At 39.1% G+C, this 72,089-nt stretch overlaps 1 protein-coding gene across 1 annotated transcript; it reads left to right on the plus strand.

Annotated features, from left to right (window-relative positions):
- Positions 1-1,882: 1,882 nt before the first annotated feature.
- PPP1CB (protein phosphatase 1 catalytic subunit beta) lies at positions 1,883-31,352 on the plus strand. The gene is made up of 8 exons (XM_005532708.3): positions 1,883-2,151; positions 14,939-15,070; positions 18,355-18,585; positions 18,936-19,040; positions 23,760-23,831; positions 26,913-27,064; positions 28,643-28,777; positions 29,408-31,352. Exons 1-8 carry the CDS (start codon positions 2,100-2,102, stop codon positions 29,510-29,512), a joined length of 984 nt encoding a protein of 327 aa, XP_005532765.1. The 5' UTR covers positions 1,883-2,099; the 3' UTR covers positions 29,513-31,352.
- The last annotated feature ends 40,737 nt before the right edge of the window (positions 31,353-72,089 follow it).

The following is a 72,089-nucleotide window of genomic DNA, read 5'->3' on the forward strand; positions in this document are numbered from 1 at the left end:
GGGGGGGGGGGGGGGTAGTGAAAGTATTAACCAATGGGAATACATCAGAGGAGTGGTCATAGGAGGGGATTACAATGTTCAGAACCAATGGTAAAGACACGGGGGAGGGACGGCAGCAAGACAATCAATGGGGCTTCGAGGAAGGGATAAAGGGCAGGGAAAGAGCTAGAATAAAGGGTTGGGTTTACATAGACAGACAGGGATTGAGGGCAGGATAAGGGTGATGGATGGGGAATTCTCTGGAAATAAGGGATGGGTTTACAATGATGGATAACTGGGAACAGACCACTCTGAATAACGGGGGAGCAACTGGGGCAAACTAATTCGAATTTAACAAAGGTAGACAAACCGGCGGCAACACAGTTGGGCAGTAGCTTTCACCCAGCCATGTTCCCAATAAAACAAGACACTGGCACAGAATCTACAAGGAAAAAAATTAGCTATTTTTTACAGCTTGTTCTTTTTCATAGCATCTCTGCTTATATTAAATTATTTTTTTGTTATGATATGCTGCTGAATTGTTTCTGAAACATGCTGACATGCCTAGTAAAAGTTGTTAGGGGGTTGTTTTACTCAGTGTACCTGGAAGTTTATCATCCTATGGAGTTTGGGAAGATTAATTATATTTTTATGCCACAGTGAAAGATAATTTCATATCCCCATTTAATTATCAACACAGAATGTTCTGCATTGACAACATATTATTATGTCTGAACCTGATATTGTGATGGCTTAAAATAGCCTCCAGGGTAGTTCAGTCGTGTGAGACGAAAGTGGAACAATTCCTGAAAGCTCAAGAGGGACTGCAGATCTATTAGTTTTGGCAGCAATAAAGTAGTTGGGATAAGGATAAACTTTTTAAAAGGGGAATAATTATTTTTTGTAGCTTAACAAAAAATGAAAGAAAAACATTTTAGGATTTTTTTAAATTTAGATTTCCAATACTAGCAGAATTTGAAAAACAACAAAGGATAGCTGTATGTGCTATCATGAGCAGATAAGCTGAAATTTTATTTCCATATATCCTGCCCACCTGTGCAGGCATTTCAAGAGTGTTTTTTCACCTGATTGTCTGGACACCTAGTATCATCTGATACCTAATCATGGCCCCACCTTTCCTAATTGCTTTTGTTTTGCTCATACTCATTTTCTTCTAACTAAGAGATAAAAAAATGGGTTTTGACATTATATAAGGATTTTGCTGGCTCATAGGGACTGATGGAAAAATTCAAGTTCAAGCTCACAGAGCTAAGTTTCTACATCAGTATCTATATTTAGGCATATAAAGGAGAGATCTGTTTTTTCTAGAACATCTGCACTTTGTTACTTTGTCAACACACATGTATATTTATCTGCTCTCCCAGTTCACAGTGGGTTTTCACCGCCTACATTTTAAAGCACTTCTCTGTCCATCCAAGGCAAGCATCTGCTGACAGAAGTATGTAAACATATCCTTAGAGAGCTCATCTCAAAAAGAAGAGTTCCAGAAATCACCAAAAAAGTACTCTTAGCAGGTCCAGCCTTAGTGAAACACGAACCATAGTTTTCTCTGACAACTGCGTTAGAGGAGCACTGTAACGAGCACAACTCGTTATTCCAGTTATGAGAGGGTTTTTTTCTTTGAATTATTTTTAACTAACTGCGAGATCGCACAGGTACGGCGCCAGCAGGCGGAGGGGTGACCTTCGGGTGACACGCAGGCTACTGGCGCTCGTTTTCCTTCCATTTGTCCATGCCCGCCGCCGCCGCCCGAGGCCGCCGGGACCCGGCGGGGCACAGCTGCGCCCGCTCCGCGCCTGCGCCACCGAAGCCGCCGCGCCTGCGCGCTGCCGAGACTCGGAGAGGCTGCGGCGGGCGAGGCGGCACATGCGCCCTGGCGGGTCCTGAGGAGGGGAGGAGGCGCGGGGAGGAGCGGTGGCCACGTTCTCCCATTTAGCTGCGAGGGAGCGGGAGAAGCCGGGCGGTCGCCGGGGACCGCCGGAGGGGGGTGGGGGGAGCTACTGTTGCTGCAGCCGCCGCTCCCTGCCCCTCCTCCTCCTCCGTGGAGTGCCCTCCACCCCGCCCTTTCCCCGCCCGGGACCGAGTCTGGTGGCTACAAAATGGCGGACGGGGAGCTGAACGTGGACAGCCTCATCACCCGGCTGCTGGAAGGTGAGCGGGGCGCCGCGGAGAGCCGCAGGGCACCGCCGCCGCTCCCCGCGACAAGAGCTGGGGCTGCCGGCGCGGTACGGGGAAGGCAGGGGCATCGCCTTCCCTGCGCCGCCGGGCCCGGGGTGGCGACCGGGCGCGGGCTCGGCGCGTCCCGCCGGTGCCCCGAGCCCTGGCCCTGCAGCCCCGCGGAGGGAGGAGGGGCTGGTGTGCGCGCGGGATGCCCGCCCTGTCTGGCTGCCTTCCTATTTAATATGGTTTAAAAAAACCCAAAAGCCTCCTTTTCCGTATTCCCTTCTTCACCTCGCTACAGCTGACTGGCTGAGGGGCGAGCTGGGGTCTCGCTAGCTGAGGTCTTGAGCGGCCTTCTCTCCCCCCGCCTCTCCGGTGGGGTTGTGGCCGCAGTTCTCCGTGTGGGAAATTATGTCTGCGAGCTGCGTTAGGTATGGGGTTGTGTGTACGTGAGTATTGGAAGCAGAGGGATTTAGTGCGCTGACATTCTTCAGCCTGCCTACGGGGCAGTCTCCAGAAGTGGCTCTCATGAGTGGCTGGTAAAGGTTGTGAAGGGTTTCTTGTGTATTACATAGTGATTCTGCCCTTTAAAGTAACGAAGAAGAGCACTTATTGCCTGCTTTTGGAGAAGCTGAGGAATTACTGCTAGCATTTTCATTTATGTCGTGAATGTTTAGTCTTCTTGGGCCTCTTCTTCCATTAATATTTTATTCCACATCCACCTGGTATGCTGGAGATGAGATGAGTGTATTTGCATGGGTATGTGCTGTTCATTTATTTGGTTGCTGTACTCCTTAGGTAGCTGAATCACATTGCAGAAGGCTTATGGGAAAGAATTTATGGGGCATGTGTAGTTTGGGAAGTGAAATAAGTTTTGTAAGGCTAAGTTTTGTACAGCCGAGTTACTGCAAAGCAGGGAGTTTAGGGCTTTAAGGACTTCTTAGTAGCTGCTATCTCATCTTGTTCTATGTGAAAATTAAAAGCGGCAAAATCAATATTTAAAAATACATCAAATCTTTGAACAGTTGTGCTTATGTTTGTGATTTAAGGTATGCAGTGTAGTATGTTATGAAGAAACAAGTATCAGTTGAAGTTTCTCTTAGATCAGTAATGCAGATAAAACTCCCTTTTCTGGATGTTGAAAAACAGATTAATAGGTAGGTTTTTTAAGACAAACTAGATAATAACCTAGTAAATGTTGACGTTTTAGGGCAGATTTTTTTTTGAGTGGGACATTAAGATACATACATATTTATAGTTCTGGGGGTTTTGAGACACTTTAAGTGTTAAGTTTGAAAGATAATTATTCCACAGTAGCGTAGTAATTTAAATACAGATTACTTTAAGAGGAGGGGATTCTGCAGTGTTTTGGCATGCAACCTGTTGGATTGTTCTGTTCCCTCTTAAGTATTACTCTGCTTATTTTTTTTTTTCCTGAAGGCTTTTAAAATATGTATTCCATACAGTTTACATAAATACTTGTGTTACAACTTTGTAGCTTTTTGGATTATGGTTCTTATCTTGTGTTTCAGCAGCCTAATCTGTGCTTTTTTGTCTTCCATAGTACTTTCACCTTTAGGGATATATGTATGTACAACTTCTGAACCAAGCCTTTCTTGTCATTTTTCTTTTCTGTTTCTAAGTCAGTTTTTAACTCTGAGCAGAGATTACAAAGGTTTTTAAGGGGAGTGGGGTGCTTTCTTTCTGCTTGTCATCTGCTAACGTTAAAGGAATATCTTGTACAACATCTTGTTTCTGAAACATAATAGGTAATTCTTACTGATTTTGTTTGAAAAAAATGGCAGCAATTAAAGGAATGCATTGCTTTCTTTTTAATGTCTTTTATTTGTTGCACTGCTAGCATACAGCATTCTAAGCTGTGGTTCAAACAGCAGTGTTCCACAATGAAGCTTTTTTTTTTTTTTAGTTTTTTTTTTATTTTATTTTTTTGGTACAATTGTCAGCTCACATTCTGAAGCTCATGCTATTGCTTAGCTGACCTGTTCTGGTAAAGTGAGTATGAATCCCTTCCCATGCTGGTTGCGCAGAAAAATTTCTATTAACTGGTATCTCCAGTTATCTTGTTCAAAGTTGTTTGGCTCCATTACTTACACTTTGACTTAGAAAGATAAGGAGACTTAGTTTTTGTGGTGTAAGTGTAAGCACAGTGAAATAATAAAAAGACATAGTGTTGTCATGCATTATATATTTAGTCTTTTTGGTTGCTTTAAGTGAAATGTATGGCTTTAAGTTTGTGTAACAGTCTACAGTTGTCTCTCAGTGGCTGGTACATGTAATTTTTCAAGGGTAGGAAATAAATATCAAAAACCACAGCAATGGGAAACTTCAGTGCTGCCACAGGGTAGCTGGGTGGTGACACCTGTTTCTAGTCTGTGATATTAACTGTCAGGAGTTCTTACTCCAACTTTAATTAGGTTGCTCTGTTTTTATCCTTGTTGCTTCTGGGTTATATGACACATTAACTTGCCTTTTGATTGGAATTACCTACTTAAATTGACTACTTTCTGTGTGTTTAATTGTGATTTTGATTTCTTTTTGAGGTATCAGTATGAAGTGGTCTATAGCAGGGCTGCTTGGGAGAATTCAAGAACATCTTCCCAGTCCTCAAGGAGTGTGCCCACATGCTTAGCTTGAATGTATACTTTCTTTCTTTGGAGGTCTTTTGAGTGCTGAACGCTAGATCTATTAACTCTTGAGTTAAATTTAGAGGTAGTTTTCATAGACTCACCTCAACCAAGCTGTAATGGATGTTAATAGTCTTCTAGGACATTAGCTTTTAATTTCTGTGTTCTTCTGCATATAGCAAGTTCTTATCCTCTGCTCATTGCTTAAGTGGTGAATTTAGGAGTGGTAAGATCCCATTTTGAATTGATTTTCTCTTGCAACATCTCTAGTACTTAGCCACTAGTTAGTGATACCTTAAAAATAACTACTGTTTAGAAATGGTAGGAAGGTAAAAACCCAAGTGTACACATAAAGTCTGAACAGCAATGCTTTCTTCTAGTTCATCTCTGTCTACCAGGTACTGGCTGCCAGATTTAAATTTTCATTCCGTTTGCTTTACTAGAAGAATGAGGGAGATGCTGGTGCTCTGACATGTGTGCCTCAGTATCTTGGAGACACATTGAGTTTTACTGTCTGTCATAAGTGAATCTTCAAAGATTTGCAGGTCATTTAAATACAGAATTCCATAGCTTTGCTGAAAGACTTTGAGTGATACGTGACCATTGAAAGAGTGTTTCTTTCTTGTGCTGGTATGAAGAATTGCAGGTCAGGCCTAGCTGTGTTACAGTACATGACGATGATGGTCTTATTTTTGCTTCAGTGTGTGTACTTATTTCATGTTTTTATTTTTTCATTCCTACCATCCCAGCTATGCCATCTGGTGGATAGATTTTTTTTCCCAGTCTGTTCTAGCTGTGGACAGCACAGGAATACGGCCACATGAGCACATCAGATGTGGAATACAGAATCATAACATGGTTTGGCTTGGAAGGAGCTTGTAACAGTCACCTGGTATGACCCCTCTCCAGTGAGAGGGACAGCTTCAGCTAGATCAGATTGTTCAGAGCTCTGTCCAGTGTGATCTTGAATGTTTCCAGGAATGGAGCATCTACCACCTCTCTGGGCAACCTGTTAAGTGTTCCATTACTGTCACTGTAAAAGAATTTCATCCATATCTTTACTCTTAACCCTTTTCTTATTTTTTTAGTACAGGGCTGTTCCTTTTGTCCGATTGAAGCAAGCCCTATCAAACAGTCTGTTTCCATCTTTCTTATAAGCTCTCTTTAAGTATTGGAAGGCTGTGATTCAAGTGTTTCCTTGAATCCTACACTCCAATCTGAATGAAGCTTTTTCTCAATGTAGTTTCTTTTTTCTCTTGGGCTTTGCAGCTGAAATTGCTATTTGTGTTTTCCTTCTCTAGGACTACCACGTATGCCTATCTGAGAAATGCCCTGAAATTTGCAACAATGCTGAGCTAAGTGGGTGCACCAGGTCTACATTTAAGCCAGATTCTAAGCTAATTTAAATTTAGTGATATATGGAAAAGGTTGCCTCTATATCAAAGCAGAGATACTGGAAGAGGTGTAACCTTGACTTGTAAAGAGTGCTGTGAATGGTGTTGAGTAAGATTTCTATATTTCTGTCAGGGTGTTGGGCTTTCTGTTTCTGTGCTGTCTCTTAAAATTTCTGGATATAAGGCAGCCCAGCTGGAATTGATCTCTGCACTTTTAAATTTATAGGTGTCTGTCTTAGTAAACAGTAGGGAGTTTACCGTATGGGAGAGAGGATGTGCTTAGGGAAACCCAGGCATAGTAACCTTAGGTACATGGTGGCTTTCTGTAAAGGGGCTTCATTTATATTGCTGTACAAGTAAATACAGGGATTTGTAGGCAAGACACCTTGCTTGTTTAAATCTAATTGCCCTAGTTAAAATTAACAATTTGAATTAATCTGACTGAACTTAATGTGGATCTTTTCTAAACAAATTTATTTTTGGTGAGACTGAGGGCTACTAGTTCTGGTAGTACCAATGCACCAAGGAAGCTGAAAAATACTTATCCAAGATTGGATTGTTGAACTACCAGTAGATGTAGGAAATGGCTATTGCTTCAATGTTCAGCTAAAAGGGATATTTTTATGATTGCCTTAATAAAGCTGATTGCATGGTGTTCCTACTGTGTCATGTGATGTCTTCTAAGAAAGCTGCAGTCTTTCATGATTTCAGAGGTCTTACAGGTTGTGATAAACATAGAAATTTGAATATTACTCAACTTTTTAAATGAAAGTAGGATTGGAAATTCTTGTGAAATAATTGAGATTTTTCCTAATTAGTTTTAAATGGTATAGAGCGTACTGGTCAAATGTGCTATGATCAGTAACATTTCTTATTTTGTTACTGTTTTAACTAATTAATATATCTGCCTGATGGTGTGGTATCATGATATGATAGTAGTTCATGCAGTTCCAAACTGCAGGCATCTGTAACTGATGCTGAAAAAGAGAGGCAGTTGTAGAGAAATAAAGTAGACCTCAATGATCTGTTGCAAAACAATATAAACAAACCATGGAGATAGATCCTGAATAAACAAAAGTTATTACCAGTTTGGTGTAAAATTACAAGATAATTTCCTACTAGAAAAATAAACAAAAGTAACTTTAAAATTAGTTGCTTGCAAATCTTTGGTTTTTTTTTTTTAAATAGTCTTTAAAAAGAGGAAGAAAATAGGCCATTTTGGTATGTTTCTATGAGGGTTGGTATTGTATTAACCAGACAGAAGGGACAGACAAATGAAGTTAGTTTCTGGGTTTGTACAGCAGTGCAGATGTCAGCCACTTCATCTTTAGCTTTTTAAGTTCATGACGAATGGAATGGTTGGCTTGAAAAACTGTGCTGAAGGCCAAGAGCCCAGCATCAGTCAGTGTGCTGGGGTTCTTCCTTCTGTCTGGTTGTTTGGCTGCTTGAAGGCTCCATGATTCAGTAACTGTTTCCTTTAGATACTCTGCAGCGCAGGTTTTACTTGAGTCATTCAATGTCTTGCTCACTGTACAGCCAAATCATAGTATAAAAGAAGAGAAACACTTTTTATTTAAGATAACTGCAACTATAAAGTACTAAAATTTCTCTTAAATGCTCATTACTTACTACCAAAGGTAGGTATGCAGCTTTTTTAAAAAAGAAAGAAACCTCACTGCTAAGCCGTAGACTGGTGAAGGCAGCATGCTGTATTTGGCTGTAACTCACTGAGGTCAGATGTGCTACTAAGTGAAGGTGGGGTGTATAGGGGAATCCACTCTTAACTGGGCCTCTAAAGGTAGTGGGTGTCTGGTTTATAATCTGAACACAGAACTGAACCTTTTCTTGTGTCATTTGTCTTAGTATACTGACTAGGAGATCTTAGTTTCACAGTACCATCTTTTCTGGGTTTTGGGCAGGTATTTTGTGTATATATACATATATATATATTTTTTTTTTTTAATACCAAGCTTGATACAAAGCTTTTTCTGTATATATCCCACATAACTGTATTGGTTAAGTGCCACAGACAATGGTGTGCAGAAGTTACACCCAGCTTTTTTGTATCATAACTTCAGTAACTTTTCTCCTTAGTACTTCTCAGAAGTTACTTCATAACTTAACAATTCACCTTTGCCTTCCTTGAATTTTGGGAATTTTATTAGCACAGCTTTATGGGAAAAGAAAGTCATCCTTTGAGAAAGAAACTGAAATTCTTTGTTTCATGAAATTTTTATACTAGGTTCACTTTCCAACTAGACTAGTGTCGCTCTATTAGGAACGGTGAGGAGAATGACACAGACTCTCTAGGAGTCAATCAGGAGAATTTCTCTCGGTTTATTGCTTCAGATCTTTTTTATAGACCAATACGTGAAAAGTACAAAAAAGAAACTCTTACTGGCTAGTAAACTAACACATCACCATCATTGGTCAGTGGGGTACACCACCCCTCAACCTTCTCTTGCCAGAAAACAAGGAACATATAAACAGCACCTGCAAGGCTGTTTTCTGTCTCTGAGGATTGTTTTAAATCCTCCTCATAATTTCCCAGGCCACTTTCTCAGGCAAGACTGAGAAAGCTATGTGGCCTGCTATTCCACAGGCACTATGCTGCCTGCTTCAGAGTTAGCATCCATAGACTAGGACTATTGCTGTATAATACAGCACTGTGAGAGGCTTCTACCTTTGGTTTTGCTGGTTGGTTCAGTTTTTGATTCAAGCATACTTAAGCAAACAGTAAATACATAACATGTGATCTTGTCCTTCAGCATTGACTTCAACCATTCACGGAACCATGTATAATACTGAGTTACTGAGACATCAATTAGTTTATGGAACTTCTGTGTAAGAAAGCAGGTGGTCCATGAAAAGCTGAAGGAATGGGTAAAGGTTGCCTGTTTTCATGGGCTTACTGGAGTGTCCTCTGAAGCAATTTTACATAGTTGTTTCTAATAAAGCCTCTTCTCCACGAGTATTAATTTTGCTGGATAGTATGTATTTAAAGAATGTAAAATTCAAGTTTTGGTAGAACAACACCACTTCATTGTCAGGGGTTTTTTTCCACTTAAAGGCTTGGGCAGTCTTTTACACTGCAGTGACTTTGTCCTTGATAAACCTGCTAAAATGAGTTCACAAGCAATCACTGTTCTTCATCAAAATACTTTATATCAAGGCCATCTAGTGAAGGCAGTTTTAGAAAGACTTTAAGGGTACTTTGATATAAAAGCACAGTTTTTCAGAGAAAAAGCTCCCTGGAAGACCAGTTATTCTATTTTTAGTGAAAAATTTGCGTGATGTACCCTAGGAAAGGTACAGGGGTTTGCTGGGTACACTGCAGAAGAGTATGTTCAGCGATATATTCTTGCTGAATTGAGCAAAGCTCTAACGGGTTCATTTATATTATTGTTGTCCACCAGTGTAACTTGTGAAAGAGACCTATTTTAAGCTTAGCTCTGTCACAGCAGTTCTGAAAATTTAAAACTTGTGTTGCTGGCTTAACTCTCTGTTTTGCTGCAAGGTAGGGAGTGGCTGCTTCTGGGTGGTGGCTGAACAAGTTAAATAAAAGAAAATATTTTGAGGGAGTAGAAATTCTGCTTTTAAAATAGAGAGTGACTTTTATAATCCAGTATAGGATTCTTGACTTAAACTCATGAAAGCATGTAATTTGGATTTAAAAAATACTGAGAGCAGATCACTTCAGAACGTATTTCCAAAAATGTGAGGACTGCTTGTTTTTTTTCCCAAGTCATAGGTAATGCCACCGTTAGCTTTCAAATCTGTTCTGCTCCTACTATTGACAGGCTGTTCAACATTTGCTAAGTACTCCAAAGTACTTTTAAGCACAAAAAAACTGAGTTAAATGTTGGAGTTGTTCATCCCCAATGATTAAACATCCCATAGAATGTTGAGGGGAATGTAAGCTCAAGGGAATTGCTTGTTTGCAATTTGTAAAATTGCACGTTTTGTAATCTTGTGTTGTAGTTTGGGAGTGTTTTTTAGATCTACTCTGGCAAAATTGATTTCTAAAGCCTTAATTTCAGACATAAGCTTGTTCGGAACTACTGTGGAAAGAAGCAGAACCAGCTCCTTATTCTTTACTAGCCTTGTATCAAGTTCACAAAGGATGTATTCTTCAGCTTGGGGAACTATTTAGATTACATTTTTGATTTGTTGTATCTTTGTTCTAGGAAGAAAATACCAGTTCACTAATGCAGTTTACTGTGTGTCTATATAAATGCCTGTCTGCAAAAAAAAGCAGAGGGAATGGAAAGGAGCATGCTTATTAGCAATAGTGCTGACCCAATTTTTCATGGTACTAGGGAGAAGTCTCTGGGTTTTGATTTTATGATAAAACTGTGAGTGTTATGTCCAGTAAATGGGACAATGTGATCTCGGAAACCAGCACCGGGTAAATGCTTAGGGTCACTGTGCATACCACAGCTTACTTAGTAATTGAAGAAACTATTAGTGATGGTACAAAATGAGCAGCTTAGTTGCTTAGAGAGAGGCACACCAGAAGCAGTGTGACAGAACAGGTTAAATACATTTTTTCAATTTCATGAAAGGCTATGGAAAAAAGCGATGCAATGGAACTTGGAACAGCCAATTATTGATCCACTTTCCTTTTCCTTCCCAGTACTGTCTTACATAATCTACTACTCTCTGGCTTGACTTTGGAAAGATTTAAAAAAAAAAATACTATTTTTTGCTGCAGTTTTTCTTGCCTGCCACTGGGCAGCTCATGTCTTGGATTGCTAATTACTGTTACTGAACTTCTTAAGGTTGCTTAATTATTGTGTAGATGCAAAGATTATTCTAATATGAATTAGAGTAGCTTTTGGATGACTGTAGGATCTGTTGTGCTAAAATAAGTCTTCGTGTTCAATGTATGTATTTACTTTTATTTCTTTTTATCCTGTGCTATGTCACTCTGCTTGAAGCTCAACTGGAGGCAGTTCTTGTTCTGTCAAAGCACTATGCATGTGAGTTTGTGTATTACAACAGGAAGTGCTGTCCCTATTGAAAGGCTAATTTATGTAAATCAAAGCTTGTTTACAGCATCTGCATTTTAAATTAAAGGGAATTAATTTACCTTTAATGTTGATATGGTATTTCTGTCCTAAGTAACTGAGAGCTGTTAAAAATGATGGTTTTCCCAATGTTGTTAAAGGCTGTCAGCTACAGATTTTGCTATGTTTGAAATTATGGCTTGAGTGGTTAGCTATAATAATTTGTAAATTAGTCTGAAAAACATCTCTTACACTCTCAATCTGATTCTTAGAACCTCCCCTTCAATCTGTTCTTGGGGATTTGACTTTTGAAAAACTTAATGCAGTATTGTTTACAATCCATACAAAGCTCAGCTGATTGAGGGAACTTGAACAAAATTCTAGTAATGTAAGCTGCTGAAATAGGTGCTTAGTCTTACTTTTGTACTTGTACCACAGCTGTGGGACATCTGTTCTGGATGACTACTTGGCAGTGTCTTTGTGAATCCAGTGAATTGCTAAGCCTGTCAGGGTCACAGGAGCCTCTCATTTCTCAATACGTCGTACCCTTGTTACTGATCAGGGAACTCTGTGAGAAAACTGTTTTTATCTTAACTAGAATTGATGATTATCCCTTATGGAAACCAGGTTTTGTATTTTTTCAAATGTAACTGAACCTACGTGTTTACTCTGGAGCTGCAGTCTGTTTGGGTGGAGGGTGCTTTGCAAAGGTGTGATGGCTCAGATCTGCACCCCTCCCAAAGGATGGAAGTGACTGATCATTAGGTGCACGCTGTCTCCTCTTCTGAGAGTGATAGACCTGTCAGAGTTGTAGAAGTGTCTATCAGCCTGGAAAATCTGAAGTGAGGCAATGAGTTGCTTAGTTGATTTGTCTGTTGAGGGCTTGCGGCATTTAGGGGTCTACTACTGTTAGAAGTAAAGAACTACCTTCAAGGCACTGACTGGCAGTTAATTATGAAGTCGGGAGCTGCGTGTTCTCTGTGTCTTCCTTCTCATGAAAAAATCCAGAGCCACTCAATGCATCAATCTTATAAAGCAAATGTTCCAGGTTTAAACCTCCGTCTGTGTTTCAAAGGGAGCTAAAGGTTGGTGTTCTTAGAAAAACTGATTGGATCCAAGTTGTTTTAAGTATTATGGGTGCCCTACTTGAACCATTATCTTGGTTTTGGTCTCAGTGCTTGGTCTGGTGCTGCTTCTGGTAACATGAATGTTGTATATAGTGGGCTTTCCTGGGTTTGAGTTCCAAAACTAGGTTGGATATAATAAGTGTGCAGTTCCACTTCTTTGTTTTGGTCTATATGAAATGGCATCATTCTGGTATTGCAAAACATCATGAAAGTTAAATACAGAAGAGAAGTATCATTGCTTATGGTTAAAATAATGCACTATCTGTAGTGGGAAGACATGACTGGAAAGCTTATTGTGCTGCATGGTGCTTTGGTGTGACTTTGTTGCAAGCTATGGGTCTAAAATAGAGCAGTCGTTTAATTAAAATTACAGACATTTTACTATGAAGACTCTGCTTGTGTATAATGGCAGTTTATTGTGCCTCTCAAGAAGGCGTTCCAGGTCTCTGAAGGGGGATCTTTATAAGCTATTGGAACACAAGGATTTGAAATTAAGATTATTGGAACATGTTGGTACCTTGCAAATTGGATAGTCAAATCCTGTGCAAAGCTGTCAAGCCTGAGTTTTTGTTTGGTTGGGGTTTTTGTTGGTTTTTTGTTGTTGTTATTTGGTTGGGTTTTTTGCTAATAATGGGGCTGAAAATGTATCTGTAAGAACATCGCTCATTTGTTTGAGGTGTGATGAAATGGAAGCCTGTAGGCATATATTGTTTGAAAGTCACAATGATTGTTTCTGATGTTTGCCTTTCTATTCTTCTGATATGTAAGTGAACATCTTAAGTCATGAAGAATAATAACATGAGTGTTGCCAAAATACTGTTTGCTTTTTCAAACAAATTAGCTTAAGTAGCAAGAGGAGTGTGACTTTGTAAATATCACCTGGTAGTGATTCAGAGCATCACTGAAAGAAGTCCTGTATGACACAGCCTTCTTCTTGTGAGGTTCTAATGAGCTAAGTATTTCCAGTGTATCCTCAGCTTCAGATAGTCTATTCCTCTTGCTCTTTTGGCACTCAAACTAGCTGTTGCAGGATCTAATTTCATATCTCTTCCCTGCTTTTGAAAACTGCTCGTCAGTTCTGCCTTTTCACATGTTCCTGTGACTGCTTCGTAACCTCCACTTACCAAGTCTCTGGTGTTTATTAAAAAGAAGTACTTATAGGACAGTGTTGGCATGGTCATATGTACAATTACACTGGGACAAGTATGCAGTGATAATCAGAGCAGTGCGTTTTGACTTTAACACTTTAGATTGTAGTACTAGGCTTTCCTAGTACTATAGTCCAAAGACCTACTGATTTCCTTCACATCCTTTCTTCCCCGTTGCACAGTGGAGATAATTCTAGATGTAATTATATTGACCTCCTCTATATAGTCAGTTTTCTAGGAACTAAGCAGAAATAAAAGGAAAAGGGAGGTTATCTTAATTAAAAAAAAAAAAATATTTTTACAAGCTTACTCTTTTTTTTTTGAGATGGAAAGCACGTGACATAGGAATTTGCTACATATGAAGAACTAGTTTTTGCTCTTCTGGTCACAAATTTATTAGACTAGCTGAAGTTGCAGCTAAAATTTTTATGGAGTAATGTCTTACTATGCATGAAAGCACTTGGATTTGAGCTGCAGAAGTTTCATGTTACCTTCCCTTGTAGGTACAACCATGGTTTAATGTTGAATGTTGCTTTCATCTAAAGCAGATGGCAGGACAGGATGTTTGTGTGCTGTAGACACTGATAGATTCTGACTTATTAATTTGAACTCTAAAGTTTGGTCTATGCTGAGATGCAAGACTAAACTGGATCGACCAAAGTGCATTTGTTCTATTTTGCTGCCTCATTAAAGACACACTAAAGCCTCTGACAGAGGAATCATACAGATACTTGTAGAAAGAAGCAGCTGCAGGTAAACTTGGCAGAGGATATTGGTTGGAGTGCAGTGGCATGCAAATGCTTTTGATTTTATGCTAAATATAGGTCTGAGTACCTGACTTCCAGGTTTTGTGAATTCAGTTTCATTCTAATTAGAATGTTCTTGGCTGCAAAGGTTTCAGTAACTTAAGAGCCATTATATATCAAAGTTTTGTCAAACTTTAGTAGTTTTAGTGTGATGTTCCTAATGTGGCAGTTTCAGTTTATCTAAACATAATCATGTCTATGATTTTTTTTCATTGCATTTAACTAGTGCTGTTGAACTCAATTGTCCTAAAGAAGTTTACCTTGTGGTAATGTGGAAATGTTTTCAGGTTTTGTGTCCTCGAGATTTTTCTTGGCTCTTATGAATACTGTAGCATAAAGGAATTGTTAAATTAAACGTTTATTAAAATTGCCATTTATTCAGATATGGACGAAAACACAGGTTGAATTGTTCTCTTCTGAGAGTTGATTCAACACGAATGCATACAGATCTTTAAGCATAGATTACCACAGTATCAGAGATTAATTTTACAGTTCATTGGACAGCAGAATTCTAAGGTATTTGGTACATATGTAGAATGTGATGCTGTCTTTTTGTCAAATAAAGATTTTTTAATATAGATCATCTGCATTTAGCTATTGCTGTATATCTCTGAGGTTGTAACCTTACCTGTTAAATATCCCATTTCAGTACGAGGATGTCGTCCTGGGAAGATTGTTCAGATGACCGAAGCAGAAGTTCGGGGCTTGTGCATAAAATCACGGGAAATATTTCTTAGCCAGCCTATTCTTCTGGAACTAGAGGCACCTCTGAAAATTTGTGGTATGTAAATTTGATATATGGGTGTTTTAATCTAGTTCTATGCTGGGGGATTAGAAGAATACCAAGTCAGGCAAATGAGCTTGAGTTGGGATTAGAGGGAAGTTTTCAAAATCTTGAATGTAATTTTCAGATTTGATTGGATTAAGTGATGAAAAAGCACTTGGTACATTACTGATGCTCCTCACACTCTTTTGGAGCAAGTTTCTTTGGCAATAAGGGTTGCTTGTGCCCTCATCTAGTGCAAATTTTGCAGCCTGTTCTTGCTTGCACAGAGCTAGTGTTCTTCTGATCGCTATTTCAGAAAGCAGTGCTTTTAAAAGACCCACATGTTGCAGTTGCTCACTTCAAAGCATAAACAAAACAAACACCTTGTGAAATGAAACACTTGAAAAATTGAACATCTTTCAGTTGAGAAAGTAAAATTAAATGCAGATTTAAGTTAGGCTTAGCTGCCATGTAACAAATTCCTTGAGCTTTGCAGCATGTTTTAACAGACATCAGTATTACTGTGAAACACAAATAAAACGTGTGTTTTTACCTCACTAAGCCTTTATAAAATGCTAGACTTTAGATAAAGTGTACTGTAACTACGAACTTGTAAAAAAAAATGCTTAAAAAGTATTGTAAATACCAGATTGTAATCATCCTTCAACTTGCTTATTAACAGGCAATGTCTTTGAAAGCATAAAATTCCTTGAAATAGATTAATATGTAATAATATTAAAGGGGAAATAATCTCTGTATTCATTACTGCTTAGATTGTAAAACATGGATTAGCTTCTTCCTGGCAGATGCAATGTCTGCAGTGTTTCTTACATTAAGAGAGGATATTAACAATTAAAAAAAACCCAAACCCCAAAATAAAACAGGCATACCCACAAACAAACCACTAATGGCAAACTCATTTAAAAATTACTAATTGCTTGGTAGGGTAGGGAGGAAAAACCAGCCCAACTTGCCTAATGACATAAAGTTGAAGGTAAAATGCAACTTCATCATGTTGTGTTTTCTTTAGACTTTTCACTGTAGTGTAGTCTTATTGTATTCCTAGATGAAGGAAACATGGAAACTCAGGTAGTTCGTACATAAGTCAAGGTCTGCAAAGAATAATTGGCCTACTTCAAAGCTAGTTCCTCCTCTGCTTACATCAAGGCAGTTCAAAGGACTGTTAGGTGTGCAGTAATAGGTGTAGCTAATGCACCGTTAAATAAAGCATTTGTTATCTTAAATCACTGTGTTACTCCAAACACAGTGAAAGTCCCAGGAAGTGTCAGGAGTATCTAAATTTAATATTAGAGCAATTGTCAAAGCTTCATTTAGATAAAAGTAAAATAAAGATGATTGCTTTCACCAAAAGCAAAATATGCAGCTGGTACTACTTTGAACTAGTACTTTTGTGTGTTCATGCAATGCCTGAGGAACCGTAATAGGATTGTCTTGTCTTAAAATCAAATAAGTTCAAAATAAGTTCTACATCTTGAATGACTGTTTTTTAATGTAAGATGAAAGATGCTCTTATGTAAATGTCCATTTTAAAATAGATGTGGTTTTTAATGTAAATCTTTATATCTGGTAGACTTCAACTTGTGCTCACATGAAGCTGTATTTTAAAATGCTAAGTGCCCTGAATGGAATGGTGAATGTCTTAGTCCCTTTTTAAAATTGTTTCTATAAAATGTTTTTACCCATTAAGTGCATTTGTCCCTGTGGTGCACATGTGTAGCTGAAAGCAGTTATGGACAACACAATATTATTTTCTGTAGTGTGTTTACTTGGTAGTTAATTCTATTGATGCTGGAGTCTGGGGTTTTGATAACATAATTCTGGAGTACTAGACTCAGCGCAGAAATGATTTATTGAGGAGTCTTCTGCTTTCTTCAGGTTGTGATGTGGAGGCTTCCAAATATCAATTAGAAAACAAGTCATTCTAGTTGCAACATGTGTGAAAGGTTTTAGCCAGTGGAGCTTCAGATTGTGACTGAAATTGGGTAGTAGACTCTGATCACGTTATTAGAAGAAAATTAGAAAGGGGTTCTTCTCCCCAAGTGGGAAATAGTTGTGGGAGAATGCTGCCTCAAGGAGGAAGTATTGCAGTTTATATGGAAATTTTAAAGGAATAAAATATAGAATGTATTGTTCTTACCACTGTATATTTTAAGAGTTGAACCAGAGAGCGTACAGGTTTGGGAAATTTTTTCTTTTTTAAGATGAACAATGTTGTGTGAGTTGTTCCTTTTTCTCTTTTCAGGCCATAGTAGCTCATGCTCTACTGGAGAATAACTGCTGAGCAAAGTCAGGATTTTGTCACTGAGCAAGCAGCAACAGTGAAAATACATTTTTGTAATGTAGTGCTTAGTGTACAGGACCAGGAGGTACTGAATCTAAATAGCATACAGCTTGTATTGAAGGGTTTTGGCTTATCTGTTTTGCATCCAGTCACTCTGGTAATGAGTTTTCCAGTCAGCTGGAATACATTGCATGTATGCTGCAAATTACTGTAGAATAGCTTTGGCATCTTCAATCATGTGGACAGCTTAGGGACAGTTTAGCTTTGGCTTTGCTGATGTGATACACTGTTGTGATGTAAATGCCGCACAGATCTGTTCTGTGGAAAGCCTAGATAGTTTTAAAGTTGGCAGTGTGAAGAGTGACATGAAAGGTATTTTATCTAAGAACAAGCTGCAGGGTTGAGTATCTTTTAAGGGATGCTAGTCTTTGAGTCTCTGTTTTGCTTGTTACATGTGTCCAAGGAGGAGTTAGTCTAAATGCTGGAGGATGGGATTCTTAATACAGCAATATTATGGGAATTGATCTTTGAAGTAAGCGTACTTTGCCAGTACAAAGTGCAGTTCAGTTTCTCTCCAGTCTGTTTGAATTCTTTACTGATCTGTTTTTGCAGTAAATAATGTGACTTTTTCGTGATACATTTGCTTCCTGGTCATATACCTGTTCAATTAGAGGTTCTTTCTGACCTTGTTTTAATTTAAATTAATTAAAGCTTGGTTAGAAAGCTTATGCTTTTTTGTGAAGGCTTTAATAGTTTTTGGGTTTCAGATTGGCTTCATACCTGACATAGCAGTTCTGCAGATATGTGTTATTTATATCCTGTGAGTACTTCGGCTTTAATGGTTCTTACCTTTGTGATGCATATTGCCAATTTTTAAAGGTAATATTAATGCTTTTTCTAGTATCACTGAATAAAAACTAATTAGCTGGCTTAAGTTCTTGATTTGTGTAAATCTTTGTTGTTGCTAATCTCAGTAATTTTTTATTTTTTCATTCAGGTGATATCCATGGTCAATATACAGACTTGCTTCGATTATTTGAATATGGAGGATTCCCACCAGAAGCTAATTATCTTTTCCTTGGAGATTATGTAGACAGGGGCAAACAGTCTCTGGAAACAATTTGCTTATTACTGGCATATAAAATCAAGTACCCAGAAAACTTCTTTCTCCTAAGAGGAAATCATGAGTGTGCTAGTATCAATCGAATCTATGGATTTTATGATGAATGTAAGCAAAATCTATTACTTCTGAAAGACTACGACAGACTAATACTGTGTTTTGGAAGCGCTTGTCATAGTGACTCTTGTATTGCAAGGGTTTCAATATTCTGTGAACCTGCTTTGAAACTTTCTAAAAATACTTTCCAAGCCAAGGTTAAAGTCGCTCTGGAGCATTACTGTTTTTTCTTCTGCTGTCCTTGAAATGCTATTGTAAGAGTTTGAGAGTTAAGTATGCTAACAGAAGTAAAACCTTATGAAGACAGTTTGGTAACATTTTTGCTTAAGTGCTGATAAGCATTACAGGTTGGTTTTAAAAAACTAGCTTTCTCTTCCTAATGTTACATACTGTTTTTGTAGGCAAGCGGAGATTTAACATTAAGCTGTGGAAGACCTTCACAGACTGTTTTAACTGTCTGCCCATTGCAGCCATTGTGGATGAGAAGATCTTCTGTTGTCATGGAGGTAAGCTGATGGCTGCTTTTGGAGCATGTATCTAAACCGGTTTTGGGTTAATGCTATACCAAACGGAGTGTGGCTGTGTATATCTGATATTTACCTGGAGATATTTAACCTTGTGTTGTCTGGAAAGGTCATACTTTTCTGTGCGCTTGTCAGTAGACATCATTCTTACCTAATATACGTGGCCCTCTTGTGCCTGAGGGGGAAGTGCATCTCTGAGAATTCCCATCAGTGTATCCCTCTCTGAAGGTTACTTAATGCTAGAATTATTTGCCTACTATGCCACATGACTTGTTGCTGTTACTATAGATCCATGCATTGGCATCTCTAGTAGTGAAGAAAGGCTTTCACAAGTATATGGCTCTATACTCTTGGCCTCTAGCTGTTTCACTGCACTTTGGTGGGAGGGATGTCTTAGGTCACTCAGTCAAGCCTGCAGCTTGAAGCAAGGCATTTGTTAACACCATTCTGTGGGTACCTATCCCAGTGCTGCCCTGTTGGTGTACTGAAAAAAGTGTTTGGTATTGATCTGACTGAGGTCTGTGACTTGTCTGAATATTGGAACTTACTTGGGCTCTCTTTGTAGAACAAGCCTCACCATGATTTTACAGGCAGTAATGCTTAACAGGTTTTCAGAAGCTTGCAGTGTCAAACAGTTGACAAGAATTTACATTACTTGTAGCAAGAGACATCCTGCCTTTTGCAGCTGTATTTGCAACTGCCTTCATTAATAACCAACTAAAATGTCTTTCACTGGGTGATCCAGAAATGGTTTGGTAGATGTCACACCTCTGTTGCCAGTGAGATGGAAATTGGTGGAAATGAAAACGCTGCAGAAACATCTAATTTGAACACCTCCATTTGGAATTAGAAACTGTGTCTGGCCCAGACTTCCTGAGCAGACTCTTCCAGACTTCATGAGGTTATACTGATGGCTGCCATCCTGTCTTAATTAATAAATATTATATCCATTCAAGAGCTATGCCTATATGGAATGTGCTTTAAAAATGGTCTGGAGTATTCTTGCATCTTGTATTGAAAGATTCTGCCTTCAGTGCCTTTTAGAATAAGCTGTCAGGGTCTTACACATAACATGCTCAGAGATATTAAGTCCCTGTAAAAACATAGTTAATGCAGTAATACACTTGGGTCTGCCAGTCTCTGGGTAACACTGACATGTCAAAAGACCTGTTTGCTTACCTCTCATCTTTTAATCTTGCTCTCAAGCTCTGTGGTGGTGTTCTCTTCTTTTTAAGAACTGGTATCTGTCTTACAAGCTAGATCTCACAGTTTTAAGAATGTGAGATATAAAGTCACTTCTGCACCTAAGTAGCCAAATATCAGTGGCTAAAAACCCATGTAATAAACTTGTCTCCAAAACAGCTCATGAAAGAATTGCTGTTTTACTATCAACATACGTTTTTGAATTTTTTTTTTTTTATTTTTTTTTTTAAACAGAAAAGGAATAGTAACAAAATACTGCAGTGTTTCAGGGAAACATTTAAGATCAGGTGGAAGATAATCAAAGCAGATTAGCAGGTAGAGCAGAATGCTCTGACCAAACTATTAGCTTTGTGTGGATGCATTTGAGACCTGAACTATGAAATATAAGTCTAAAGACCTATTTTTCAAGAAAAATAAATTTCAAGTTTCATTGTTAAGGGGGGGGATGGCATGTGTGAATTAAATGTTTTTCTACTTTATTAAAACAAGACCTTATTTTATGCATAGTATGCTTTAAGGATCTTCTTATGAAAAGCAGTATTGACTTTGTTACTCATTCCTAATTACCCATTAAATTCTATGGGCTTATTCTGTAACTGAAATTACTGCTGCTCTGAACTGATCTGCAGCTGTGAAACAAAGTGAAAAGATTACTGTTGTGCTGTGTGCTCCTAATAAATGGAAGTGGACATTCAGCACAGAAATAAATTTTGCCCTTTTTCCACTTTTCTCCAGTCCTATCCAAACTGCATTTGAGATGCAATGAAGTAATGGACTTTCAACGCCTTTTCATGATGTTACTCTAATAAATACTGAGGCAGCAACACGAAACATTCAACTCTGCTGGAGGTTGAAGCTAGCATGTAGATATAAGGTAGGTGCCTTTTTTACTATATTGCGCATTTTTGCATAGTTTATTTTAAAGAGATTGTCCTCTGGGATATAATAAAACTTTGCAAAACCGCATAACATAGTAAAACAAAAGGCACCTAACTTCAACCCCAGTAGGCCATCTAGAATAGCTTAATATCTTGAGTCATCTCTTTTACCTAAACTTTTCTGGGCATCTGTTTTGAGTAATCCATCTTACAATATAACTCAAACTTCTCTTGCTATCCCTGTCTCTAAATGTCCATATGCTACTGAAAGGATCTTTCATATTGTATCTTTTACATCACCTCCCTCTCTTCCCACGTTCCTCATACATGTCATAATTCATCCTTTTTTTTTTTAAGACTGTCCTCTCAACTAGCTACTGACTTTGCTCTTTATCTCACTTCATTAAAGCTTATTCCATAACCATTCCTGACCTCTCCCTTTCTCTCTGCATTGTATTCTGTGCAGCATTGGTCCTCTTATCTGTGACACCACTGTCTAGCTCTATAGAGAATTTATATAATTAGTTTCAAGTTTCTATAAATGGAATTCCATACTGTAGTGTCATATTTGATGGAATACATTGGTCTTACCACACTGGATTTAAGCTCTGAGATGGGATTTGTGTTTATACAGTAAAATACTGCATTTATGTAATATTTTCAGGCTCTGCAATTCTGTTTTTCTTGTGACATTGATGACAATGAGCTGGATGATGATGTTTAATTCTACTTGATTTACATAATGTTTAAAGATTACACTATAAAAATTAGTACCTATCACAATTACTTTACCAATTCCACCCAGTCAGAGAGTAGACTCATCAAATTTGATGAGTCTGCCAGAAGTAATGACAATTCTTTGTTTCCCTTAGGGGAAAGGTGGTCTTACGCTTCAAAAAATAGTATACTGAAAGATATTTTTTCTGTGTTTAGCTGTTGTGACAACTTACTTGTGTAGTTAGTACATTGTAGATTTAAGCAATCACTTCAGTGGCGGCAGCTTTACAGTGAGCTTTAGCATTCTTATATCCTTCATTTAAAACTGATCATGTAGGATTTTTCCCTGTAAGTATGAATTTGAGACATTATCCTCAAGACATTTCTTTTTGTGCAAGGTGAGTTACAAAAATGTTTGGGAAAAGAAATTGTTACAAAGAAGTCTGCAAAACTTCTACAGGCAATTCTGTAAGGTTTTGCTATTTTACAGTAATGTAAAATAGCGTGAAAATGGACAGCCACAGGGTTGAGACATGGTTTGTAGTTACATTTCCCTTTAAAGAATTGTGTAGTGCTTTGAGTTGGAAGGAACCTTAAAACTCAACTAGTTCCAATGACCCTGCTGTGGGCAAGGAACCTTCCACTAGGCCAGGATGCTCAGTCCTGTCCAGCCTGGCCTTGAACACTTCCAGGGATTAAAGATAAATTTTGTGTGCAACCTAAAATGCTGAAAGCTGTAACTTCATAGGAAGTCACCAACTGGTTGTGCTTACTTCACTGAGATGAAATTGCCCATTACAATCTCTGGATGTGGTACTGAGTGCTAATGTAATGGGTGTGCAAATAGATGAGATCTGGGGAAGTGGTAGATATGTCAAAGTTAAAAAGCTGATATCTAATTGAATTTGTATTATTGTTGCTATATTGTTGTTTATATATTTGATTTATACCCCCTTTAAGAAGTGTACTGTCAGATTTCTGCCATCCTTTACAACTTCAAGGCAACAGTGTGAAAACAACTTTAGCAAGCTGATGATGATGGAAGGCTTTTACCATAAGACTGCTTCAATAAAAATAATCTGAAATCTTCATACTTGAAGAAAAGTTCCTCAAGTCTGTATCAAATGTTTTGGTTCCTGTCAAATGTCATTGTTCTGGTAACATACACACTGCCACTGTGCAAACTCTGATGTTAGCTGAAATTATTTTACACAGAGAAATAAAATGCAAAATGACCTTTCCAGTGACAGCTTTCTTCTGTCCTGTTCAGAGTTCTGGACTGAGTCAAGTTCATATGGTTTGTTAATATGAAATGTATTTCATCACAAATTAGGTCTTCGTGTTCTATTTTCAAATTTGCAGCTATCCTAATTAGATACCTTGGCCTAAATCATTTAAGACACTTAGGACCCTTATTTAAGGACATGTTAAGATACTAGAGCATCTAGCAGGCTCTCTTTCATGCTTGTATGCCTCAAGCAGAGTAGCTTAGGATGTAAACTCCTTAAAGGATGGCTTTGGAATTCCAATCTTTAATTGTAGTTGAATATTAATGGCTAGACTATTGAAAGATAGCTGTGTCTGTACTAAGTGATTTTTATTTTTTTTTTTGAGTAACCAAAGTACTGTGATTTTATAATTGACTTAAGCAGCTGAGCTACAGTAGATGACAACCTCCATGGCTGAAAGAATGGTAATGAGAAACCCCTTGGAATTTCACTTGCATTATTCTCTGTCCCTCTATTCAGCAACTTAACTGTCTCATAGCAAAATGCCTTTTGTTTATGTTGCAGTGGAAACAATGGATGCTGTGTGCCTTTGAACCTCAAATCTTGTGTTCTCTGGAACCCTTTCCACAGGTAAAATGCATATATGAGTCACTTGTTTTCTTGTACTTTTACAGGACTGTCTCCAGATCTCCAGTCAATGGAGCAGATCCGGAGAATTATGAGACCTACAGATGTTCCTGACACAGGTGAGTGACATGGAATTTACTCTTAATCCTAGCATTTAATCTTAATGATTCAACAGGTTTGATTAATTTCTGTGCAAGCAGTGTAGTTGATTTAATGCAATCTCTGTTCACAGTACAATATTCCTTGCTGCGTGTAGAGGATATGAGCCTTATTCCTCATGATGGCTGTGTTATCTGATATGTTAAAGACTGTTGTATGTGTTGTTGGTTTTTTTTATACGTGTTTTTGGATACATTATTCACAAGTTTCCCTTAAAGTATTTTAGAAATCTAATGAAAGATAAAGGAAACTGAAGAACTAGTTCCCCTTGTCTTGGTTAGTCACACGTAAGCCTTTTATTCTATCAAGGAACATAACTGTTCGAAGTTAAACAGTACAACAAAGTTAAATTTCCTGTGTGTTTAATTATTTCAGCTTCTCTCTCTATTTGTCTCCTTCCTCATTAAATTTGAAAAATACAACTCTTACTTCAGTTGGAATTTCAACTGCATCTATCAATGTACTAGTTGTGAAACTTTCTTCTAATAGGTTATTGTTCTGTTTATAAATGTTGGATGCAAATTGCTAGTGCTTTCTTTATGATGTTCTTTTGAATGATTTAATCAGTCTTGCTCAGTGTCTCATTTATTACATTTTATGCTAGTGGATTGAAAAGACTTGAGCAATACAATGGGATAATTTTTAAAGTGTTGATTTCAACAGTGGTGTGAAATTAACTTTCAGAGGACATAGAAGATCTAAGCCCTTTTTTTGAACATAAGTTACAATTAAACTTTGAAGTAGAAGAATTCTGTTTCCAGTAATGTTCCTTAATACTGATGCATGGGAGTAATTCAGGGACTAATGTTAATATATCTACTGTCCCTTTATCAACACCACTTCTGTGCAGGCCAGTATATACACTCCTGACACTAAGATGCATTATAGACTGGTGAGTGTTTCTGTAGTATAAATTACTACACTGTTTGTCCTTTTATGTTGTTTATTCATTTAATGCATAACCAAATAAATGTCAGCACAAACATCTTTGCATATATCAGCGCTCCCATAAACGATGGTTTTATTCAGCAGGCAAATAATATTGCTTGAGCTACCCCCACTTCAGGAATGCCATTACAGAACGTAGTTTTTGTTTCCATGAACACTCCACTAAAATAATCTCTCTTCTTAGTATCTTTTAAAAATAAGTATGGAGATTTTTTTGTAAAAGGTTTTTGTTTTGTTCAGTGTTTTGTACTGTTAATTTTGCTTTTCAGTAGCTGTGTATGTACTCTCAGACCTAAATGAAATGTCTCATCAGAGGCATGGGTGCTTTGGTACAGTCACAAAGGTCTTCATCTTTTGAACATATTTAAGGAAAACGGTTCTACATAATGGAAGTAAATCTTGTAGAAAATTAAAAATAAACTGAAGTAGTCTCACTTCCATGAAAGTTTCAAGTTCTTCAAAGCTGTGCCTTTGTGGAGAAGTGTCACTTGGGGAATGTTTGTGTTGATGCAGAAGTTTTGGTAGATGATCATGTGGCTGTGCTAGGATTAGATAATTATGATGGCTTCTTCTAGCCTGATGAAAAAAGCCTTTGCAACATCAGCTGCAATTTGAAGACCTCTTAAGACAGATTTGCCTGTTGTTCTATATGACCCTAAAGATTTTTTGGTTTTGGGGAGAGAATAGAAGAGGAAGCACTTGGCTAGACAGCAGAGACAAGCAGGTTCTGTCACTTGCTGGAAATTCACAGTAAGAAGCCATTAGGGATTGCAGGGCAATTATTGTTTTGAAAAACAAAGTTACTCAATACAGAACTAAGTTTTAGTATAGTTAAGTTTTTGTCATGCACTTCTTGTATTCAGTAGTTTATTTCTAGATAGAAATATTATCTAAAATACAGTTGTACTTGTTCTGTTCTTTCTCTTCTAAAAACAAATAAAATTTTAGCCTGTTGTTAGAGAGGAGCACCATTCTGGCACCGAGGACAATTTGATAAATGTATATAAATATGAAATGGTGTAGTTGTACAATAGGTTTCAGACATTGGTTTGCTTGATTACAGCTTGAAGGATCTGTCGTTTATGAAATAACATCTTCAATATTTTGTTTAGCAAGTACCCAAGTGTAAATGTAAGTCAAACTTCTGAATGGCAAATGAAGGAGCCTGCTGGCATATCTTTCAGATTGTGAAACAATGCTGTTAAGTATTTATATGCCTATGGGTCATCACAGGTAAAGAAGGTACAATTTAATGGAAAGCTATGAAATGTCTTTCAAACATTTGGGGGTTTGTTTGTGTTGTATTTGGATTGGCCTGATTCTTTCTCATGTTAATATTTATGGAAAGTTCTATAAGTGAAAAGGCATTGCAGTTGATCTAGAGAAGTCCTTTTTAACACCCAGTGTTAGCTCTAGAGTTAGCTGAACTTTTGTTGGCAGCAAAAAACAAATCTTGACCAGTGCTAAAATGCCAGAGTGGCTTATTGTTCTAGCTTAGATTCCAGACTGGCTGTCATGAGGCTTTTTGAAATAGTCAGCAGGGGTCCAAGCAAATTGACAGTGCTAAGTGAACTGATATATCAGTGTTTTGATGTGTTACATTTCGATTTAGTCATCTAAGGTTCCTCATGAATGGTAGCAAAGAATCAAACCTGTTTGTGTTCAGAAACTGAAGTACAAATTTACTTGCTGCGTTTATGACTGGCCTTGCATAGGACTTAAATTTACTGCAGTTTTCAGAGCTTTCTTGGTGAGCTGTGAAATTGATGGTTGCCTTTTAGTGCACTTGCACTTTAATATTTTTAAACTCCTCAAATGTTCAATGTAAACACACTGAATATTACAATAAAATATTATTTCAGAGAACTATTTGGCTCTGACTTTTTTCATCTCAAAGCATTTTCAGTGGTGGGGGGAACAATCTCCAGATTTACAGACACTACACTTTGTCTGAGTTGCAGTTAAAGTATTGTTAGATTTGTTGTTAAGGCTTAATTTCTTAAGGAGAGTTGCTCTGGTAATTACGATAGCACTGTTTTACATCATAAAATACCTCCTATGACTGGCATTTTCACTTGTATTATCTTTTGAAGGTTTGCTCTGTGACCTGCTGTGGTCTGACCCAGACAAAGATGTGCAAGGTTGGGGTGAGAATGATCGTGGGGTCTCTTTCACTTTTGGTGCTGATGTGGTCAGTAAATTTCTGAATCGTCATGATCTGGATTTGATCTGTCGAGCTCATCAGGTACGAATTTTACTGCTTTCACTTCTTAAAACCTCTCTTGTTCCTTATCAGTAGTGTGTATTTGGAACTTAATTTTCACTGTGTTATTTCCAGAGAAAAAAAAATCTTTCTAATAAAGGGCCTATGAAGGTTGTATCCTTCTGTTGGCTCATGTTGAACTGTGTGTCTAATGTCAGTGGAGTAGAATACTAACACTGGATTTATCCATTGATCTCTTCCTTTTGTACTGTCTGTTAAATGTTAGACTGAAGTATGTGAACATCAGAGGTAAAGTCTCCAGGCTTAAAGGGGCAGGGTGACTTAAATTTGAGACTTACACTTATGTTTGAGTTACTCAGTTTCAGTAGTAGATAATTCCCTGGTAGTTCTGGCTTAAACTAGCTCTGCTTTGCTTCATGGAAATATTAAATGCATTTTGACTATCTCTAAAACAAGTCTGTACATAAAAACTTTCACTGTAGCCAGTATTTTGGTTCAGCTATCTAGAGTACTTTGACATGGATTGTTTTTCTTTCAGCACATTTAACTCAGGCTGGTTTTGCACTGTCAATCTTTAGCATGCTTTTTTATTAGGTTACTTAAAGCAAGAGTGCTAGTTAGGTGGACCTCAGGTTTCAATTTCCTGTATAATGTTTCAGTTTCACTATTTAGTCAATTTTAGAAATTCCCTCCTGTTGTGAAACAAAAATAGGCTCTTTATTCTGTGTCACTGTTAGGCTTGGGTAGATTATTAGAACACTTAAAATTTTTTCTTTGTAATTTTACTGCTAAAACATTAGAGAAGTATTGATTTTTGACATGGAGCATTGACATGCTAACTGGATTTTCTAACTGCTGATCAAGATTGATGCCAGTTTTCTTTCAATTCTTCAATTGATGCTGATTTCCTATATTCATATAGTTGATTCAGTTCATTATAAAAGACAGATGAAATCTTATAAAAGATCATAATTGCACCAAAGTAAGCAGTTGGGTGTACTAGTTGTACTATATTGTAACATGAAGCTTTTGTTTTGGGAAAGAGGGAACATTCTTAGCTGATGCATCATCAGTAGTATACTTGCATGATTTTAAAGGTGCATTATGATTATGCTCTTAGGCAAGAGCTGGTAGAATCACTCTTTTTTTTATAATTTTGATGCTCTAAAATCATCTGCACTTGTGTGTGCAATCAACACCAATTTAAGCAAAACTTAATTGTTTCAAGTTGCTGTGAAGGTGGTATCCAGACCTTGTGTGCTCCCAACTAATTAGGTCAAACATCTATATTCTATATATAAAGCATAAAATGCTGGGAATGCCTTACACTGGCAGTGTATAATTGGACTTCAGCTTTGAAAATATTAAACAGTGAAGATGATGTGTGTTTAACATTTGAAGTGTCAGACATGGGTCTACCTGACCTGGTATTCACTGTCAGGTAAGACGAAATGAGTGAACTTGTCGTGTCTGAAAGTCAAGACATAAAATACCTTTTTGATGAAGTATCTTTCTAATATTAAGTCCAGTTTGCCTCAAGATTTTTTTTTCCTTCAAGATTTCTTACATAAGATGTTTTGATTTCTCTGGTATTGACAGGTGGTTGAGGATGGATATGAGTTCTTTGCTAAACGGCAGTTGGTCACCCTATTCTCAGCTCCAAATTATTGTGGAGAGTTTGACAATGCAGGGGGCATGATGAGTGTGGACGAAACTCTGATGTGTTCTTTCCAGGTATGGTATATTTGTGCATTAAGATGGCTATAGTTGTTGGGCTGTATGGACCACCTTAGTGTTCCTGTTGACGTGCTGGTGGTTAATGTAAAGCAATGTTCTTGGGCTACAGAGAGGACTGCACAGTAGGCTGGCATTTGTGGGCAGCTGGAACTGCAAACCAACTGTTCTCTGGAAAACTGGGATTTGATGTTTTCCAAACTATTGCATATTAAGTTATTCATTCTATTCAAATGCTCATTTCAAAATTTAAAGTTTAATTGGGTGATTTTTTATTATTTTTTTTTCATGTCTAGTGATTGGAGTACACAATTATGCAAACTAATGGTTATAGGGACCCTTTTAATATGGTTATAAGGGACCCTTTGATCAAATATTACTCCCTGTTCCTTCCTGGATGTGTTTTTAGCTCCTTTTCTTTCTCCGTCCCACTTCAACATAGTGGAGTAATTAGTTACTGTTATTGTTGCATTTACAACTAAGAAATTTGTAGAGTTGCAATGTGATTTCTGCCCCACCACCACCCTCATCCCTCTTGTTCCTGCTGAACAAGGTTTCATGTAGGCTTAACAGTATTTGAAATGTTCTTAGTTGTTGCTGACTCAAAGGAACTTCTTTATTTTCTCTAAGATACTGAAACCATCTGAAAAGAAAGCCAAGTACCAGTATGGTGGACTGAATTCTGGGCGTCCAGTCACTCCACCTCGCACAGCTAATCCACCGAAGAAGAGGTGAAGAAAGGAAATAATGTAGAAAACACCATCAGATTTGTCAAGGACAAAACTCCATATTACAGTATATAAGTGTGCACTGTAAAACCATCCAGCCATTTGACACCCTTTATGATGTCACACGTTTAAATTAAAGAGACGGGTAAAGGATCTTTATTAATTTTTTTCTAGTAGAAAGATGTGCGACACTGTATTGTAACAAGTATAGCTCCAAGTTCTAATAGCCAGCATAGAGAGGAAGAAAAATTAGGAAAAAACTATTTCAACTACATACTCACATTTACCACGGTTTTTAAAGTTGACCAACATCCCAGTTAAAACTTGGTGTAATAGTTAAACCAGATGAGAGCATGATGTTCCATTAGTGTAATGTGGTCTTATTGTTGCTTGATTGCTTTTACATTGGTTATTTTGTAGCTAGAATGATGCGAATATGGTATCTAGTCTTATTTCCTGGCTCTTTGAAATTGATATGAGGAGGGGTGTTTCTAGAACAGCCACTGATCTCTTACCCTCCCCTTAATCCCGTTTCTTCATCATAATGCAGTGTGCCCCATTATAATGCAAAGTTTATAGTAATGATTAAATGGCAAACTGAGTCCCAAATGCCCAGACTGGACAGCTTGGCAGCCAACATACATCAAGACAGAAAAACCTGTCCTGACCTTTTAACTTAAACTGCCACACAATGAATTTGTGCACTACACTATTTTAAATTATTGACATTACACTGTGCGATGGCACTTCATTTAACTTAGATAGGACAAAAATGGTATTGCCTATTAGTTGGTAACTTGATTAAGTGGTACCTTGGCTTTAGTTTTATTAGCATGAAACACCTTTGGCATGCTTAGCTTCCAGTTAACTTCCTACCTGCATCAAAATTCATCTTACATAGTTCCACAGAACATGAAGATCTTTATTTGCTAAGCCTTTGAAAGCTGACATTCTGTTTCAGAAGAGGGTATGTTTAAATGGATGTTCTTCAATATACAGTACAAGGTGAGCTGAAAATGCTACAGGAATGTCCAACCTTATAGTAAGGCTTACATCACTAAAGAGTCTATCATTTGTATTTTCATGATCAAATTTCGTATACTATTGTATAGACTTCTGCTTTGTAGTGTACTATAGTAGCAATAATTTCTGTACGTGATCAAGAGTTACGCAGTATTTTTTTCAGGTCTCTCCTTTATTAAAAGAGTTAACATTGGCAAATGGCAAGATATAGAGAAGATACAAAATATATAGTAGGATAAATGAAAGGCACAAATTTGTGATGCTTTAGGATGCAATACTTACTGGACACAACTACAAAAGCTTTTACTGAATACTGCAAATTAGTAAGATTCTTCGGGGGAAGGCTGCAGATTTATACCATTCTAAATGCGCATCAGTAAATGTAAAACTCTTGACTTCAGTATTGTCTTTGAAAATATTAAATTGATGATTCTAGTAACTTATGTTTTATGAACTGGCACATTATATAATGCAAGAGATATTGATTTCTGACACAGTGAGCAAGTTCTTTAAAATGGATTTAAGTCTCTTTTCTAATTCCATTTTGTTTTAAATGCATATTTTAAATGTAGTTTTTTCATTTAGTAAAAGTTGTCTAATTCATTTGAATGAAGTCTGACTGATTATTTTTGATTATTTTAACATACCTGATTGTTACTCAAAACATATGGTGTTGGTTGTTTTCAAAAAAAAGGAAATCTTACAATATATCTGTTACTGATTAATACTGGGTTGGTCTGTGGTTTTGAACAATGATTTATTTTACCCCACTTTGAAGGAAACACCAGTTTCAATGCTTAGAATAAAATGTTGATTTCTTTTGATGTTGTTCAAAGACACTTGTTTTTGAAAGTCAGTGATGAGAGCTCTTGTGAGAGTAACTGCAGTTTGTGACAAGGTAATTAATGAAATCTAATCTGTAAGTATTGACATGGTAACTTCCTGCTGTAATTCATTGCTTACTTGAGGTTTACTTTGCAAGTTTTGAAAATGCTGGGTTTTACCAAGTGCCAGCCTCTGTGTTACCAAACATCTGGATTAACAGTTTTCCATTTTCTCTTTAGTTTCTGGAACAATGTCTTCTGTATCATAGAATGTCCAGGTGTAAAGCTATATGTTATGTGAGTACCTAACATGCTTGCTTGTGTTACAGATGCTATGTCAAAAGAAAATAAAGTCTTCGGGCCTTCTGTGTCCTAAAGAAATAGGAAATTTTTAGTTTATTTAATGGCACTAGTAAGCTAGATTGGGTGCTGGTATTCTGAAGAATGGCCGTTTTTATATAGCAGCAGTCTTTTGGAAATTATTTGAATGCTCTTTTGATTTCTGGAGAGTTGGGATGTCTGCTGACATCCCTTGTCATCTTTATGGTGGAAAACACACATGATGTAGTAATCTTACCTCTACAGGTATGTCTGATATTCCATACTAAAAACAAGTCTGATACATAATAGAATTTGCCACTTAAGCTTACATTTACACGGTTAGTATAGATTTCTATTTTTAGTATCGTCCATTCTGAGAGAAGTAGAAAAGATGACTTCAGTCTAATTCTACTCAGATAAAATTAACTTTCTTCCACAAATTGCTAGTGGACTAATGGCTAATTATTCTTTTTCACATAAACATCTTGTCTGTACAAGCCTTAAATACTGTTAAATAGCATGTGTAGTATGCTGGGAATAAACAGGAGGATTCTCAGATGGGTTGTTGAGAGGCATATAAAACATTGCATCATTTGAGATGCATTTTTGCGTGCTCACCCCCCACACCTTTATCTGACAGTAATATTCATGTTTATAGTAGTGTACACATGGCACACAACCTCTTGTCTTGTTCCTTTCTGGTTGATTGACATTTTGAATTTTCCAAATACTGATTTAAAGTATGCCTCAAGGCATGCTGTTTTGGTCTCTTTTGTGTTGATTGATACAAGATTCCTGTTTTGCATCACTTTTTTTTTTGTATGCTTTATAGTTCTCAGTGTTTTCTGAGTGCATAGATAAATGCCTACTGGTTTAAAGGAGGAAAAAGTTTCTTGTAGTTGTGGTTGTGCTGCTCTAATACCTTGAACACTGTTTCTGTTTAGTACATTGTTTGTACTGATCTGATGTATTTCCAAAAACTGCTGTAGAAGTAGACTCACTGAAAATGCTGTGAGGGTCTTAAACTAGTGAATTGTTTGGTTTGCTGCATCTACCAAACTTGTGGCCACTGAAGACTCAGTTGGTCATTTTGCATCCAAGTTTAATGTGATTAATTGCAAGTGTCCTGCTGCCAGGTGTCACCAAGTTTCAGGATCCTGTTATGAAGGCAGTCTCTATTTGTACTGTACTCTGTTGAGAGGGAACCCAGTAGGTAGGTGTGACACAGCTTTGTAGCATCCCAGTGCTGTGTGTTGCTGTGTACTTACTTGCCTAGGAAACTGATGGAAATTCTTCAGATCTGCAGGAGGAAGTTGCTTATATTGTCAGTAACCTACATCCCTGTTGTAAGCTTGTTTGATCATAGAAATCTACCTTGCTGTGTTTCTGCCAATTTCAGAATTGATGAGCAGAAAGGTGTTTTTTGTATGAAGAAGTGTTCCTATCTGTGGCTTATCTTTCAATAAGTCTAAGTGGAAATGGTCAGATTCAATTTCTGGAGCTCTATGATTAGTTTGGGGCTGGGAGACACATTTTTTTGCTCTCTAGTAATAGAAATATAAAATACACTATTGCTGTTGAATATGGTTGAACTGAAGGTGATCTGAGAGTAACTGTGGGTAGCTGGAATCTTCAGAGTTTCTAGGTGACAGGCACAAATATTCTATGTTTGTCCTTTAATGTGAAGTTCAGAGGTTAACAGAAAAGGGATTCTGCTTTGTAGAGGTTTATGTACGTAACAATTGCATAAGCCTAATCTTTAACTAGGTATTGAACTTCTTCCTGGCAGACTATTAATTTTTGTGTCTGTGGCTGCTGTTTCTGGGACTGCCTTTGCTGCCAGCTTGGTTAGAGATGAAGACCTCTTACACAAACTTGCCAGTTAATATCACAGTTTAGCAAAGAGCAGAGGCAGTGGTACTGTCAATCTTGTATAGCTTTTGAACTCATTTGAATGCAGCTTGGTTCATGATTGCTAGCCATCTGCTTTGGAATGTACATGAGGATAAATGTGAATATTTGACTCAGAATGAACTTAAGAAAAAGCAAAGGCAAGAGAATGTCTCCTTATGCTGGGGCAGACATGACAACAGCTCAGTTAAATGTCTGAGTTCACGTGAGCTAATACCCTTTAAAGGGTAGGCAGGGTTTTTTGATACAACTCAGAGTTTGCAATAAAGTTCATGCACATAGCCATTCTTGTCAATAAAACGGAACTCAATGAGTTAATACCAGGGTTTGGACATTTAGGCAAAGCCTTTGATCTTTTTGTTTTGTCACTTTCTTTGCTTCTGCTAATTAGCAGTAGAAGCTTTCAAGTTCACTCTCAGTGCAGCTGTATACTTTTTTTACCTGGATCATAAGTGGATTTTGCTTGTCTTGTTCCAACGGTTCATCAGGGTTTTGGGGGAAGCATTTTAACAGGTGGCTGTGTGCAACTCATCAGTTTATAACCAAGCATTCTCATTGTGTGTGCTAGATGATGAAACCTGAATGAACCTCAGGCTATGTTGGGCTGAACACTGAAAAACACTGTGGTTGAAACTCAAGTGTTGGGTCAGTAAAGAAGTTATGCAGATAAGACACAGGTTTAGGTACTTGTTTTGGGTTTGTCAGATTCTCGTCTATAGTTTTCTGGAACTGGTAGTGCCTGAGCATCTTCCCTGCAGAGCACTCGAGGTGTTGGGAAAACAGCTAAGCTGCCTGGTTCTTTTTTTGTATCTCATTGTGCCTTGTTAAAATTAATAATAATGTTAATGGGTAATAATGACACTATTTTTTTCCCAGTGTCCTGTTTCCACTCATTAATCTCTACGTCTGTGTCCCAGGAAATGAGACTTTAAAAACAATTCAAAATAGGTACTTGCAACAAGCCTTTGCCAGTACATGACTAAAGTAATCTTTTCCAAGAAAAACTCATGGCTGCCTGAAACAGTCAGAACAGGTGGAGTTTAAGCAGAATATATGCAGTGCCCATGGCCTAGCACAGCCCCTTTCCTGGGTTCCACTGCCTTTGTTGGCAGAATCTGCAGCCGAAGCTTCCTTGTAGTCTGCCACAGACCAAGTCTTGGAAGCAGCCATATTAGAAAGCAGATGATAACTACATCCAGCTGCCGATAAACAACAAAAACTATTTTGTATCTTCAGGTGAAGATGTAAGCATCATGTGAAAGATAAAAATCTCATAGGCTAAACTGTAGAAATGAGCACTACTTGAAAAAAATCCTCTTTAAATAGTTAGACATGCCCAGATGTTAAATTTTAGTGGCTTAGCTTCACCTGAGTTACTGTTAAAGGGAGGAGGTAAAACAAATATGAAGGATTATAGTTTGTCTATTCTTACAGATGGTTCATATTCAAAAATAGTAAATTGTATTTGCAGAAAGCAAAATAATTAAGCTACTGATTTTTTTTCTTGGTAGAGTTTTCCCTCCTATTGATTTAAAGGTTTAAGTCTTCAGGGTGCAAAAGAGAATGCTGTGGGTGGATCCAATTAATTACTGAAAAGACTTACTCAGAAAAAGATGGTATCTTGAGGATAAAACTGGTGAAGCTCATGATATGAAGCAGAGGAAAACACAGCACTGATGAATGCAGCAGACAATGGTGGCAAGTGAATATATTCCATTGTAGGTTTTTCTCCATTATTTTGAAGTCCCAATTAATGTATTCTGAAAATAGTTGGAAATATTTCGTGTTGTTCCTTCTGACATCCAAGCAGCATTTCTATAGTTGCCCATGTAAGTCGCTCACTGTCTTGTCAAATTTCTGGGCATATATAAATCATAATTTTCCATTAGCTACCCCAGAATATTTCATGTTTATATTTCAGGTTCCTATTCCTGGGTGGCCATTTGCAGCTTCCACAAAGATGGAATGTGTAATACTTTTGTGGAATGCTGTGAGAGGGAGCATTTTAGGAGAATTGCATACTAATAGGCATCTTAGCTGTACCTTTGTCTCCTGGAAACCAGATGCAATTGAGTTAAGAGAATGAGCTGAAAGACTTAATGCCCTTTTCTCAAAGCAAGAAGAACAAATACCATACTTAATTCATTCCTACTGAAGGCTCTTACCTAAACGTACAGTAAATGACTGACATGGTAGGCTTAGAGGCTCTTGCCTTGCCTTTACCACCCAGAGGAAAAGGATATACTTTTTAACTTGGTCCGACTTGTTTATACTAATACTATTAAAATTATTTACATGGTTACTTAACAAAAAAAGACCCAATCCAGTTGATGTAATTGTTTTTTGCTCGAATTGGTCTGGCATGCAGATACTATCTAGTGGTTGAAGGATAGTACATGGAAAGCTGTTACTGCAACTGCAGAACTGACATTTATTCCATGTTTATCCTGCTCTTGTCTCATGTGAAAACCTTATTCCTTGATCAGTACTGAAATATGTGCATGTTGCAAGGCTTTGTAACAACTCAGACTTTGATGTATTGAAACTAGACTTACCTCAGTTAGATGTACAAATTTATTTCCCAGAAATTTTGCAGACTTTTTGAAATCAATTTATCTGAGGATTCTGAAGGGGCTAGTGGACTAGCTCCCATGAAAAGTATAGAAAAATTAGTCTTTGTCTTAGATCCCCCACCTCTGGAATCTTCTGTTTTCAAGTCTAACCAAGTATGGGGAGATTTTAGATTATATGCATTGTTTTCCAGTGATTGGAGAACTGGTGGAAAATATGTAAGAAAAAGGATGAGGTCTGGTTTTGGATTTTATGTGGTATTTTAATTGGGAGATGCTATCAGAATAGAGCTGATAGTAAATTTTGACACCTTACCTAACCAAATACTGTATTATTTGTGTTTCTTTTAGTTACATGATTCTTCTTCATTCTACTTATGGGCTTGGTATTATAGGCATGTACTGCTGAAAAGAGGTCTGCACAGTTTACACCTGATTTGAGGGAATCACTTGATGTTTAGCCACTGGTTGTCTACAGTGAGTTGCTCTTGAAAAGCTCTTACCTACACCAGTTTAAGGCAGTTTTGTGGCATTGAGATGAATCCTCCTGATTGTCCTCATGTACTGCTTTGGAATGCAGAACTTCTGCTGTTGTGTGGAAATTAAGTCTTTTGGGTTAATTTTATGCAAGAGGAGTTTGTTCCTAGTGATGCCCATGGTGTTAATGATCCAAACTACTGAGTCCCACTGAAGTCTTACTCTGCTGTCCCACAATCTACACAATACCCTTTTTGTTCTTTTTGTCATGCTTTCTGTTGCTCTGATTGGGCAGAAAAGAAGAAAGGGACAATGGTGGCAAAGTCTCTTTGGTTTCCCAGGTGTTGCAGTATGGTGGTACCTTAGGCTGCAGTGAAATACTTGTTTTTCAGTCTGTCGTGAGAGGGATGAAATCTTTGGTGGCTGGATAACCCAGCAGCAGTAGGAAGAGGCTGTGCACTTTCATAGTCCCTGACTACCAGAAGATCTGTTGTTAGGGTATGGGGTACAGTTGAAAAAGAATGAAGAACTTCTTGAAGACCAGGACAACAAACATTTTGAGGTTTTTTTGAGATCTCTGAAGAAATCTCTTCAGGAGCATTCAGCTTCCTGTGCAACTGAGATTCAGCCCAGGTGAATTTACAGCTTTCCTATCCAGCTTGTTAGGGTTGAGGAGGGGGGACAGTTAAGTGAGACTTCAGATGGAACTAGTACATGGGGCCTGAGTGTGTGGAGAGACAGTGAGTTGCTAATGTAAACAGGAAGGCTGCTTTAGGTCTTTAAAAGCAATTTCATAAGGCTATGAGGTGAAGGAGAAATCTGCCGTGAAACAGTTTTGCCCCAAAGTGCTTTTTTCCTGCCATGTGAGGTCTATCCAAGGAGTTATGCGAACTGCACATAAGGATAAGGAGCCTGTGTAACCTTCCTCAACTTCCAGAGACAATACAGTGTCTTCCCCTCTCTTAAGTACTGTAGGGGATGAGCTGATGACATTGCACACAATCCTATGAACAGTAGCAGTGACAAATACTGGTTGAGGTGTCAGTTTACTTAGAATGAAAGCCAGTTACCTGCTGACACTGCAGTAATTTTTTTTCCCTTCCACATTCCAAGAAGCTTGAAAGGTTTCATGGCAGCTTCATGTTCCTTTATCAGGCCCTGGCACTAACAACATGAAGTTTGTTCTAGAGGAGATGCATTGTACCACTGTGTGGTCACTTCAGGATTAGAGATTTGGATGTCAGGTACAGAGGTGCTATTTTGGTAGGCAGCTGCAGTCATGGATTGGTTGTGTGCTAAGTGCCCCTGGGGTGGCAGGAGAAAAAGGATGTGTTGTCCTTCTTGCTGAAATGATTTTCCAAACATGTAGCAGTCCAGTGGGAGGTAGATAAGCTAACATTACAAGATTTCAAGCATTGGTTGCTAGGGGAGGCCATGCTGGAAGGTGTGTCATTCTAAGTACAGTCTAAGGTGCAAGTGAGAAGAGAATAGGGAAGGAAGAGGTTGTAGACAACCCTGGTAACAGCTGCCTACAACTTAGAGCAGGCCTGGCAACGTTTCTTGGGCAGCCTGTGTGCCAGACTCACTAAAGCTCAGAAGCAGGAGACTCTGGGAAGGTGGTGGGAACACCAATATCTTCAGGAGGCATTCTAATTTCCTGCCACAGTTCGTTCATCCTGGTTTTTGATAGTGAATCATGAGCCAGCTGCAGGAAGAAAGATGATGTCAGCCTGATCCTTCGACAAGCTTTCACATGTTTCTGGCCATCAGATACTCTATCCACTCAGGTGGTTGAACATGAGCTCATGTGGTGTGGAAGCACAGCCTATACAGGCTTACTGGTCTTTCAGCCTTCCTGAACACTGGGGTGTATATTTGCCCCTTATGTTAAGCTACACTATTAAGATTGGGCTGTTAGTTCCCAGAGGACCATGTTCAGTCCCTAGGAGAAGTTTGTATTAATGCACTCATACCTGTTTATCTATCCCTGAAGTTCTAGGCCCCACTGGCTCCCTCAGAGCCTTGTGTTTACCCACATGAGGATTATGTGTCACTTCTCATTAAATACAATTTAGACTTTGCTGAGCTTTTTCAGTTCAGCCCAGGTGTGACCACTCACAATTTTGTTTCTGCCTCAAACTATCCAACTTGCTTACTTGTGGTTTTCTAGGGTACAGACTGAGCAATGTGTGAAACTAGAAGGGTGTGAAAACTCCATAAAGGAGGCTTCAGTAAAGGCTGGGTTCAGAGTAATTGGATGCCTTCAGCCTTCTGCTGAACTATTGGCTAAAGCATCTGTGTGGGATGAGAGTATAGCATGTACTTGTTCTACTATAAAATATATGGATGCTAATTATGAAGCAGGGATCAAAGTACCTGTGGAATAGCAGGCTGCATAACTTCCTCAGTCTCACCTGAGAAAGTGGCCTGGGAAATCATGAGGAATTGAAGTAATCCTCAGAGACAGAAAACAGCCTTGCAGGTGGTTTGTCTGTTCCTTGTTTTCTTGCAAGAGAAGGTGGAGAGGTGGTGTACCCCACTGACCAGTGATGGTGATGTGTTAGTTTACTAACCAATAAGAGTTTTTCTTTTCTGTACTTTCACATATCGGTCTGTAAAAAAGATCGGAGGTTAATAAACCAAAGAGAAATTCTCCTGTTTGACTCCCAAGAGAGTCTGTGTCGTTCTTCTCGCCGTTCCCAATAGAGCAACAAAAATATATTCAGTTCTTCTAGTAGTAGGTGGTAGTTGAGAACAACAAGTAGCTTTTGCCCTCAGGGCTCTGTAGTGCTGAACTGAGGAAATTAAGAAGCTCTGAAGCTTGAGGCCAGTAAGTGAAGGTGTCATTGAGCATACCATCTTGGGTATCTGGTAATCATGCAAGAGCTTGACTGTCACATACTTGTCAGGCATCAGTTTATTCCCATACGATGTTGTGCATTCTATTTGTAAGTGAGAATAGAGAAATTTTAATGGGATAAATATTTTTTGCTCAGATGAACTGTTTTGCTACTTTAAAAAAGAAAAACCAAAGTAAAATTAAGTAGATGTAGGAATTTGCATTATGAAAACAGCCAGGTGGTGGCATCAGTGCATAGCAAATATGCATTTGAACCTCTCTTAAGGAAGACCAGGGCTTGTTTAGTCACCCAGGTCTGTACAAGTAGGCTCAGATAGGTGAAATGCAGCTTTTTAAGGTGACCAATCAATAACTAATTATTTGCAGGCATTTATGGTCAGCTATTTTAAAGGGGTTTGGATGTGGTAATTTTTGTACCAAATTACTCAAACTGTATTTGTGCCAGTTTGTGCATGTAGGTTTGTTACAGGCTTTTTATGGTGATCTCTTTAGTCACTGGTTTTGGTGTTCTAGTCTTCAAACTGCAGAAGATTTTTTCGGGAGGAGGGGGACTGAAGGTCGTTTTGCTTTAAGAGAAGAAATGTTTCTCTATGCTGCAAATTTCATTCATTCCTATCCTGCTTTTATGGTAGTGTAGTTTATAATCCACAAGTATCTGAGCAACAAATCTGCCTCACAACCTTTTAAGGTAGATGAGTATGATGGCAGAAAAAAAATATCAAAGCAGTTTCTGACAGTAGTGATTGTGAGGATTAGAGTGAAGATGAGAGTTCTTGGCTCAGGCCTGCAGCCAGGGTTAGATTCCCACTTAGACAGGAATAGAGTCTTGTGTACAGTACTGCCAATGCTGGGCACTATTTCCTAATAAAGGGTTCTGCCTTTTTTCTTGGACCAAACTTGAAACTTTGGTTCTGCCTTAGTCTTTGCTTTATCTGATTTCTTTTTTATTTCTTCGTTTTAACTTATTCAAAAAAAGAAAAGTAAGCTTCACTCATATCAGACACTGCTTTGTTGTGATTTTGCTGTCCCACAAGTAACACTTCTAAGCAGTAGCTGAAGCAAACACTGCAGTTCCTCCACAACAGTGTTGTCATATTGGCAGTAGCACTGACCTGCTGTGGTGTTAATGTGCAATGTTTAAATTGCCTTATATTGTTGACTGCTCATCTCCCTATACTGATTGCTGCTAGATACCAGCCTTGTTTTTCTTGTACTTGGAACAGATGTCTGCAGTTCTTAGAACTGGTTTAACAGAGGAAGAATCATTGTGAGACAAGAAAAAAAATCATGATCCTTGCTCAGTTTTATTAGTAGTACTTCCCAGAGGCTGACCTAGTCAATGCTGGGCTGATGGTTGGTTGTGCTGCAGTGGTCTTGAATGGGGCTTTGAGAAATAATTTCTATGAAAAATGGGGATGAAGGCATCTCTCTGCATTCTTCCCATTGGAACCATTTGTTTGTACCTGTGGAAGATCCCATGTCAACATGTTGTCCATGAGGTAGGAGCTGGACTTCTGCAGCTTCACAAGTGCTTCTTGCTATTCCTGTCCATAAATTTCAAGTGTCTGTAATTCTTTAATACTCAGTTGTGCATTTGTTTTGCGCATGTCCCATTTCTTAAAAACCCAGCATGTATGTGTAAATACGAAACATTAGTGATATTAGAAGTCATTGTACGTCTGTCCATGTAGGAGATAGTACACAGTGCTGTGTATAACTTAAAAGAGAAACATGAGCAAGTGAAACAAGGGGAGAGCACTGAAACGTGCTGCTTTGAAATAGGCATCTGAGCCTACTGCTAACTTCTACTGGAAACCCTTCAAAATTCCTCTCTGAAATAACATTTGAAAATCAACTGGTTTTATCCTTTTTCCTATAGGAAATGCAGAAGTGGTGTGCTGCAGTTGATGTTTATCTTGTTTCAGTATGACTGCCTTTTTTCTTTCCCAAGAAAATGGTCCATATATTTCATCTAGCTTTAGTATTTCCATTCTGGGAGTACTAAGCATTGTAGGCAGCATGGGAAATCAGCTAGTTGTGTAGTTTCATACCCACTAATGATGATCTTTACATATCCACTTTTTTCAGTCTGACAGTCTGCCTTTATTTTAGTTGCTTCTGCTTCATGTTTATTATTTTGTGGCTTCTACTGCTACCCTTTCTTACAGGTAGCTGTTTATGTGTGTATATATACATTTTCAAGTATCCCTCAACTTTCTTGGTTAGGTGCCCCCCCACTAGACACCCAAGCTCATTAAAAGCAAAGCTAAAAGAAGCAGTTGATTTGCAGTAAAGGTCAATATACTCTGGTGAGTAGGTTAACATGTTCTGTGCTGCTTTAGCAAGTGTTTTCCTGGTTTCCAGGCTACCTATTTTATGGCTATTCAGCTAGAGGTGGTGATAGTTGGTAAAACTGTTTTATAAACGGTGTAACTCAGTGTGAACAACCCCAAGAAACAAATACATCTTTGTAATGTGTCGTGCTTCTGGCCAAAAGAGTAGACCTGAAAGTGGCCTTTCATCCAAAGTTAGAGCTAGGCCTGTACTCACTTAAATGTGAGCTGCAGTTATTTAGGAAAATAACATCTAGATGTTTCTTTTACTAGCTGAAAGAATTTCTCAGTTGAGTTGTGTATTCTATAACAAAGGTAGTGATATAATTTATATCATGCTTCTTTCACCTTTTTCCACAAAGCAGGACTTTATCTGGCAAAATGACCTCATAAAATTAGTATGTCCCAAGAATTCAGTGTCCTTCAGTAATAATCATATAACTGGTTTCAATAGCAGATCATCTGTATATCAAATACTTTTCTTCCTCCTGGCATGATGTTCATAAGGACTGTGGAGGTGCTGCAGGGAGATTGGAGGATTGAACCGCAAGCCTGAACACCTGGAGTTCAGTCTATGTACCCTGGACCTAGCATATTTCTAAACCTCCTTGGCTTGCTCTTCCAAAGAGTTGAACTCTTGAAGATGCTGCCCCCTCATGCTTCTATTGCAACAATTCACACTCTATTTATGATGTGAGGTAATGTGAGACTGTCTCTTTTTTAAGAACTCCAAACTGCCACAGATTGGAACAGTAACTGCAGTCATGTACCATCTGTTGTTGTCTCTTGGCCATACGGGCATGTTCCTGAATGTCCCCTGTGTCAATATCCCATGTGTGATAGGTAGAGAGGTTTAACTGTTTGATGATGATGTACCAGTGTATTACTTCTTAAAGCAAGTGACTGTCTTGCATTAGAAGGAGATTGCCCTGTATTACATGCTACTTTTATTCAAACCATTGTTATAGCAGGTATTTTGGAGAAAAAACTTGTAATTTGCCCGGCACATTAAATGTTCATTGAGATCAAATTAATGAAACTCACAGAATATAGCTGTATCCACAACCAATGTATTACTGTAGTTATTGCCTTTCTATTATGAAATGCTATTTCATTAATAAAAACAAATGTTGTTCCACAAAAAGCAAGGCACTTATGTTGATCCCTGTAATTGCTCTTTAAACAGATGGAACATACATGTCCAGCGCATTTCAGAAGCCCCAGATGCAGCAGTTCTGCAGTTATGAGGATTTAGTCTTACTTCCATGAAAAGGAAATGCACTAAATACAATTTAACTGTCCTTGATTCTTACTGGACAGCAAGTACATTGTTGAAAAGGCGTGGAAAGCCTTGGAAAAATAGCTAAATAGAAATGAATACTGCACAAAGTGCCCTGGGCACTGAAAAATGCTCTTTTTCAATGTCAGCCATTCCCAGTGTGAAGCTTTTGGTGCTGTGATGGCTGTACTGTGAGGCAGGCCATCCCTAGTGAGTAAGCTGCCTGGAAGGCAATGGTTTCATCTCACACTGTACAAAAGCCATCTGTTGGGGATTAAGGTTTATCTACTACTGCACGGAATCAGCCTTTAATTGAACATAAAAACCTCATTTGAAGCTTGTCTAATGATTAATATCTATTGCCTGTCTTTCGTTGGATCCCAACAAAAAACCCATTGGGTCCCATATTAATTCAGGCATGACAAGCAACTGATTTTCTCTGGATGATGGCAAAAATGCAACAATTTAAAGAGCTACAGTTGCTAATTTGGAACTAAACTGAAAGGTAGGATCTGAATTTCTTTTGGCTTGTACTTAATCACTGTGATTTCTGAAAGCAGCTGGAACTTCTGCTAAACAGAAACAGGCTCTGTCTGGCTTCAGCTGATGAGATGTTGCACTGCCTGTACCAGCTGAGTCCTGTGTCCCAGAGCAAGAGTTCTGCCCTGTGGGAGAGCACATGGTGGTACTGCCTTCTGTCCTCCTGCCTCTGCTAAAGCAAAACCTCTCTGTGGGAGTCCAGGAGAGGATGCCTAGAACCTCTGCACTCTTTTGTTGCCCTAGGAACAGCATCTTCTTTTCTGAGCTGCTTCTATGTCACAGGTACTGTTGCATACCCTAGGGCTACAGCTACCTCTTGCTATGATCTCCTTTCTCTGTTCCCAGTGATGCAGTTCAGATAGGTATAACCTTCCTGGTGAAAACATCAGTGTCCTCTTGCACACATACTCACTTCCCACTGATTTTGGTGAGAAAGTATACCCAGAGAAGAACTACAATTACTTAGGGGTTGGGTTTGATGATCTTAGGAGTCTTTTCCAATGTAAATGATTCTCCATAACCATGAAATGAAAAACTAACCTTACTAGTTGGTTCCTGTAATACATACCTGTATATAATGAGTCTCCAGATCAAGCGCTCACCACAGTCCATTCCTGTTGTCTTAGGTATTTTATCAAGTATTCACCAAAGAATGTCTTTAGTGAGATGTAGTAAGTCCAGATAACAGAAATCTTCTGTTGTCTCACTCTTAAAATAAGTTCTTGTTGTAAGTTAATAAGTTCGTATACTGCCAGATTTTTCTTCTGCAGTGTGGAAATGGTGCATGTGGATATTGTTTGTAAAAGGCATTTTGGTGTGGGTGAAAGTGTGTCCAGGTTTATGCTAAATATTAATACAGCAGCTGTGTGATAGTGTTTGGCCCTAATCTCAGGCCCTCTCTAATTTTCTCCTACGAATGTGTCTATGAGTCCTGCAAGACCATAAAAATGCTTCCTGAAGGAAGCTGCATAATGTGACTGTTGAAACCTCAGTGAAGCCCTTTCCAATAACTCATCTCATTGCAGTCATCCTGTTCATTGTACTGTACAATTTGAATTCCAGGAAAGTTGCTCCAAAGCCTAATCCTATATTTACAGGAAAAAAAAAGGTGATCTGGAAGCCTCAGCAACCTGAAGTTTCATCTAGGTTTATCTCAAGACTGTTACTAAGAAAGGGAGCGGTGTTCTTTGAAGGAAAAATGGCTTTGGACAGGTGATATGCAATAGAACTGAGCTAGCAGAAGTAAGCATTGCACTCGGAGGTTGCGTATATTGTATTCTGTAACTCTCTGCTGACAGTGGAAGAGCAGTCTCACCTCTTTACCGCTCTGGAAAGTGTTTGAGATAAACTGCTCACATCTCCAGGGACTGTGTAAGATGCTGGAACCTCTGTAAGGGTATATGAGGAAAAGGAAGATGATGCCATGGGAAGCTCTCCCCAGTACAGTCTGGAGAAATTGAATTCTCACTCAAGCAGTCAACTGTCTACTCCCTTGTGAGACTGTATAAGGAGAAGGAAAGAAAACTCAGAATAAACCTGACTACATTCATGTTCCTGACCTGTCCCAGGGAGACACTAAATATGCTAATGATAAAATAAGGTGATACTGCTTCCTCTCCCCTGATTTCAGCAGAGAGCAGGTCTGCTTCATCTGCCATTTTCTCAGAAAGGGTGTTCGGACTTTGTTGGTGAAGAAGTATTATAGCCATGTGGACTTTGATTTTGCAGTCTGCAGGCAGTAGTACCTATCAGTTGTTAGATGGATTTGTTTAATTGTCGTGGTTTTAAAGCAGTAACTAAAAAAATTACTTATTTCTTGCTGTGAGATATGGATTAGAACAAGAGCAAAACAGGCTTAAAACTTAAAAGGAATAGAGAAAGTTTATTAACAAAACTACAAGAATAAAAACACCAGAATAAACCTCCAGAATACTCTTTTATTCCCCACTACCTGACCATTCCTTTGTACATGTGACAACATAGAGACAAAAAACTTTAGAACTTTGGTGGTTAAAACAGTCCCAGTTCCTGCTAGAGTCTTTTCATCAGCCTTTGTAGAGAAACAGAAGTCTTCTGCTAATTTATGGAGTTTCTCACGAGAAAACTATTTCTGTTATAGTTTTCTATTTTTCTGATGCCAGCTGCCCGGAAATCCTGTCATCAGAGTTCACTCCTCCCATTTCACATCACTCTGAGGTGTGTATGGGCCATGAGTCTAGGGATGTCATTTTAAGGATGAGTTATTCAAAGGCAAAAGTCTTCTTCATCTGTCTCTGTGAGCTTCCCTGGAAACAGTTTTCTCATTGCCCCCAAGGCCTCAAATCTTTGCTTTACTCTGTTCCAGCACCTCACTGTATCACAATTACTCTCTCTTTTGCTGAAAATCCACACTTTGAACACTCCATTCCTCCCAATATACTCTGTCATGAATTAAAGGAGTCTTTTCAAACTACTATTGTCCATCTCCATAGCTTTAGCAGAAAGATATTTCAGCTTATAAAGCATCTCCTTATTCTCTCCCCATCTAAAACTTAACTCTTTTTCTCACTGTTGTTGGTGGTTTTATGTCTTCTTCATGTTGATTGTCTCTCTCGCTGTCTCTCTGGGAAAAAGGAGTAATCTGTACATTTTATCCAGGTAGTAAAAGAATTAAAAGCCTTAGAAAAGCTGCAAGAGTTCATGGTGTCAGGTTTCAGTCCAGCACCAGAAACTGAAAACTAAGCCCAGCTGGCTGGCTCCGTTTCCCTTCCTCCCCCCACCCCCCCCCCCCCGTCCTCTGCGGCCTTGTCCAGCCTGGAGGCGGGGAGGAGGCCAAGACAGAGTCTTGTTACCTTTCCAGAAGCCGGAAACACAAAGAGGACAAGAGAGCTTTGGCTGTACATCTTAAGGGGGTGTTCACAAGTTGACTTCACTTTTTAATGGTCAAAACTGCTGTCAATTCTTAGAAATTACTGATAATTGGTCAGGAGAAAAGACTCCCAGCAGCTTCAACTTCCTTAGCTCTCAAAACTATCTTAAAGGTAAAGTCACCCCATGACATTAATCAATCAAATTAACTTGTGAGAGCAAGAGGACAGATCTTGCCTTCCACTTGGGTAATTAACCTCTGTGAAATAATTTGTGTGCCAAGATGAGTAGTACATTATATAAGATTTGAAATGGTATATAATTTAAGATTTGCTCAGTCTGTATTCTTTTTTAATGGGCAAAATAAATGTTCAGAAAGAGAACGCTTTGTGAAAACATGAGAATTAATTTGAGATGAAAGTGAAACCAGAAACATTCCGACATATCTTGTCATACTACCACCCTGTGATTTCAGTACCGCTTTTAAAGCCAGTAAGGCTTACTTATGTTAGGGTTCCACTGGTTTTTGCTTTATCTTTTGGTAGTTTTGCACTATTGAAAGGTGGCGTGGAACGGTAGTTGTACTCTAGCCTTTCAGATCAATTTATTTAATCACATTCTTCAAGTATATATAACCTAGAAAGTAGTTTTTATATTTATTAGTAGTCCTTAGTCCTTTTAAACATTGATTTAGTGGAGAACCTGTGTGTGTACGTACTTAAACAGAGAGGTAATTCCCTTTCAGTCATTAGGACTACTTGTGTATTGAACTTCATGTGGCTTTCCCCAAAGCCACATCCTAGATTCCAGAAAAACTCTTCCAAATCTCTAGTTCAATTTTAAGAGCCTGTTCTTATTTGCAGGATTTTTTTTATGTGGGAAAAATGCTTTTTTAATCTCACCCAGAAAAATTGTTGAAGTGGGACTGTTTGCTAAGAAGGCAAAAAAGAGCCCTGAAGAAAGCTCTACTGAAATCTAAAAGGTTAACAGTGGGGTATGTAACAGGCATCCACCTGCATATCTCTATAGTAGAAACACAGTTTAAGATCAGAATCAGATCTTAAAAAAGATCCAGCCCATTCCTTGAACATGTTTATTCCAGTCATTTGGTATTATTCTGAAAACCTCGCAGAGTCACAAATCTCACTAGCATTTGTGCAGTTGCCTGCAGGTTCTGTTCTGCAGGTTTTTTTCCCAGAATTTCCCATAAGTCAAATGCCTCATTAGGTTACTATTTGTCCTTTTCATGTAAGCTGAATGCAGACCTTAAAAAAATAAATTCAATGCCTCAGGACATTTGAGTGCTGTAATTAACCCTCCTTTCTTTGAAGGGCTAGCAGCTCATACAGGAAACTTGATCCAAAGTTCAGAGAGGGTATTAGAAAGGCATTTAATCTTGTTAGCCTTGTATGAGGGTGTAGATATGTGCAGATGTGGCTTTATCTATGGATCAGATAATTTTGCCCGTGAAGTGTCCATGTGTTGCAGCCTTGACTTAGAATTCTGTACTCCATTAACTACAGCTGCTTGCAGAGTTGCTGAAAAGACTTTGGGAATTAAATTGCAAGAAGTGTAAATGCTGGTGTCACAAACTGTTCACAGAAGACGCTTTCAAGTCCACTAGAGTGATTTGAATGTCCAGTTCCTATTCCTTCTAACAGGAAGTACATGTATACCCAAATGGCATTGAGAAGCTCAGCCTCTGCTTGTATTTAGATATAGCCTGTCTATATGTGACAATATGTGTTACATATGCAATCTTTCACATGGGCATGTTGCCAAGCTACACTTGTCATGTTACAGTAGTGCTTCCTCCCATCATTGTGATATCTGTTTTATTTTGGGAGGGGGAAGGGCTGTGATGTCAAATTAAATAGATGCATCTTGTTTACTGACCTTAAATATATAATGTTTTCTATAGGAAGTTATTTTGTTTGCATGAACAGTAGAGGCAAGAGAAGAAACATAATATATCTCAGCCGGCTTCAGTAAATTGTTGTCGGTGTTTGAGTAGTAAAGGGAAAGAACACAGACAAAAACGAATTGTTCAAGTTTTCTTGTATAAGCCTGTAGCTCTGTAGAAGTATCCATAAGTTACAAAGTTTTCAAGGAACATCAAGAACTACTGGAAAAACAGCTGAAAGCAATTCTGTAAATATGGATCAACTTGCAAATACATGTCAGTATTGCATAGTGACCAGCTTTCTTCATTATTCATTATCTAAGTGATATTGCTGTCTTATTAAGATGATTAATTAGACTTTTTTTCTGCTTTTTAAAATATATATAAACCACTTGGGTTGTCCAGTCAAAGTATCCCATTTTGCTGCTAGGAAAATTTGGTGTGTTTCTGGTGCTGCAGTGACTGTACAGTGCAAAAGAAGCTTCAGGGAGCTTCAATGGAATATTTTGCTAGGGAGAGTTACCACTAATTTGGTAGAGCCTGGGTCAACATCTGGGAAGTATATATACACTTGAAGATTAAAAGCAGCAGCAAGAAACCAAAGCTTATTAACTGTCTAGTTCCACTGTTCACAGTTTTAATACAATCTGGATGTAACACCCTGTATTGCACATCAGGTGGTCATGCTTCGTGCTTCCTTCTTGGGTGTTCTAAAAGATTGTTACAGCAGAGGGCAGTAGGAACCTACCTCTGCTTAAAGTTGTTTTGGATCACAAACATGCAAGTACATCTGTTTTCTCCTCACTTATCTTCCCTTCTTTAATGGTATTCAAGGACCAGATAAAGCTTAGAGATGGGACCTGCCTTAACTGCTGTCACTGTATTTGTTAAGGCAAATACAAGGTCTGTGTTTGTAGCTCCATTTCTAGTCAGTGAACTGACTCTTAAGATTTAATGGATGCTGCAAAAAATCCAGGCCTAAGCTAATGGCACCAATTGGGCGATTTTTATCTCAGTTCAGAATCCTCTAACAGTTGGTAGAAGGGAAATGATGTGACAAATTATACAACTTATCATCAAGCATGTCTTTCTGATAGTTGCTGAAATAACTTACTGTTCTGGAAGACTGTTTCTTAATTTCCCAGTACAATATCTAGAATTTGAAAACCAGAGACTTTAAAAGGGCATGTATTTAGGGAGGGGGGAGAAAGCCAATGCTGCAAAGTAGCCTTCAACTTGGAACCTTTCAGACCCACAGAGCATGATGATGTCAACAGTGCCAGGATTACCTTCCTTCTGCACATCTCCTCGCTTTGGTCTTCGCTCCCCCTCAGCATCTTCTGCCTGTGCTTGGAAGCCACTTAGTTCACCTGGATTTGGTTGTAATTTTCTCCTGTTCATTCAAGTTAGTGTCCCAGTACTGTAAGCCACCTAAGTAGGTTTGGGGTTTCCCTGCTATCCTGTTTTTATTTCTTGAAGGGGAAAATGCTTGTACACGTTCTTCCCTGGCTCAGCAGACTTGTGTCTCAGCAGCAGGCCAAATGTCTCTGAGCATAATGCCAGTTCAGAGCAAAGATCAGCAGAAGCTTTGAACTTGCTCCCTCCTTTAATTGGAGGTAGCCTGGATCTGATGAGCTTCCAGACAGCATTGCAAAGCTCAGCTTTCCCCCACCCCCAGCTTCTCTAGGCATGTGAGAGTGTAGGTGTGTGGGAAGGAGGAAGTTGTCATTACGAAGAATTGTTCAGGAGAGCGGGGAATTACTCGTTTCCTAGTTTAGTGGTGAGTATCTGCCTTATGTGTTGCTACACCTAGGATGTATTTTAACTCTTCTATGGTAACTATAGCATACATACAGACAGACTTACTGAAGGATAGATAAAACATACTACTAATTACACAGACTGCGCAGGGATACTAGGAATGTGGCTGTCTGTAGAAGAACCTACCTCTTGCAGTTGCTCATGCTTTTTAAATTGGGACAATACTAGATAGTCTGGTTTCTTTTTTGGTTTTGGGGGATTTTTTTGTTCCTTTGTTTGCCTATATGCTTGTAAAGGATAGGTTGAAAGCAGGATTCACGTAGCAGAGGTACTCACAAAGTAGGTTGCTTCTGAGGCCATACCAGTCCCATCTGTAAAGGACAAAGGCTGCACACTGCATGGTTGTTCAGAGCTATTCAAGGATGGAAAATGCAAGGAATCATAGAGGTGAGCTGCAACTTCCAAAGATGCCTTATATCTTTTTCTGGTGCTTTTATTTCCATATTACTCAGATTAAGTCCATGCCTGGTGAAGTCCCATTTTGGGCACAGAACTGTCTTGTAGGACAAGCAGCAGGAGGGGGAGACAGGGTAATGAGTTAGTAAAGTATATTGCTTTGGTGATGTCTGCAGCTTGTCACATTAACTGTAACACTGCATTACTGCAGCTCCATGTCCAAAAGACTCCTCTGTGCCATGCTGTAGTGCTCTAGAGGAGCATGGAATTTGTGAATGTTTGCCTGTTTCTCTGGGAGTTGTGCCCAGGATGCTCTGATACAGGAAATATCCACTAGGTATTGAGAGGAGAATATACATCTCTCTGGGCTATCTATGCCTTCAAAGCTAAATATTCCTGCAAATCTCCTTTTAGAAACTGTTTTCACTATGCCTAGCTATAAAGACTGCTTTTTTAAAACTGTATTAAAAGAAAAGGCACTCAGAATTGGCCACACAATGACTGAGATGATTGTAACATGGATACTTAGTTAATGATTGCTCCCCTAAAATATAATCAGGTGGACAGATAAACTTGTATTGAAAACATACTTAAGTCCAAATGTCAATACTTATACCTGAAGTACAGCAAAGGGTGTAAAACAGACCTGTGCAGTTTTACTAAGTCCTTTCTGCTTTGTCAGTGTGAGTTTTAGCGGGAATACTTGCTCTAGTTCTGTTCATGTTTTTTTAAGGGAGACCAGAATCACTGAAACTCTGCAGGGAAAAGCTAAACCACATTATTCTTACCTAATTCAGAGCCCTGCATATGTTATGTGGTACCACTGAGGTAACTCCTTTTCCACCAAGTCATGCTGCAGTGGTACCTTGTTTATGTTTAATTATGTGCTATTTATTAATAGAAAACAGTGAAAAGAGTCAGCTGTTCAGGAAACAGGTGCAAAATTACTAAAGCAAAACAGCTGAAAATTTTCAAGCAAATAGGTTTGGTGCTGGAAATTGTATATCACATACATACACACATTCTGTTTAAAATTCCAAGGAAAGTTTTTGAACTTTTTTAAATTTGACAAGCCAAAAGCATCTTGTTCCAGTTACAATTTTACGTATTTGCATATGATCTAAGTTGGTACAAAGCACTTGGAAAAGCAATTTCAGTATTTTATTTTGCCATTTTTTGTATTTTTAATTATAAAGCAAACTTGAAATTTTTTACATCTTCCAGAGAGGATGGATAATCTGTTTTGAAGTTGCGTTGTCTGAGATTGGTCAGTATCTTATGCAGATGTGAGATCAGCACCCTACATAGCTGGGTGGAGGAGTTAGATTGCAGGAGTTAAGACAAAATAGAGAAATAAATGTTCACATTGAAGCTGCCTGTCTATTTTAGGCTATGATTAGGCTTTAATGGATAGCTTTTTGAGTGTGCCTACCTCTAGCTGCATCTGAACCAGAGGAGTGTTAGAAATGTTAAAATTTGTAGTGCCCGGTGTTACATCATTGTAAATCATTGCACTTCCCCACATGGTGGAAGTTTTGAGTTTTGATCAGCTATTACTGATACAGACATTTGAGGAAAGATTCAAAGAGGTTTCAAGAAATTGAAATTGGATTGATCCAAACACAGGGAAAAGCAGATTAGAGCACCCAATACTGAGGTTGCTCAATTGGTTGCTTAATTTGTTTCATTCTATATGCTTAGAATATTAGCCAGGAGGAAATAATCCTGTTGCTGTAAAAAGAGAGAAGTGCTACATTACCTGGTAGGTCTGTTTTTTAGTGTCTGAGATCCATAGTTAGCCTTCTTCAAAGTGTTACATGATGAAAAAGTAAAAGCAGGAATGATTGCCTCGTTCTTCTTGGTGTGCATGAATTGAGGCATCTTGGGTGCATGAATTCACTCTTCAGGGACTAAACTGCTAAGATGTAAACTGTGTGTCCTTCTTAATTTTCTGGTCTGCTCCTGGCAGAATGCTGAACTGTTACTGGCTGGATTTGTGACAGCACAATTGTGGCAGTGCCCATAAGGAAAATATTGAGGCAGTAATTTGTCACACAGGTCACTTGAATATCCTTTAGTAAGGAGCTTCTAGCACATGATTAAGAGAGAAGAAAGTATCAATACAATTGCTTCTTTATATTCAACTGATGTTTCCCAAATTAAGTGTACATTCATAAGACCATGAGCTAATATTCCCTGGAGTAGCACCTTCTGCTACCTCAGAATAGTTATGATCATTACTATTACATGAATATATAGATGTGCTAAGGATCGAGGTGTGCAGGACACGCAGCATCAGAGGGGCCACCTGATGGTAAGAGAGTCAACCTGGAGCAGAGTGGCTGATTCCCCAGAGTGCTGTGCTGTTCTTCAGAGGGACCTCGACAGGGTAGAGAAATGGGCACAGAAGAACCATCTGAGATTCAAAGGGAAGTGCAGGGTCCTGCACCTGGGGAAGAATAACCCCATGGACCAGCACAGGCTCAGGTGCTGGAAAGGAGCTCTGTGGAGAAGGACCTGGGGTCCCTGGTGGACAACAAGCCATCCATGAGCCAGCAGTGTGCCCTGTGGCCAAGGAGGCTGATGGTATCCTGGGGTGCATTAGGAAGAGCATTTTGCCAACAGGTTGAAGGAGGTGACCCTGCCCCTCTACTCAGCCCTGGTAAGGTACACTTGGAGCGCTGTGTCCAGTTCTGGGCTCCTCAGTACAAGAGAGACATGGAGCTCCTGAGTGGGTCCGGTGGAGGGTAACCAAGATGGTTAAGGGACTGGAACATCTCTTACCAGGAAAGGCTGAGGGAACTGGGCCTGGTCAGTCTCAAAAAGAGGCAACTGAGAGGGAATCTCATCAATGTCTATCAGTATCTGAAGAGGGGGTGCCAAGAGGATGGAGCCAGGCTCTGCTCCATCTGAGCTACCGGAGGCAATGGGAAGAAACTGGAACACAGCCTTTCACCTGAACATGAGGAAGAATTTCTTTACTGTGTAGTAATACTGTCCTGTACTGAGCACAGGAACAGATTGCCTGGAGAGAGGTTTTGGAGTCTCACTTGTTGGAGATATTCAAGAGTTCTTGCAATGTGCTCTAGGATGACCATGCTTGAGCAGGGAGCTTGAACCACTGTGGTCCCTTCCAAGCTTACCCTTTCTGTGATTTTGATTCTGTGAATAGGAAGATAGATGAAGGGAAGCATTGCAGTATGCTTGAGTCATGTATTATCTCACTGGCATTTGCTTAACAAGCCTTTTTTTGAAATACAGTTTTTGCTTTGCCCTGCTTTCAATTTTTTTAAAGAAAATCCTTTTAGAAAAAATTAGGCAGAGGTTAATAGTAGCTTTGTTTTGAAATCTGCTTATGCTTTACATAACATAAAAGCCTGCCTGTCTAGGTTGGATGTCTGCTTAATTCTGTGCCACCTTGTATGAGCATAACAAGTAAGACTCAGTTTTAAAAAACAGGTCAACTGAATTCTAGTTAATCCATTTATTTCAGTTTGCAGAAAGCAGGGGAGAAAAAGAGAAATCAGTGCAGAATAGGATGATACTCAAATGGTAAACTTCTCATGTAAATTCAGAGTTCAAACAGAGGAAAATAGCCTGTTCATCCACAGTCCCTACTTTGGGATCAAGTACAGCCTTTTCCTATTCCAAAGGATAGAGTTTGTCTTATCTGGGACACCACTGTGGCCAGCAGACAGCATCTAGCAGACCTCGTAGCAGCTAGAAAGAACACTTCATCTTGTCAAGTAAGTACAGTCAGCCATCATGGTCTGTATAGATGATTCCTGGGTGTTGGGTTTGTTTTTTTCCTAAAGCCTTTCTTTCTTTCATGGGAAAACCTTCCTGGATGGAGGACCTGCATTTTAGGCTGAAAATTAATTATTTTGGCAAGTTCAGGTGTTGCTCTGATGCTACCTGCTACTGAGGTAAAACATTCTACTCTTCTGAGATCAAATGGTGTGCCAAGCAAAGACCACCGTATAGTTTTTGGTTACACAGTTGTCTCTTTTAGAGCCAGCCTGAATCACTTGGCACAGCACCACATCATGTATATATGTTTGCAGACCAAAATATAGTAACTTGCATAGCTGCCAAACTGCATGGCACAGTCATATCTAGCGAGCTTCCTGCTTTCACTTCTAGTTAATTTTCATTATTGTTGCTTTTCAGATTTGTCTCTGGGCTTGGAGAAGTATCTGTAGCTTTGTTTCTTACAGAACAAAATGCTAGTTTGAATGCTTCTCTCTCAGGAAAGATATAAAGCATCGCTGAGTCAAGGGGTTTTTTTATTCAATAGACTTCAGGTGAGGTCCTAGATCTGCTTGTGTTCTACTTTCTTTCTACTTTAACCACTCTTATATTACTTCTTATGTAATATTTCTTGGCCCTTGGTAGCACTTGAGAAAAGTTCCCTTCAATATTGAACATGACTGTGTTCATTAGCATGCTGATGACTCTTCTGTGTCACCAAGGGAAGATGCTGAGAAAGATGCCTGGAGTCATCCCCCTCTTTCCGTATTCCAAATTCATATTTATTTGTACTCTGTTTACAGTGTTTAGGGATCTCTTAGTTTGCATGACCTGGCTCATATCTGACACATTTTGAATCGATTTTGAGAGGAAGCTATGAGTAAATGATCTTCTATAACCTAACCCTGTATGTGATGCTTCTTTTTTGGTTCCTGGTGCTATGTCTAAAATTAAACAACAGCAATATCAGCAACTGAAATTAACCACTGATTTGTGCTTTAGACACCTAGGCAGAGGATTACTCTTACTTCTTTTATCCTCTGTATGCCTATAGGTATTTTTTCACCTCTCAGAATTTGTTCCTTTTCATTTTATTGGCAATAGATGCTGTCATAATTGCTACAGAGAAGAGCTCAGCAATTTTCAAGGATGCTTTGCTATACTGCATTTTCTGTCCCAAGATGGAAGTCAAATGTATTGGCAGAAATTTAGCAGAACCCAAGAGACTCTTCCTCATGAAGGAATTAGATGCAGCCAGACAGTTTAGCAAAGGTGGTGGCATAGCTCTGACTCTGTTGATCAGTGGGCACCAGGACCTATCCCTTTCATTGATGTTTCCATAGGTGCTGTAGTTCCCAGTTCCCTGTACATGATTCAGTATTTGTCCATGTGAGATGTTTGGTATCCAAGTGTGGTGGGATGGCCATGGCTGGCAGCCAAACTCGCACCCGTTGCTCACTCACTCTCCTCCTTAACAGGAAGAGGAGAGAGAATAGGAAGATCAGGAATGAGAAAGCTTATGTGTTGAAATGAGGACAGGGAAATCACTTTCAGTTACACCATCATGGGCAAAACAGGCTAGACTTGAGGAAAATTGAATTAATATATTGCCAATTATTTATGTATTTAATTAATTATTTGGGTATTGGAAGGCAAAAAGACTAACACTAAAACACTCAGAGAAAGCATCTTTCCTTCCCCCTTTCCAAGGCTCTTTTTTTCTCCTTCATCCTGACTCCTCTCTTCATCCTTCTTATCACCACAGGTGATGTGCAATCAGTCCCTGCTGCTCCCTTGTTGTCATGTTCCTCCACTCTGGTGTGGGTCTTACCCAGCTTCAGGAAATATCACTTCCCTAAATCATCAACTGGCACAGGATTCAGTATTCCAAACACCCAGGGCTGGCCACAGTGCCTGCTGCTGGGTCAGGTCTCCCAGGAGTGGTGGCACTGGGCCCTGTGCTGAGTGCCACACGGAGCAGCAGCCTCCGGAGAGCAGCAGGAGGAGAGAGGATGCTCAGTGTCTGGAGACCCTGTACTGGCCCTTATCTCAGTGTCCAGGGGTGAGTGTGAAGATGCTTTGCACATTGCAGCATAAAGGCTATCAATAATAAACCATTTTAAATACCTCAAAAGCAGTGCTGTGATGACAACCCAAGTAATTAATTACATTGCTTTTAATAGACCCTTCAAACAGTGCCAAGTCAGTGACATCTGCTGCAGTGTGGAAGTACCTTCAGAGAATAACATTTTTAATACAGTGATACCCCAAAAGGCAGGCTATAGATAGGCTGAAAATGGTCATGCAGAGGATAAAATGTTTTAGCCAACTGTTAAGCTCTCCTGCTTATTGCTCTCCCTAAAAATGACTATTCACCCACTTACTGGTGGGTGATTTAATTGCAACCTACTTCTAAAAGCACATAACCCATCTGCCTAAGATGCATTCTGCACTTCTTGGAGAAGCCCATGTTCTCCTGCACCTTATTTCTGGTTTTTATCATATTACTATGGCTCATTTTAGCATAGTAGTCTTCGACCCCATGATCCAGGAGAGTCCTCACCCTCAGCTCATGCACAGTCTTGCTCCAGAACAATTAAGAGGACTGATTAACAGCAGCAGAGTATGTGGAGCTGGAGTTTTCATAGAAACATCAATTCACTTTCTGCTCTTGTTCTCTTGGGGAAACAATGCAAAAGATGTTATTAAAATAGGGTTTGTTTATTGACCTTCTCTAATTTCTGTGTTCATAAAGTAATCTTGTTTATTAACAAGTAATCTTTAGCTGAGATGCACTGTGTTCCCTGAAACATTTTGTGCAGAATTCATGGATCAAAGCTGGAGAAACTGAATACCAGGGAATTAATTTCAGAGGATGTGATCTCATAATCTCACTGTTTATCTCTGGAGATAGATTTTGGCTGGCAGCTGCAACCATAGATATAAGTGCATTTGAAGTAAATGGAACCTTTAAAAAATATAAATTTACTATATTACATTTTTATGCTTGTGCCAAGTCTCAGGGTTTAGATAAAGGCCTGGTTTGTTCTTGTTTTAGTGTTTGTACCTGATCCACTCTTATTCAGTGGAGTTAATGTGGAAATAAATAGCAACCTAACTTTATGATCCTGCTCCAGTAAATTTCAGGAGGACTGGTAGAAATGCAGCTTCCTAGGGTCTCTTTCCAAGCTTTCATGACTCCCTGCACCAAGCACTCTGTGCTGCAGTGGCAGTGCAGGGCAGGCAGAGTTGGCTTCATTTCTCACAACAGGGGATTTGTACCTCTGATTTTTTTTTTTCTAGAGTCAGTCTGCAGCCCCTTCATTCTTTATTAGCCATGGTGAATCACTGATCCTACTGTGCTTCAGAAATGAAGAGAGGGAGAGCAACAGTGTCCTGTGCCAGGTGGAAGTTTTTATTGTTTAAAAATATCACCATGTAGAAAAAAGTGGAAAAGTTGTGTAAGAGCAGCATAGAAGCAAGGGAGGACCGCTCAGTAGATCTTTTTTATCCCTGTGGCATAGAAATAGAGAGCTGGCAGCAGTGTTCCAGTGGCTGGAAATCTCCAAGGTAATTTCCAAGATTTGCTGATAGCTTACATGGAAATTGGACAAACAATTTTACAGAACAGTACTTCCCAGCTAATTCCTCTTCTCTGTATGCTTTTTCCTCAGTAAATGGCTGTTTTATCACCAAGATTTACTTATTTGGCTGCATCATTTGTACAATCTTCCTTTACACGTTATGTGCCAAAATTTCAGAGATTTCCAGAGGACTCAATTTCCACTGACATTAGCTAAACCAGCTGGAGTTCAGTATCTGAAAAAGGAGGCTTGCTATGTTCCTTTAAAGCAGCAAGCAAAAACTCATCCTCCAGCATTTAAATCCAGAGCCATAGCTAGGTCACATCAGCTCTGGTACAGTTAAGCACTTAAGTAGGTGAGTAGGCAATGTCACTACCCTGATTCCTGGGGGCTGCTCCCATGTTTAGAGTTAGATATGTCTGTCTATCCTGCTGAGCTGTAGCCAGTGTCCCAGAAGCTTGGGAAAAATGAGTACTTGGATGCCAATGGGCCAAGCCACCCCTTGTGGAGATCATCCTGTATGGTGAGCTGGACCCCTCAGAGGAGCAGGAGTTCAACTTGAATTCTGCTATATTCACCCCAGGTGAAGGGAGCAGACATAAACTCTTGTTATAAATGCAAAGGCAGATTTGGGTTAAATAAAAACAATTTATTATAAAACAATTTCTATAAAAAAATAAACAATGAGGAAAAACCACAATAAAACAAACAGCGCAGCGCTGGGTGGACAGGGGTCTATACCCAAAGGTATAGGTGTTCCCAAATCCACGAAGGAGGGTAGACTGTCTGGGGTTTTTATAGGGATTTTTAGCCTTGAGGCCAAATTCCAGGCAGGCACCATTCATCAACGGTCCTTGATTGTCGTATGAATTGATTTCCTGGCGTTGGAGAATAGAGTCAAATGGACGTCCGGACCGAGTCTCCTCATATGTAAAGAAGTTCTGGGTGGTTCTTGATTTTATTGTGGTTCAGGCCATCTGGATGGGATGGTTGGATCCGGGTTGGAGCTGATGGATATCTCGGCTGGATTTTTCCTTTTGTCTACCTGATGGCTTCCCCCAACGGTAGCCTGCAAGGCGGGGTGTTCAGGTCCGGTGATGAGTATCTCGTCGGAGCCTCTCCTTGTTGGCTTGATGATTCGTGTCCTGTCTATTCTTTCCCGTTGATGGGCACCGAGCCTGTCCCTGTCAGCTTGATGAGCCTTGTCCTGTCTATTCTTTTTCGTTGATGGGCGCCGGCTAGGATCGTTATCCTTTGAGTGGGAATTCGTGGCTAGATCTGGGAAGGGCTTGTGTGCCATACTGTACTTTATATTTTATATCATATACATTTATTTAGATTTCTACGAATTTTTACAAGTTCATTTCTCACACTCTCATGAGAAGGGAAATAGTCTGGCCAGGAGATACAGGACATCTGCAGGAATTGAGACTGAATATCTAATAGTGAGGCCTGTAAGGAAGCAAGGCCCTTGTAAAAGGGTCTGAAAGCCTTGGGCTGGGCTTGTAGGACCAATTTTGGGAAGAGACGTCAGGGAGCAGTATGAAAATGCAACATGTGGAGCATGATGCTTTAGAAACAGTGGCTCCTGGGGCCCACAATGAGTGGGAGTTACATAATGCTGCTGATGCTGGTTTTCTTTCCAGGAAGGAGGAAAAGTCTTCAGCCTGGCTGAAGACTGATGGGCTATTTTTTTCTCTTTTCTTGGACTTTGTTTCTGAAAGTCACCTCAGCTGGGTCATGACCCTGTAATGACAGAATCTGATATAAATGAACCTATGACTAAAGTAAATAATCCCTTCTTTGAGGAAAACTTTTCTCTGTTCAATGCAGTTATAGTAGATGTAGTCATCATGCTCTACACTCACTGCTGTGTGAAGCAATCACACCACCTAACATATCCAAAGTTATGATAAGGGAACAAAAGTATTTGTATGATGTGGTGAGGAAAGAGCATTAAAAAATTCGAGCCACATTGAAATTCTGATCCTCTGCTGAGGTATTTTGTGTATTACAAATCACAATTAGATTTTCAAAACTGGGAGACCAGCACCAGAAGAACACTTGCAAGAAGAGCTGTGCCAGATACTGAATGTGTTCTCATTCATGGGCACACCATGAGTGAGAAGTGTAGCCTGAGATTACAGGATGAGATTCAATAGGTGTTAACAAAGGAAAAAGGGAAAACTAAGCCCCCTTTTTGATGAGTTTTTGCCTGCCACAAACTTCATCATGTGAGCCTAGTACTTCTCACCTGTGGTAGCTGAAGTGCTGCAATTGTCCTTAGCAGATTACACAGATTAATGTGTGAAGAACAAAGGTGAGCCGCCTTGTATCTTGGGGGAAGACTGTTAGTGCATCTGTCAGAGGTTAGCAAAGATTATACTCTGACAGCAAATGCCACAGAGAGAAGACTGGTAAGAGGGCTGTCTTCTCCTTTGCCTTATGACTGCCCACCTATTCAACTGGAATGCTTGAAGGTTTTTGGTGACATTCACTAATTTGTTGAACCCAAGAAGTCCTTTCCCAACCTAGTTGTAGAAGATTGGAAGAGGCAGAGCTCTTGTGTGTGTTGCAAGCATGATTTCAATGAGTGTTTCCTTTTATTTTTACTTTGGTAACCATGGGCCTATAGGTTGTTCTGTAACTTATGTAATGGACTTAAGTATTAAAATCCTTTCTGAAAAAAATATCACCTAGAATGAAGTAGGTTTTAGTAAAACTGCACAAGTGAGGTTTTGTAATGGCCTATTTCAGTGCCCATTGGAATCCATAGAAATGTTTCAACTGATTTTGGTGACTACTGATGAGAAGTAGGCAGCTCCATTGAAAACCTGGAGGACAATGGTGATGATGCTATATTAAGACTGTGAACAAAAGCCATTTACTCTTGCTAGCGCCAGTAAATGGGGGAAGAGGTTCTTGGGAGTTGGGGTTTTTTTTAAGTCTTTTTTACAGTGAAAGAATATAAAGATTAAGAAGAATGAGGCCCTGGAGCAAAGACAAATATGAGAATGAGTCAGAGCTTTCAGCAGGACCTGTCTCTGGCTGGGGTTTTCATCTTTGTCCTCAAAAAGGAATGCAGCATACAGAACAACTAATGAAATCAAACTTACATGCAAAGCAACTGAAGTGAGTGAATTTGATACATAGGATGTCTTAATATTTGATCTGCAAAATAAAATGTGACAAACTTTTAAAGAAACAGTCATCCTTGTTTCAATACTTATTGCTCTGTGGGAGGTGGAGCATAGATTAAATCAGTCTCTGGATGTCAAGAGTCCATTTGTGAGTGTGACTGAGGTGATAATGAGGTTAAATTCCACATGGAAAATGGGTGATTCAAAGGAACTGAACTACAATGCTGCTTTCTGTACCATGTTCTGTGCCATGCTCAAAGGTCAGCTGGAACAGCAGACCTAGGAGAAAAGCAGCAAATGAAAGCCAGTTTCTCTTTGCCCTGATACAGAGTAAGAAAGGAAACTTTGCCCTCTTCATCTCAGTTTTTCCACAGTGGCACTGTTTTAGCAAGAAAGATACAGGTACATAGAAATTTGGTGATTTAGGTTTTTTTGTAACATGTACAATTTTATTGGTGGTTTGCTGATGTGGACTCCATGTGCAGTGAGCTCCACATCTTTGCTAAGCCACAGTGAAGTCAGGAAGCTCTATACTAATGTGGAAGTATCCTATGCAGAGATCTGTCACTATAGGGTTTTAAATACTGCATGACATATTTGCTGAACAACAAGCAGTTTTGTGTTTCAACATGTTTCAACAATATGACAAAGACTTGAAAAAAATTTCCCCCAACTTTAATTGCAAAGTAAGCGGTTATTGCTAAGAAGAAAAAAATTGAATTACTGCTTTCCTTGTGTGTTACCTTCTTAGTTGGCACGTCTCCAAAATCTGCTGATATAAAGATAAATCTGAATTTTTAGAGAAAGCCATAAGTAAATCCAAATCATCTGCTTGGCTCAGCATTCCCACTCCAGTCAAATTCCATTCTGAAATGACGTATATAGAAGTAACTTGCATAGAGTGCAGCAGAGTAAGTGCTGCAACAATTTAAAAGGGGGAGGAAAACCCACAGGGCATGCAGAGCTGCTCTTTTCCAAATTATTGGTTAGTTGTTTGGGTTTTTTTTTCTGAAGCTGTTGGATTGGTTTCCTCTGTCGTTCCTTTCTCTGCCTGCTGGAGGATGAAATGAGCCCTGGTAAAAAGAGAAGTCTATGGCTTTAAATCCTATTCTGTGGATCGAAGTGGATCTTCATTTGTGCTTAGAGTTTGTGCCAACCATCTCCCAAGAGAATTTCATTCATTAAAAAAAATACAGGTTTATTTCTCTGTTTTATGCATACTATATAATGTTCAGTCCCAACTATTGTTTAGTTTGAAAAAAAAACTTTTAGAAAAGTTTTGTTCTTCATTAACACCCACAACTTAATTAGTGTTTGTGGATATATCATCTTTTATTTCCTCTTTAGCTCTATTTTATCCAATCCATGTTATTTGGATGATTTTGCCATTTCCCTTCTTAAATTCTTGTTTTTCCACCAGGCACTGTGGTGTATGTGTGCGACAGAGCAGGATGGAGTTGCCAGGCACGGCCTCATGGGAAAAAAAATCCAATTTCCTGCCTTTTTCTTAACCAGTATGATGTTTTTTTCAAACAGATCCCTAAGTATTTTTTTTCTAATTTCTCCTACAGTAACGTGTTCATACCAGGATCCATTCTGACAGGGACAGAAAATTCCAGGTAGGTGTGGCCTATCGGCCATCAATGGGCCAAGGCCATCCCACTCAAAAGTGCACAATCCCACACCAATTCTCATATGCTGTTCCACTTTCTTACAAATTGTCTAGTCCAGAAAATATTTCCCAATAGCTCAAGGTCAAAAAGTGGAATGAAGTTTATAGCCAAGGCCAAATCTGAGAGAAACCAATGGGTCTTTTGTGCAGGAAATGTGAAATGCTGTGTGGTTCCTTCCCTGACTAATTATCCCTGCAACCCCAGTTGTGTGATCCCTTGTAAATGTTAAATATTTATATCTATACACACACACACATACTACTTTCCAACAGAAGTGATGAAATGTGAACTTTTGGGGGAATGTAGGCAGGCAAGCCTCTAAGACCTACTTGAGTAGTGCAGACAAAAGCTGATTCTCAAAATTCATGTTATCAGCTTTTTCATCTGCAGAAGCTTGGTCTTTGTCTGAGGTAGGTTTTGAAATGTTACAGTAAATATAGGGCTCTAACAGTGGTGCTGAGCTGATAATCACAGAAACCAAAGAACTCAGCTTATCCAAAAAACCTAGCACAGGGCAAACAGCAAAAGTGGATGCTTCCCCACCCTGGACCCCTCCTGGTAGGGGAGACCATAGCTGCTTCCCTATTCCCAGTGGGCACTTTGCCTGCAGAACTGCTAGCAATAGAGTATTGACTCACTGCCACTCAAAATATCTCCATGCTGATGTTGCCCAGAACCCAAAGAATGCATTACCTCTGCATTAATTGAAATGTAGCTTTCATCAGCCCTTATAAACGTGCTCAACTGCAGTGTGAACGCATTTGTTTCCAGCAGAGATCCTGATAACTACTGAGATTCAGGAGCGCTGACTGACCTTTGATCATGGGCTTTCAGCTTGGCTTGCTGCCATGCTGGGAGGAGGAAGGGAAAGTTCTTCCTTATAAAAGCCAACTTCATGTCAGTGTCTCCTGTTAATATTTAGTTTGTTTAGCCTAAAACACAGGGCTTTGAAACTCCCTGTGTACTGAATTGCCTGTCTCCTTTCCTAGTGATACTCATAGCTCAGAAGTTATGCCTTCATTTTTAAACCATATGTGACTTAAATTTTTATGAATATTGCAGCTGCTGCTTTTCAAGTTTCCCTGTCTCCTAGCTTTCCCCTCATTTCACCTCAAAAACTGCCTTGATATTTTCCTCAAAGCTGTCAAAGTCAACTTTACCTCCTCCTTGGAACCTTCTTAGCTCCACTGTTTAGGGAACACCTAAATCTCTTGTTGGATGCTGCCCAAGGGCTGGCATGGGAAGAGCCAGCAACCCTGCAGGCTGCTGTATGCTTTTGCAGTCCTTGGACTTCTCAGAGAACCAGGGCTCTCATGCCTGCAGCTCCTTCAGGATTCATTCCTGTTCATCCTCCCCTGGTGCTTTTTCTGATCGTTCTTCATGGCAGAAGGGTCAACTAACACCTGTTCAAATCTAGGTTTTAGATTGCTGTCTGCTATATGACCTGGTTCCTTCCCTGACTTTGGAGTGATTTGTGCAATCTGAGCTTGACTCCATGCATTTCTCTGAAATCACTCTGATTTATCCTGATTACACAAAACCCCTGTAGCCCATATCACTGGTAATGTAGTTCAGTACTAGTGGAACAATAGCAGGTAAGTATGTTTGGCTTCCACCACACCCAAAAACAATACAAAAATGAAAAATTGCTAACACCCACTAAGGCAAACTTTAAAAAATGAAATGTAGAAAGGGGAGCAGAGAGGCCACAATATTTAAAATAAATGCAAACTGAATACACAAGTTAATGCATCCCATGATCCACAATGGCAGCTGCCCACTTTGAACTTTCATGGTGCACTGCACTACTACAATAGTAAATAGATAAATAACCACAACCTCAGGTCAATGGCCCATTCAGGAGTATGCTAATTTTATACTAAGCCATTGTTAACAGGCAGGATTTAATGGAAGTGACTTTTGTTGTCTCTCTCATCTCCTTTTGCCTTGTTAGAGGATCAGTTCAGTGTTTCTGGCACTTTTCTTGTTGAAAAATGCATCTCATCTTTAAATACTAAGAGGGATGCTGGCTGTTGTTTCTGTTGTTGTTCTCCTCCTCTGCTTTAGTTTCATGATTTCAGGTATTTGACAAGATCCATACCAGTAGATGTGCAGAGATGGGGGAAGGAGTGACTGAGTTAGCCCTGGGATGAGTTGAGAAATGTAATGATTTTGCATTTTTGCAAATATTTTTGCTATCAACTTTAATGGTATATATTGAATCTACTTAGTTGTAACACATGAAAAGACACTTTGCATTTTTCCTGAGACAGGGATTATTTGGAAACCCGTGTCTGCAATTAGTTGATTATATACTGCTGATATATAGTTTTATAGAGAGTGCCATATTTTGATCTGGTATGAACTGATACAGTTCTATTGACTTTACCACTGCTGCTTAATTTTTATAGTAGCATACCTAAGGGTTATTTTACATTGTACTTATGAGAAGAGGCTTGCAAAGATCACGTGCCTGGGAATCTACTGCCTTTGTGGCTCTTCCCTTGGATTTTGCCACCTGCTTTGTGTTATGGATCTGCTGAATGTGCATCAGGAAACATCAGAACAAGCAGCTTTACCACATACCTGTTATCTCTGAGGTCTTATGTGCCACAGCAATAGCAACCAAACTATGAAGTCAGGGAGCCTCACTCTCAAAAAGGGAAAATCCAAGGATATTCAAATTCTGGATTTAGAATTATGTAATAGGTCAGTGAGCCTGTCGGAATCTGACATATTGCATATTTGTGTAATCTGGTGACTTCACATTTTAAATGTGGGCTCACACCAGCTTTGTTCAGTAGCCCACCAGGTTCTTTCATTGGGCTGAAACCCACCTATGTGCCATCCTTGCCTAAGTGGGGTTTCTGAGCATAGGCTGGAGTCTGACCCGGATTGTAATGCTTTAAGCTATGGTGAGGCTGTGGACTAAGAATCACTGCTCTTTCAGCTGGCAAGAACATTTTGAAGGTCTGCAGCAAGAGAGCATTTTATGAGCCTCTGCTGAAATGAACACCAACAGATTGTAAATTGCAAAGTGCAGTGTAACTGAATCGGATCTCTGCCTTTTACAGACTGTAGTAATTGGAAATTGCCCTTCTCTTAAATATATGCCATTCCAAGAATGGCTTCTTCTTGAAACTGTGATCTAATAATTTTTAAAAGCATAATTACATATATATAATATATAATTATGAAAGAAGTAGTAGTATGGAGTCCCCTTCATACTGGGGGAGAACAGTGAAGTGAAGTAGGGACTTTGGGAGCTTCCTGCTGTGTCACTAGGATCAGAAACTAAGTCCTACACTGTAATTAACAGCTTAGCAAATATGAACTGAGTCCTTGAATAGCCATGGCCTGCAGCCCAAATATCATTGCCCTGTTTGGGTCCAAGCAGGTGACCTACAGCAGGGCAGGATGGAAGCAGTCCTGGCTGGCCCTTGGCAGCAGGAGTTTGAGCACCCCTCCAGCCAGCACCAGGCAGCTCCAGCAGTCCTGGATACACTCTGCACACCTCAATCCCAGTCCCTGGCTGAACATTGCCCTGGACAGTGCCTAAGCAGTTATATCAGTAATGCAGGGGAGGTCTAAAATTTGAAATTGGCCAGGAGACAGATTCCTGTTTGCTGCCTTTATTAAGATTCAGCTCTTGGGGTGGAGGGCCTGAGAAGCTGCTCGCACCACGGCCTGGCAGCTCCAAAGAGGAGGCACAATTCAGCTCTGCAGCACACACTGCAGACCTGGGGCTTCTGTCCTCATGACAGTAGCCAGGAGGCCTGTTGGTCTTGCTCGTTGTCTAGGGGGGTCAGTCCTTTCCAGTCCTCTTTAGGCCATGGTGATCCATGAAGATGGTTTCTAAGCAGCCTTAGGTGATGCAGGAAGATGATCTTCCATCATATCTTGCTAAAATATGTTTCTTTTTATTCCTCTGTTATGTCTTTTTATTCCTCTGTTAGCTCATTGTTTTGGGGTCTTGCATGCCTTAGTTTGCGTATTACTTGGGCACACAGCTTCTTGGGAGTTGCTTTGTTCTAGAGTTTGGGTGTTGCTTCGTTCTGTGGCATACCTTTCTAATGGGTTGCTTTTGTTAGGTGGCCCAGCCCCCATGGGAGCAGCTTTATTACATAGTAGCAGGGAAGTAAGGGAAAGGGTACAGGAATGTCTCATAAGAACCTTTAAAACACTTCAGAAACTGGTAAGTAATTAACGTTACTAATAACCATCGGAGTAAACAAGGGGTACAACAAACAAGGCTTACAAATGGGATAATGTTATAAATCTGTATTATGATATTGGCTTTTGCAAGCATTAGGATGAATAATATAGGTTAAATACTTTTTGGCTATGTATGTACTTTTCCTCTTGCTAACAAGTTTTAAGCTTAAAGGAATTTCTAGTACAAAGCAAGGAAACTCCAACAGGCAAGACAATGGGAGGACCAAGCTGTTTTCAGCAGAAGGACAGTGGAAACCAGGCTGTTATCAGCAGCCAGGACCAGGCCATTGGCAGCAGGGGAAATATATGAAGCCCAGCTGCCCTCAAAGGAAGAATGAGAGGCCTGGACTGTTATCAACACTGACCATTTGCAGAAGAAAGGAAATCAAACTCAAAAATAATGATGATCAGCAAAAAAATAATGATAATCAGCAAAAATAAAAACCATACAGAGCATGTTCTAAATAGGCAGAACCAGGGAGGGGACATGCTAAATACTTCTTGAAAAAGTTTGAATATCAAACAATATCCTCACAGCAGGAGGAGATAAAAAGAGTGTTCCCAAAATACCAGGTGTGTTCCTGGCAACACTCCAGGGCACCCAGCTGTTTTAACCCTTTGCTTTATTTCTTTTGTCTCCTAATTGTCTTTTTGTTTATATTAAACTTTTTATAATTTATTAAGTGAATCCCATTTTTCACAGCTAAGAACATTAACTGTACATAACTAAACACAGTGTTTTAACCAGGGTGGATTTCTTGAGAGATTTTATTCATGATACAATGACTTATTTCCCTAATTTTTTGTTTTTGTGTGTCTAGGAGATTTAAAGATAAGGTTGGAACTTACCAAACAGAGTAATACAGATGAAGTCTAGAACTGAACAATTACATTGTATTTTGTAATTTGTAGATTTGCTGTTTAAAGTGCACACTCCTTCTCCTTGTATGCCCCTTTTCTGTCTCAATATCCTTTATTTTGTGACAGATATTCTAGTTGCCTAGGTATTGATTAAAGATTTCACAGAAAGCCACAAACAGATTTGAGGCCTGGAATCTTTAGTAGAGAGCCTCAATAGAGAGCTGGAAAGAGGCTTCATCAGAAAGATTACAAGCTGACTTGCTCAGTATAAAGTAACCTCATGTATTGAAGTACAAAACACTCGCTCATGGTGAGAGACTTCTCCAGTGTCAAGCTGTTCAGGTATAAGCAGTTTATTACATGGGTAAAGAGAGGGAGAGACCCGTGTCTGCCGCCAGCCTCGGCGTCCACGTGGTCGGGGGGGAGAGTGGGACGTGGAGAGCAGGAGAGGAGAGGTTAAGGAGAGGGAGGGAAGAAACAAGAGCAACAGAGGGTAAGAGCAGGGAAAAACCAAGAGCGTAAGGGAGGAAGAAACAAGAGAGTATGAGAGAGAGTGGGGAGAACCAGGGAGGCTTAGAAGAGAGGGGGAAGACAAGAGAGGGGTAAGAGGGGGAAAAACCAAGAGGGTAAGAGCAAAAGAATAAGAGAGAGAGAGAGGGAAAAACAAGAAAGCGAAGATCCTGTTAAAATACAATATATGTCTTTCTATAGTGAATATTCTAAGTCCCAGTAACCAATCACTAAGAGATACACCCACTAAAGAATTTACATACAGCCTATAAGAATGACTACATTACCATACAGTGTTGCATTTCAAACTCTAAAAGCTTTACAAATTCTTCCCTTGCTGCTTGACCTTTGGATTCTCTGTCTGCAGAAGGACATTGTTTCATCATCAGGGATTCTCCTTTAGCTGGCTAGGCTATTGTTCTTTGGTCATATAGTAACTAGTACTCAGCATCTTAGGACTCAAAGCAAGCTTTCATTTCTACTTTGATTCTAGTCTTCATACCTTCAGAATCTTTTGTCAAACAATCATATTCATAAGGTTTCCCTGTTTCATCTTCCCCAACACTCATGGTAGGCTGTTACTACCAAAAAATGATTGAATGGCTCAAGGGAACATGTAGAGAGTGGTGAGATATGTCTCAGACATCTGGAACCTGAGGGTAAGTAAGCTCAAATTAGAAATTTGGCTTAATTTTGAAATTATTTTCATTACTAAAAAAAAAGCTCCTAAGGAGTCATTGTTCATTGTCTTCTTAAGACAAGAATTTACATCTTTTTAGAAGACATGTTTTAGCCAGATATTTGCTTAAATAGATAGTTATGTGGTTCTTTATGGGGTTGCCGAATTGAAATGAAATACATTGGAGATTAGAAAGGGTGATTGTAGTGGTCCATTCTTGCCTTTAACTCTCCCTTTATAACAGACTAATTTCTCACCTGCATGTGCCACGTAAGTGAATACTCAAAACTGGCTTTAGGTCTAAACCAGTGGCCATGAATGCTAGAAAATTCAGGATAGTATGGAGGGTAAGAACTGTGAACCTTTTTCCACATCTATCTACTTTTTTCCAAGGGGGGAAGAAACACTCACAGTGCTCTTATGCTGGTTATCACCTTCTCCTTGTCCTTAAGTAACAACTTAAAAAAGTTGTTTTGTTGTCCTGGTTGTTGATGAGGCCATACCACCACTTCTGCTGTTGTGCATTGTGAGTAAAAGGAAATATTTTCATTATGAAGTGCTTTGGAGGGTCACCATGGAAGAGGCTGATCACCACCTACTTGTTCAAAAGGCTGAGTCTCTTTTGTAGTTTCCAAGTAGCTCAAAGCTGCCATTCACCTGCTCTGTCTGCCACTCAGGATGATTGTGTTCTCAAATTTCCATTTCATGGGCTGGGAAGTGCATGAGAATTTGGACTGTGAAGAGAATTATTACCTGCAACTGCACACTGCCAAGATACAGATAACAAGTTGGGTTTCAGTTTCACATTTCTTCTTTGCTGTAACTATTTGGACTGGCTATGGCATTTTGCTCCATGTTTTTCCTTCATGAAATCAATCTGCTGGTATCTTCTTACTTAAAAAACATATTTTACTTGCAAGTCCCCAAGTAACCAATGTTTCCCCAACTCCCACATTTTTAAGGAAATACAGCTCGAATAGACATTTATGCTGCATAGTGGTGTTTGAAAAAGTGGGAATGTGTTACTGCAGTCATAGGGGAAGGAGATGAGACCAGGTATTGCTCATTGCTTTCATTATCTCAGTTGAATGAGATAATGAAACCCCAGGAGTAAGATGGAGGTGTGCAAACCTCTAGCAGTTGGGTGGTTTTAGTGAGGCACCTGAAATTAGAAACCACTTTTAATAAGCACTGTATAAATAACATTAGTATGAAAGATTAAAGGAAGAGCACTGAAGGAATTTAAGGGCAGGAGGTTGATGTTCTCGTTACAACACTCCTTCAGACCTGTGACCAAATCCCACCGTTTACCCTGCAGTAAAACTTACTCTCCTGTGCCAGGGCAGTTGTCTCTTTTGAAAGAGGCAAGTTTCACGTATGTACCATATTTTAAGAATGAGTGACTGGCTTCAAGGAATCAGAGTTTCAGTTACATGTAGGTAATTCTGCTAGCTAATAAATATAGTTAGCACTAACTTCTTTATGGATATTCATATGTGTCTGCACACACAATCTGAATTATTTTCTCTGCTTTTAACTATTTTATTTTTTTTTCTGTGCTCATATCAGTGTTGGGATTCTCTTTTCTCTCAGAAAAGTAGAAGTAACATTCTGCTTGCATATTTCTACCTCTGAATTCATAGCTTGGCTTCACCCAGAAGGTATTGACATAAATTACTTAATTTTATGTTTTGGGAGTTCCCTGTGATCATATAAACCACATTCCATTTGGAAGTGTCTTTTGTAATCACATTTGCTTTTAGCTTTAAGCCATAAAGCTCTGTTGAATGCACTTGGATAGAGCATACTCTTTCAAGTAACTTTTTTGTTAAAAACCTTAAACCAGATCTGTTTAACAAATGTTCAGTGAACTTGATGTCTGCTGCTTCTGTGGTAGTGCAGTGTTGTGATATTCTATGGAAAGGCACACTGCAAGCAGTTTGGACCTGAGAGTGATTAGCAATCTGGAACACAAGTCAGGGGCTCTGCTGTGAATTCCTCTACAAAGCTGTTATGTGATCCTGAGGAAGTTGTATTGCCTGTTCATTCCTGCCTCTTCCCCATGTCTTATCTGCTGACAGTAGTCTACTTAACATGTTTCCTTTGGGAGGTAGTAAATAGAGCATTTTAGGGTCCAAAATTAAATTTTTCAACTCATTTTATACTCATACCACTCTAGTGGGATTAGACAAGACATATAAAGAAGAGTTTGGTCTTCACCTGTTGGTATCATACGTTCTGAAGTAGACTTACAAAGGAATTATCTCGTGCATAAACAAGCCATAGACATATAACCTTGTGACCGTGTTTGCTCAACAATGTGGATTTGAAAATCCACCTTACTGCAGGCATTGTGTTAAATATGTCTTGCTCTAAATTATCAAGCACGTTCAAGTGGACAATTACAAGTTCCCATGAGAATATAAAATTTTACATCTTAAAAAAATCCTTACCATAAAATTCCTACATTTGATACTTATACTACAGACTGAAGGACTTTTTAGTTGGCCACTGACCGATTCTGCTCAGAAAATTAATTTTGAAGTACTGCATATTAATACTTTCTGTTTGTGTGTGTGGTAGGAGGTAATAGTTCCACTTTGACTAACTATACCGTACATATTGTGCTGCAAAGCAGTAATTGTGTTGATAAAGTTCCTCAGAAAAAAAAAATCCTTTAAAAATACTTTAAAAATCACATTGAATGACTTTAAAAATGCAAAAGTTTGCTTTTCCTCAAGTTTAATTACAGAAACCATCTAACTGCTTAGACCTCCCCCAAGTCAATCTTTCCCTAATAATGTATAAAGATTCTGTTTGGTATCTATGTAATATATATGTGTGTGTGTGAATATTTGCTTATTTAAATTGTTCATGGGAAACCTTATCTTCCTTGTGTAATGTGACATGAAATATGGTCACCAACACACTCCAGTAGGTTGTGTAGGGGAGGCAAGGGATTGATAGCTGCTCTATCTTTCTCTGAAATGAGGTGGTATGCACTGTATTAGTCCATATCTGCACAATCTGCCACAAAGAACACAAAGAGCTTCCTCTACAAAATGTA

This window comes from Pseudopodoces humilis, chromosome 3 (assembly GCF_049639895.1).
Source record: "Pseudopodoces humilis isolate 2021_Gansu_Grassland_sample_001 chromosome 3, ASM4963989v1, whole genome shotgun sequence".
NCBI lineage: Eukaryota > Metazoa > Chordata > Aves > Passeriformes > Paridae > Pseudopodoces > Pseudopodoces humilis.

Excerpts from the sequence above, each read along its gene's own strand:
- PPP1CB (XM_005532708.3), top strand. The coding sequence starts at position 2,100 with ATGGCGGACGGGGAGCTGAACGTGGACAGCCTCATCACCCGGCTGCTG. Across the intron at positions 15,071-18,354 it reads GGCACCTCTGAAAATTTGTG|GTGATATCCATGGTCAATAT; the intron begins GTATGTAAATTT and ends TTTTTCATTCAG. Across the intron at positions 18,586-18,935 it reads CTATGGATTTTATGATGAAT|GCAAGCGGAGATTTAACATT; the intron begins GTAAGCAAAATC and ends CTGTTTTTGTAG.